Below are 68,155 nucleotides of genomic sequence, written 5' to 3'. Positions count from 1 at the left end.
CCACACGCACCATAGACCTTAAATCCCACGCGGTTTGTCCGGTCAGTGTCGTCAATATGTGCCACTCGGATGACACCTCGAGGCTGACAGCCATCACCGAAGTGAAAAAGATTGCGAGACGCCCAAGCTGATGCCACGGAGGCTTGGGCTTGCTTTAGGAACACCTCAGCAGGAAAACTCGTGAAATATGAAAGCATGGTACCGTCCAGACAGAAATACCGGTGACGCCAACGTCCGAGACGTGTTCCGCGCATCCAAAGCCAGCCGCAGAACTGATCTTCCAATGCCAAGTTGCCAGACTCGAGCGGAGGAAGATCTCGCGACGTCTCGACGTAAGTCATGGTCGCCCAACTGGGTGGCTGCTCTCGAGGGACCTGACATCTCGGGAAGGAATTCTCGAGTTCGCGCTCGACTTCAGCATCCGATGTGAAGGTCGACAGCGAGCGCATAACACGTGTGCACGTCATTCTCTCCAAACCACTTTGTTAGATGCCGCAGTGATCGCGTGCTCCTCGCAGGGCGAATAGAGCAGTTAGTTCCCCACGACGAGAGTTTCAAAAATGAGGTGCTACAGACCCGACTTGAGAAGCAGCATTTAAGCAGCACATGCCCACCTTACGTAGCCCTCAAACAACTGGGCCACGCAGTCTCATCTCGCTAGGAGCCGCTGGAGACGTGTCGCGCTTTTCGACCAAAGCTGGCCTATAAATACTGATCGGGTTGGCGGTTCGTTCCTCGACAGTGGTTCAACGGGCAACTGGCAAAGGTAAATGCGGACGACTGCGATGATGACAACGGGTGGCGTCTGTGGAAGACTGCTTGATCCCAAACTTATGAATCGTCGAATATTTTGCTGTAAAACGAATCAAAAACCTTCCAGAAGTAAGAATGAGATCATGTCCCCAGCACGAGAATCATTATTTATACATGTAAAGCGATGACAATAGCAATTTGAACTCAGTATGAAGCTTCATACCACATCTTCTCAAGATTTCGCTGTCCGCTGTCTTCGTAAGCCACTGATTGACCGCCTGGAAACGCCAACGAGTTATCGAAAAGAACGACACGAATAGCACACAGAACACCCCCAACTTGTTCGGAAACTAAGATGCTCTCAGCGAAATGCTGGTAGAAATGTACACGTCTCCATCCCTAACGGCGTAAGAAATTTAGGAGTCAGACCTGTCTACGACGCATCTGTCGAACGGAGCGGAAATACAGTGACCACGCCATTGAGTTCACGAGACGCGATCTGACGTCGTTGTAATGACAGTTGAAGCGCAGAGAGGATACGTGGCTTGCCATTGATCGAGTGATGGCCCACACCACAGATCAATAGACACCGACGAATACGATGCTCCTGGCAGTACTCGATCGCCTCGCGAGCTACCCACAGAGCCTCCATCACGATCATGCCGTGCAAGTCGATTGGTCGCTGGTGTCTACCGCAAAACAAAACAGAAAACAGAAAACACAGTCCAGATGAAAGCCTGCAGACAGAGGTACGAGCCGTTGGAATAAAAAAAACTTTCGAAAACTCACTTGACATGATCTTCGTGCGCCAGAAAGAAATCATGAGCCCACTGCCGTTGAGCATCGCGGTGTTCGCGACGGGCCTTGCTTAGCCTGAGTTACAAAAGAAAACACAGTCAAGCGAGGCCATAGGCAACGATTGTGCTGCGTCACTCACTCTCGAACACGATCCGCTGCAAGAACGTGCTGTCCACGTCGGAACGATGCCAGGACATCGCAGTAACGATTGCTGAGTTTCTCCTTCGCTGTGTTGACCTTGTGCTTACTGGACACAAGAGTCCAGTCCTCAGAACGTCCGCCTCGGCGAGATTGGCGTTTGCTATTAGCAGCAAGCTCTTCCTCTGCATCAGCTGCAGCAGCCGCCATCTCAACTTCCTCGGTCACAGTTGGCGGAGGTAGATGTTTCTCTACCAGCGGCAAGTTGTAGATCTCCCGCAGTGCTGCCTCCGTGGCATCTGAGCTGCATCCATTGAGGAAAAACGTCTATACACAGAATATCAGTCTAGCACCATTAGTTCCTTCAGAATATAGCAGAGAACTGCAAAGACGGACGCGTACGGTCTGAATGACACTAGCATCAATGCTGGGCAGCAATTTCTTAAGCCGATCCAGCTTAAGTTGCGTCGTGATACCTGACTCTGCGCGGTCATGCGGTGCAGCCTGGTGGTCCCACGCATTGTATACTGGCTTGGTCTTGCCTTTCGCCAAATGTTTACGTGCCGGCAGCATGGGGTATGCTATTGGTGGAGGTGAAGGCTTCGGAGGCGGACGTTGATGTGGTGCCTGTAGCAGTTTCTGCTGCCTACGCTGGTGCCTCTTGAGCTTCTTTTGCTGCGTCTTACTCGGGACACCGAGCTCTGGAAATTGTCCAAGCGAATCCACCTTGGGTCCATTCACATACAGCTCTCTCTGTTGCGCTGCTGCACGTGCGTCTGCGTTTACAACTGTAGCGTAGCTCTGCACATGATTCAGTGCACGTAAGTTATGTAGCGCGTCGGCGGCTTTCTCGACGTCATAATTATGACTATCCAGCACGTCCTCCACCACCTCCGCCTTGTAGTCCGGATACATCTCAAGCAGATACTGTAGTGGATGCATATCTTCCGCTTCACTGCCGTCTTCACTGTCTTCGTCTAGACTGAGCAGCAATTGTTGCACGAAGACGCCATTTGTGGACAATAGGTCATCGCGCTCGCTCTCGGGCAGCTGCTGGAGAGCTGCAACGAAGGAGCTGTCTTCGTCTAGCCCTAGACCGCTGCACAGCTCGCTAAGTTGCAGCTTGGCGTGCTCTTGTTGACGCTGTTGTCGCTCTTGAAGTGTGTGTTGGTCCTGCTGACTGAGCGTCTTAATGGCTACGAGACTCAGTACGTCGTCCACTGCGCGTGACACATCCCCGTCACATGCTTCAAGAACACGCTGTACCTCTTTTCTCGTCACTTTGGACGGTAATTGGAACCCGTCAGTGTCGAAAGTTGCAGTCATTTCGAGAACCAGGTCAATTTGGGCGGTCATTTCAGTGTCTTCAATCGATTCTGCGTCGTACGACGCCAAAGATAGCGATTTTAGCATATCAGCTGTAAGAGGAGACAAAGAAGAAGAAGATGCGGTGTCGGTCGACGTCTCGGACCCCAGCATCGTCAAGTTATCACGCAGAGAAGAGCTACTCAATCGACTGTTTCGACAAACACACGAATGCGGAACTGACATGCAGAGTGAACGTCACTCGAAATACATGTGAGCCACACCAATAACTCTAAATACATGTTTGTCACACCATTTTCCCATACGTCCATAATCCACTTGCCATAGTCAGATTGAGTATGGGGGACCGGAATGAGAACGGTCGGGTTGTCATGATCGTGCGGGCCAATTCTCCGCGCCGCACCGACGGCAGTCCGGGCGGTAGTCCTGGCGACCCGTTGGCGTTGAATCTCGGGGCTATGGAGGCAGACTGGAGACAGCAGCAGTTCCAGCGTCAACGCATGCAGCTCCTCAGCATGGCCATCTTTCTGTGTTTCCTCGTCCTCTTCTTCGACAACCGCGCGGGGGATGCGCGTAATGCTCATCACAGTCGAGGAGCAACCGACGGTGCGGGACACAACCGCTACTCGCTACCTCAGAACGCCTTTAACGATACAGACAGAGTCCAGAAAGTGCATGAGCTGGAAGCGCTGCTACAGACGCAGCCAGACTACAGACATACGGAGCCTCCACTTAACGTGACTGGTATCTACTCTGGCACGTGGGATTCGCTGCTAGCCGAGGAATACGACGCGAATAAACCCGTGTATAAGGACATTATCCCGTACCTAAAGGTAGACCGAGAGATTCAACTACAGCAATACACGCAACCAGTGGAAAAAGGGCACACGTGGCTGTTCCTTAAGATGAAGACACCCGCGTCTAAAGAGCTTATTAAGGAGGTGGCGTACGTCACGGGGCAATTGGTAATTTACGAGGAACAGGCGTCACTAGCAGCCACGATTCTGCCCGTACAGGGCGTTTTCCTTCGGAAATTAGGCAGATTGACGCTGTTTGGCAATAGTCCGGACTCGAGTGTGCAGATTCTGTATCGGAAAGACAAAAGCGGCGAGAATTCGACCGAAGTGGAGGCATTAACAGAAGCTCCGTCGCAGGAGGACGATGAGAAGGCCAATTTGGAGCGATTACCGCGACAACCAAGAGCGGAACTGATGAATCTCGGCGTGTTGGATGGCGTCCCGGCCGTGGACAATAGAGACGAGTACGCAGCTGTCGATATCTCGCCTCCGAGATACTCGTACGTCTCGCGGTTCCGCAGTAGTGACTCGTTCAGTGACCAGTGTGTGAGTATTGTGGAGATGTCGCTGGTTAATGACACGAGTAAGCCTGCAAGAAAAGGAGGAGAAGATGAGGAAGACGACGACGCGGCTACAGTACTGCAGAAGTCGATGCGTCACATGAAGCTGGAAGGCACGCTCGCTAGTGTGAACTGTGGCCTGTATTTGAAGCTGGACACGACGTTCCAGGAGGAGAACTTGAACGTTTTCTTCGCCAAGGCCTCGCGTTATGCCGTCATCATGACGTTCATTGCGATGACGGAGATCTACTTCTTGCTACGACAGCTCCAGATCTCGAGCACACAGGCGACGGCAGCGAAGGTTTCGTTGCTGACTATTGGACAGCAGGCGATTGTGGACTCGTACTTGTGTTTGGGCCACTTGACTGTGGGGATTGTGGCGCAGAATGTGTTCGCTGCGTTTGCATCGGTCGCATTTGTCAAGCTCATTATCTTCTCGGTGTTTGAGATGCGATATCTGCTGATCATCTGGAAGGCACGGAGACCACAAGGGTTCTCAGAAGGATGGCTGACGTTGCGACGTGAACTTACGACGCTGTATTCGCGGTTTTATCTGTCTCTACTGGCTGGACTCTGCATCTTTTACAACTTCTCGGTACGGAATCCTCGCGTTTGTATGGTGGGGTTGGGTTATATACCCCTGACGTCTGTGTTGTTTTATTACAGAACCACTTGCCTGTGTTGGTCTTTATTTGCTACTCGTTCTGGGTCCCGCAGATTGTACACAACGTCCACAGGTATGTTTGTGGCGTGAGAGACTGCGTGATGGGTGGGCTTATTAAACGGGTTTTTGATAGGGAGGTGCGGAACCCATTCGACCTGGGATATCTGTACGGCATCAGTGCGCTGCGCTTGTTCCTGCCTTTGTACTTCTATGGCTGCCCTGATAACTTCCTCACAGCATTCCCGATGGTAAGAAGGCGTCGTGTTGGGAGCGTTTATTATGCCTGGTGACATACGTGGTTTGTATTGCAGTACGAGAGCAAGATTAACCCGCATTTTTGCTACGTGTTGGCGGCGTGGGTGGGACTGCAGGTGGGGTTTCTGGCACTACAGCAGCGATATGGCCCGAGGTTCTTCGTGCCTGCGCGGTTCCTGCCCGTGAAGTATAACTACGAGCGACGCATCAACCTGCAGCAATTGGCACTGCTTAAAGACGGCGACAACTCGATCGACTGTGTGATCTGCATGGTGGAGCTGGAGATCGAAGCGCGCGACTACATGGTCGCCCCGTGCGACCACATTTTCCACCGCGAGTGTCTGCAGGGCTGGATGCAAGTCAAGATGGAGTGTCCAACATGTCGACATGTCCTACCAGAGCCCTAGACAGAGAAGAGTCTTGACGATGTCTGGTTGTCGCACCACTGAAAAGGAGGGCGGAACAAACAGAACGACGAGGGCAAAAGAAACAGGGAGACGAGTGTTTGAACGTCGTCATCTTGGCCGTCCATCACGTCGTCACAATGCACGACCAGCACAAAAGATGGGCTGAAGGCAGCTCTACTCGTTGGCATAAACGTCATGCTGCCCGTGTATCGATGTCATGAAAGGCAACGATACTCTGGTGACTCGTTATCTTCTGGTGAACATATCGGTAGCTTAGGGTGATTCGTCTTTCTACAATACAACAAGATTATCTATAGCAATGGACATGGCCTGCGTCTAGTACGATGCTGGACTTGACATGCATGGCCTTGCGTTGTGATCACCTCAAGAGTGACATGCTCCCCGTTGTGTTTGAGGCTGGCAGGCGATGTATCATGGCTGTCCAACGATTAAGTTCAATGCCTGCTGTCTCACGCCGGTCAGCGCTCGCGCTGTGCCTTACAGTTCAGCTGACTAGGTGTTTGTAAGGAGCTCGGAAAACTAACTCATCATTTCGAAGCGCCTTATGTCGCTTGGTGGTGCCGGAGCGATCCTAGATGCTCCGTCTGCCTCCCGGTCGAGGACTAGTCTGGCTGTGCTCATTGCTCTGACGACGACAGCCCGTCCTTACGTGCAGCCGGAAGACTGTGACGCGTGTCCACATTAGTTTGTGGCCATTTCGCCCATGAACAAAAGTGAATACAACTTGCGCGTTGTTGAGGCGTGTCCACCATGACGGAAGCGAAAGATACTAGTAGTACTAGTCTAGTACCGGGCACCTGGTGCAGACCCCAACATGACCGAAGCCGCGCTAGCACCGACGGTCTCGCTCATGAGTCGAAGAAGAGCGTCGGCATCATCAACACAACAGGCAAAAGCAGCTGCTTCACGTGGCTCGGACGCAGCTTTGTCCGAGACGACACAGCGAAGTAAGAGCAGCGGGGGCACTGCGAACAGCGAGAATGTTAGCGAGAGTGGCAATGCAGCACGCGGTGAGGCAAAAGCAGGAGGTGGCACTCCAGCTATCGACCAAAATCATCCAGATAATTTGTGTCGGTATCCGAACAAGCGCTGCTACGACAAACGCGCGGTGAAGAACAACGGCGAGTTGCACAAATTTTGCGATAAACACCGCGATTGGGCGAATCGATACCAGCGGAAATTGGAGCAGAAGCTGAAGGAAAAGCGGATACAATCACAACTACGAGCGTTTCAGGCCCAGCAAGAACAAGCTCAAGCCCAGGCACAGGTTCAATCTCAGATGACTTCCGTGCAAGGCCTCAGACACAGCCCGATCAACGTTGGTGGTGCTCTCACGAGCAATTCTCTGGTTCGCCCATATCCTGGTCTAGAGGCGTATGGTGCCGCTCTGACTGGCAACACAACCCTTGCACAAGTACAACCAGCAGTAGTAGCTCCCTTGTCGAGTGGAAATGGAAATTTGACACAAGGCGAAGATGAATACGAGCCCTACCAACAGCCAGTTCAGCTGCAGAGTGAAGACCTCGACTGCCTCGATTTACTTTTTGAGCAGTAAGGATTTTTTCAAAGGAGTGTTGCCTGTTATGCGTGGATATCAATCAGACTACTTCGAAGAAGAATTTTAGTTAGTGAATAATGAAAGTGGTCATGTAGTTAATCTAGAAACATGTGGGTAAATTGTTGCTAGCTCGAGCAAACAAATCGAATTGCATTAAAAAGGACCACTTGGTCACGAGTCAAAAAGTAGTACTTTTCAGTCGTCAGGCGCAGAAGGATTTCATCGATGTAGTCCACCGACCTACCGGCCATCGCCAATTTCATAATGGCTTCATGACGCTTATCGAGTTCATCTTTCTTCTGCTTATCGAGCACACCTTTCTTCTGGGTTACGTTCGTAGACGTGTTTTCCAAGAAAACCGTGGCCTCTTGGACAGGAGTGAAACCCGTAAAGCCCAGCTCAGCGCAGAGCGATGATGTGGACTCAACGACGGTGGGTTCTTTCAGCACCCAGAGCATTGACGAAACTTGAGGGTCACCCTTCAGGTGATGCGTACACACAACTATGTCGTCGGAGTGCTCAAGTGCACAGTCTTCCTCTTCAGACATCAGGATAAACGCGCGCTCGTCAGCAAATTCTAGACGAAACTTTTGCGGTTTCTTGATTTCGCACGCGTCAAACCGGCAGCAAAAAGGGTCATCGTTTTCGTCGTCCGATGTCAGGTAGTGCTTGTTGTTCATCGACTTGATGGCCACACTCCCGTCATCACAACGGACAAACTTAGACCCCAGATCTGTGCGATCTCCACCCGGACGCATGCCGCTTCCCCTCTACCGTTCTCCACTAGTACAGCTTCAGTGCCTTCTGAGTTAATCAAAGTTTTGCCGGCGTATGTTTGCAGCATAACCGGCTTGCCAAAAACGATGTCACCTGGACTCATGATGGTGCGTTTGATTCCGAGCTCGAGAGTTGAGAAGTGGGAAAGCTTACTTCCAATAATTCTTTCGGATCTGAAATCATCTGCTTGTTCGGAGACCGTCTTCGGAAATGAAGATGAAAGATAATACTAAGAATAAGGGATGGAGCCCGTGCGTTTGAAGGATAGTGACCTAGAGCATGTCATCTTGGTCAACTAAAGTCCATCCATAAGTCAATACTTATCTCTCTACAAATTCTTAAGTTAGCAATGCCAAAATCCACTCTGTCATTTTGAAATACATTGGGAGCGATGAAGGCTCTATACCTTCCATTAGAGCTGTGCGGTGTCAACGTTAGCAGTGGCATATCGTTTCGTGTGAGGATCGTGAGTGGCAAGATTGGAGAGGGGCTATGGAAGTTGGCTCGCATCAAGCTGGAGCACTTGGAGGGACATGCGGTGAAGGTGTCCGGCATGTACATCACAAAGGACTCGAACGACTCGTGAGTGACACTCTCCAAGCCAGATTTTGGCAGCCTCACGTGTTGCCAAGTGCCTTACAAATAATGAGACGTGTTAGTCGACGAGAACATAACCACACTAAGCGACACTCTTTCGTCTTGTGCCTTTCCAGACCAGAGGAAGACTTAAATGATAAGATGCACTTCTTCGTGCACACACGTCGTTCCTTCGGAGTCAACCCAAAGTGGCTAATGCCGCAGCAGGAGGAGGCGGATCGGAAAAAAATAACTTTTTGGGCAATAATACGTACAATAGTGGAGACAATATTTATTATTGGAGCAAACTGCAAAAATTTATACAAAAATTGGACAATAATACCCAATACAATACCTTAAAATACTAAATAAGAAGAGTTTAGAAAAACAAAGTCAAAGAGCTGGTTTCTACGTGGGCCAACCATTGTGTATTCTCGCTCTTTCCGACTGCGACTTTGTTTTCAAGCCCTTTTCAATCTCACTTCGCTATTTACTAGCATTTCCACAACTCAAGACCAGCAACTTTCCCTTTTGCAGCATCACTATGCCCACAAGCGCTGACATCCGTGCTTTCTTCTTCGAAGCGGGAGCCGACTATCGCTATACGTGCAAGATCTGTACCGGAGCTCGCAAGCAGGCTTCCGCTACCGGCTACTCCAACCTGCTCTCTCACTTGGGCACCAAACACCCCGACTACTTGACTGAGATGGCTACATCTCGCCGTGCGGAGAACGGAACGATGGAGTCCTTTAACTTCGTCTCAGAGGCTGTGGACCATTTGTACAGATGTCTACGCTGGGTTGTGGTGCGTAGCTGGCCTCTCTGTGAGGTGGATGACCCGCTCACGCGTGAGATGTCGCGCCTGCGATCTACAAGTTCGAAGACACTGAAGGTAAAGATGCATCTTGCTGCCGCCAAAGTCGGCTTGATACTCGAGGAGGAGATGGGCGACGTATTTGGCATCATTTTCGACGGGTGGACGCATGGCTCTACGCATTTTGTCGCATTGTTCTGCGTCTACATTCACGGTGGCACATTCCGTCGTCGATTGCTATCGATTTCGCCAGTCGTTGAGGGGTCGCAGACAGCGGACGTACATATTGATCACTTCCAGCGGGTCCTGGACTTCTACAACAAGACACTCGTCATGGTTTTGTTCGTTGTTGGTGACAATTGCTCGACGAATCGCTCGATTGCGATAAAACTGGAGGTACCCTTGGTCGGGTGTGCCAGTTACCGGCTCAACTTGGCTGTCCAACTACTTTTGAGCCGGTACGAGGCGGACCTGGATCAGGTGAGCACGCTCATGGTACAGCTGCGGCACCCAAACAATAGTGCCGAGTTGGCTAAATTTACTGAGCTTCGCCCAGTTAAGAGGAACGCGACGCGCTGGTCGTCAACACGCGAGATGGCCTCCCGCTACATCAAAATCCAGGGCGATATTAGGAAGGTTGAAGCGGTTGAGGAGTTTCTTTCTTCTGCATCCGCCCACCAAAAATCGTGGCACTGAACGAAGATTTGCGCGTGTTCGACAGCGTCTGCAAGAGGTTGCAGGACGATGAGACTACGATGGCCGACACCCGATTGCTGTTTAATTCGCTCCTGGATCGGTACCCAGATTTGGGCTTCCACCTGGATCTGTCTTCAAAAATAGTGCACTGGAACGCTTCCAAAACCTACACAAATGCAATCACAAACACAAAATTAAAAGTGAAATGTGTTGAAATGTATGTCAAATTTGTGTTATGTCTGCTACCATATCAAAATCAACACATTTAGGGTTATGGGTACATGTACGCGGCCGCTGGCTGCTGGCCATTCACCCTTTTGATGACTCGGGACACTTCCCAGCGGCTTGTATTAGCGTGCGATCACCGAAAGGCTCGTTTAAAGAAGCAGGGTTTTCTGCTTCTACGGTTGCGCTGTTTGTATTCTTTTGATCGCAATGCTCTAGCAGTTGAAGCACTCATTGATCCTGCTAAATCTCCCTGGTACACCGTGTATGCTAGTCGAGATACACTGCACTTGCCCTCGATATATCTAAAGGCATGCTTCGCTCGTCGAATCTCTGGGGGACACGATGGATCGCCTATATACGTTTAAGGATGGACGATGGTATTACAGCACACTCACATGTCGGCTTTTTAGCGTTATTCAAAGCGTAGAACTTGCGACACAACGACTCTGAGTCGCGCTGCGGCCACTTAGCAGGAAGGTTCTGATTGTAAGCGTAGTGGACATCATCCCATTGATTGATTCGAGCGGGAGAAACTGCTCAACGAGAGATAAGAGGCCTGCAATATTATTCGTGAGATCCGGTTTGTGATGCACTATGGTACGTACGTTCAACTTGAGACGTAGTGAAGCCCCGTCCTCTTCCAGCATTGCGGCAGCTCATGGCAGGAGTTACTAGAAGTGGGCTTGACTGGACACTGGTAGCTGTACCAGAAATGAGGTACAATGATTTTGCGTCGACACATTTTGTGGAGACGAGAACTACGTCTCAACATTTTACTACCGATTTGTGACAACAAATACGTCAGAGCTATGCCAGACACAAAAATCGAGTTTGTGTAGGTTTTGGTAGGGCTCCACTCACCGACTTTTGAGAATGCGGTAATTAAGGTGGCAGACGGTTCTCTATTAACAACTGCTTAGGCTAAATCCGTCTCGAAATTTGCTTCGGATCGACCGACTGGCGTTGGCGATAAACACAAGAGAGACCGCGCTCCAGACTTCGCTACGACGGTTCTGCTAGAAGGCTTAGCAGCGCGCAGGACGGGCCGCTCATCTGTGGTCTACAACGCTCTACTAACGAAGATTCCACCGACGAGTAATGCGTGCGAGCGTCTGCTCTCGCAGACGAAGCTTATTCTGACTCCGCAGAGAGGGCGGTTGGCAGATGCCAATTTTGAGGTACTAACCTTTCTCCGTGCTTACCTTGATATGTGGAATGCAACACTCTCGTTGACACTACTGCAAGCGACTGAGAGGCGTTAATGAGGACGTATGTTTGACGATGGAGACGAATATGCCCAATATATTCAGTATATTGCAAAGTTATTATTATTGCTTCCTGTCGTATTGCAGTCGCTATTACGCAGATTATCGTTCTTCCGTAAAATAAAACATTTTATTTCCCGATCCCTTCCTCGACATGCCCACCCCGCTCAAGTTTGTGAATCGTGGAAAAACCGTTCGGAATTTCGTGGACATTCATTATTCGCACTATCAGAGACAATACGCTGCCCGAAGAAGCGAGTGGCAGATCCCACTGGCTGACAACATGTTCGGCAAGACAGAATTTGCCCCTTCATTATGTCAACCAGTGCCGGAAGCGCTTGGGAAATCCAGATCCCAGTCTTAATGCCGGGATGAGGACGTTCATGACAGAGCTGTGTGCTAATCAGGCCATCCGGGTCGAAGTTCAAAAAGGCAATTTCGTCGGAAAAGGGCCTCACTTCAGCGTGATGAATGAGCTATTAGCAATGAGAATTATGGCGCAACCTGACCCGACTACGGCTCCTCCGGGTGTGCTGACATCCAGTGTCGACGACACACCGAGGGTACTTTGGAAATGCCTCACACTGTGGGTCCGATATTTGTCATAATCGACGAGGCAGGGCGGAGCAAAAAAACGTCTCTTAGCGTGTTTATCGAGTTTGAAAAACCATTTTTGGCTGCTTGTATGTCAGCTCCCAAAGTCTACGCTGTGGTGGTGGGCTACCAAAGACTTCTACAATCAGTCCAGCAGAATCATCGAGGTAGGAACGTCAAGTTCACTCGCCCCCCCGCTAGATTCACTCTCCCCAACCATATCAAGCAGATTCTGTCCGAAACAAGGAGCAGCAGTACTGGCAACGAAACTTTACAGGAGCGCTAAGAACTGTCGTCTGATGCACAACTAGAGAGAGCAGCTCAGCCACTGCTTACCCAGCCTTTTCGATCTTTGTCAATTACGTCGAGAATGGATACGGTCTCATGTTGCACCAGCATAGGAAGGAATGATAGCAAGAGCTCGCGTGATCGGCCATGAGACAATTTGGAGCATAACCATTGGTGTCCTACGTCCTATACATTATTACGTCGCAGGCCTACAGATTGCTCTACTCTACGTGGCTGCAGATCATCCCGAGATTCTGAACTGGCTGTATTTAAAGCGGATGAAAGAACTGTTTTCTAAGCAAACGTCGCCGACGACATTGCTGCCGACATTTCTCGGGCACTTGAGCTGCTTTGATTCTTTTGAAGGGATTTCGCTAGAAGGGATAAAAGTCGGTGAGCTCTCCCGTATCACGACAAGACATGAGTACGATCCTCAGAAGGAGATCTAGCTGCAATCAAGAGCGACCCGTCCGAATGCGTGGCCAAGACTGAGCCTCATGTTGGATGAATCGGCTGAGACGTCAGCCAGCCAAGGCCTGTGCTTAAAGCCGCTATGCAAGTCATCGTCGCCCGATGGTATCTTTGTGGCACAGCGGAATGGCGCCTTCGTTTCGGAGCCCAAAGCAAAAAGCATTGCGGTGAGTCGACAGTGCAGAAACTGTTCTTAGGATTAGCCGTTAAGAAGTGCAGCAAGACTTCCATTGGGATTCGTGACATCGTACAGGAATGTGAGAAGTTCGAAATCAAACAGTGGAAGACATCATTACGAAATACTGCCCTGAGAGAGAGGCATCTCTATCGTCGAAGTAAGTTGGTCGCGTCAGAACGAGATTAATTGCGAAATCGCCCGAGGGTGTGTGAACAAGTTGCGCTGCTTCCCAAACTAATGTTTTAAAAATTAATCACCTTCTTCGAAGGATTAACTTGTTATTAATTAATGTTTGCTGATTTATTGCTCAAATTGAAAGATACTGCAGTACAGCACTCCGTTTGTGCGGAGGTGGACCATAAAGGCGTTTTAAATAAATCAGATTTTGGTTTACAAACTTTTAAAAACCCTTGGATTCAGGATCGTCACATCCGAAAGTTTACTGGTAAATCAAGTGTATCAATTCGCGCAGCGGAGTGCGCCATTTCTTTAATAATTGTTTTTTTTGAAATGCGATATTGCAAGGATATCCAATATTGCAATACCATACTATACTGAGATTTAAAGTATTTAGCAAAGCTCTGGCATCAACTAATAGGAAATTTGCTGAATTTATTGCCAAATTAGCTAGAGGGTTGGGCTGGTAGGACTTCTGCGCAGCGCTAGTAGCCCTGGAAAGCCAAAGGCTTCGCACCAACTCCCTTACCATCAGCGGGGTCTTTTGTTCTCTTAAATGCACTACTTTTACTGAAAACTTACAAATTCGTAGTCAGTTCCAATCAGCCGGGAGGAATTCGTTGTCCTGAGTGTTTTTCTTCTTCTTGCTGCATTACAATTTGCAGATTTTAACACCTTATTTTTAAAACTAGACTCGATCACTTGTAAATCGGTTGAATTTTACCGTATCTGCTCTAACGAACATATACGGATAAGAAACATTACCACACTAAACTCCAGCACATCCAGAATTCTCTGGATATTCGTATCCAGAGTTTTAGGGGCGATCGAAAACCGTCGACGATCCTCTATAAAATATTAGGGTGCTACATTTGTAATTAGTAAAAGTATAGTGGCTTGCAAGTGATAGGCTCAAAGGACGGAATACCTAATAAGCTACGGTATAGCATAAAAAGCACTGGTGACTGTCGTTCCAAGCCGCCTGGGTCAACATTCACGCTATCTGGTTTTAGGTGGATGTTGCTCCAATATACGATACCACCGATGGTGGGTGGTACAGTACATGAAGGCTACATGATTAAAAGAAGTGAATAGATGAATACTAATAGGATTCCTATCAAGGCCGTCTCGCGTCAAGACAGCAAGGTCGGACGACAACGCACGTTCAACCGCGGCTTCTTCATTTTGGCTAAACGGTATCCTCATACACATCAACCTTACGACGTAACGCGTAAGTAATCCCCCCTCCCTCTCACACACACACACTCACACACACGCATGCACGCCCACACACACAAACACACACATCACACACATCAGAGGAAGAAAACGAATTACCACGTCGGGTATTTCAAAGGGAGGACTGACAGTAGAGAAAATGATTCTTGCTCCGCTTCGTCATCCGACTCGCAGGATTCCTCAGCGGTCATCTTTCTATGTCGCCGTCACCCGAGTGAAAACGTTATCGCAGTTGTATCTCATGGCCTCCCTTACGAAAGCGTTTTTGGAGTATTTTACTCCAAGTCGTGATGCGCTGACAGAAACCCAAAGACTTCATGCAATTGAGGATCGAACAGATTAAGAAACCATAATGCTGTGGAAAAATTGTTACAGGTCTTCTTTAAAATACAGTACTTTCTTAAGTTAGGGTACCAGCTTGTTTTCAAGTTTTCGAAGTTCGGGGATAGCCACTCAAATGAATGACTATCATTCTCGCTCGGTTTGTTGATGTCTTCTTCTAGACTGGAAGGCTTAGTTAAATCGCAATTCTTCTCCTTTTTTCTTTTAAAAAGTCCTTCATTCCGCACTAGTTATTACTTTTTGAAAATACCGTAATATCCAGAGCTTCACCGAGCTTAGCACGGCATTAGTTTGCAAATCTGCTTAAGAAGGTAATACGATTCGAGTGAGGTTATCATTTTCTATCACCGACAAAATTGTTTCTTTCAAAAGCTCACAGCCTCAATTTCTCAGCGAGCTCACCAGCTGCGGCGACCACCGCCCGAGGGCACTATATTTCGTCGCCGCGTTGAGTTGAGTAGCTGCTGCGGTTATCTTTGCTTTCCCTACATGATACTCCACTTTTCTGCTCGTCTACTTATCGTCCACTTATTTACCTATCTCCGCTCTGCTCGGGGAAGTTTTGGGCCGGTCGAGTCCACCACACCTTTGCCCGCCCATAGTTGGGACATTCAACATCCAAAGTCGGCAGCTTTAATTTTGGGTTATTTTTTGCCGGAGCGAGGTACCCGAACTAAGCAGTACCACTATTCTTAGTGCAATCAAAGCTGGCTAATCCATACTCAAAGTCGGCATGCTGTACTCCTCTTCTCCCTACAGATCCACCTACTCGCCTTACACCATGTCCTCGAAGCGAATTGCGGCGTTGACGAACTTCGCAGCATGCAACTCCATCTTCTGCACCATGCGCTGCGTGATCTTCGGCATGTTCACGCTGGCGGCGCGTTCGAGAATGCGCATGCGCGCCTCGGTCTTCGTGATCGGCTTGCCGTCGCTGATTAGCACCTCCCTAGCAAGAGCTAGGTACGGCTTGATGTGTGCCATTAGAGAACTGAAGCAGTTCTCTATCGGGTTACGGTCCCAAGCGTAGCAGGACGAGGTCGTCGTGGGCAGGCACATGCTCCCCCGTGCGTGAGTAAGCTGGCGCGTTGTCGAACACGACAACAATGTTCTTGTTCGTGTACTCGGTGGCGTACACCTCCGACTCCTTCACCACCTTGTACAGATCCCCCACGAAGTCCGCGTTGTCCTGCATTTTGTTGCTGCCCCGCTTGTTGCGGTACGCTACCACGCCGTAAGCTTGTGCGTGGACTGGGAAGGCATCTACGCGATGCTCGGTAGAATTGAGAGTGGAGATTAAGACGCGCCACACACATAAGCACGGGCGGCTTCGAGCGCGCGGGAGTTCCTCGTCGGAATCTCGGCAGTGACGACTTTGAATGTTGATTAGTCGACATTGAATGAGAAAAAAGGGTGATGTTTCTTAAGTTGGACACGTTGCTGACGCCCAAAATTAAAGCTGGGTGTTGATGTGCCATCTATGGGCGGGCAAAGGTGTAGTGACGCCCGCGGCCGCTGGCCCGAAACGGCCTAACGACACATACGAGCGGACTTATCACTTCGCAAAAAAATACCGAGAGCTCCAAAATCACCATGTTCAGGATCCTCAGCGCGATGCTGCGTCAAGTGGCAGCAGCAAGGCATTGAAACCACTGCTTCTTCTACCGAACAAGGGCTAGAGGTGGACGGATAATGCCGCTGTGGGCCTCGACAGCTTTGTTTACAGACCTCTTTTTAGGTATTAAGATCTACAAATACGATAATAATGATATTGTAGCACAACACCTAGCCTTGTAAGTAAAACTGAAAAAGGTAAAAAATTATCTCCAAGTATTTGTAAGGTAAGCAATATTTTCTTCGTACACGAAGGTTCTATAAGTAAATACCCATGCCAAACTTTGAAACCTGTGAAGTTCATACAAATTGGTAGAAAAATAAAACCTCCTCATTTGAAATTTGTATCGAATCGATACCTACTATTGGTGTGGGCACATAATCTCTAATTAATCCCTATTGGGCTGTACGTACTACTACTCGTAGCAAGTGGTAGTTACTACTGTAGTACTTACTCTTAGAGACTTATTATTATTAAGCTCTTCAACGGAAGCTCAACAGAGACTCTTGATTGAGCTTACGCTCGGGGTATTGTCACCAATTTGAGTCTACATCAGCAGCAGATGTAATAGCATGAGTGCGCCAGTTTATCGTGCTCGCATCATTCCCTGCATCAGCAGAAGCCGAAGGTACAGCAGAAATGTTAGCTGGTTCTAGCGCAGAACTAAATCCAGAGTTAGAAGTCGTACCTCCAGCGGCCGTTGTCTCACCACCGCTCCCCCTATACGTGCCAGCCGCGGACACAGAGTTATCATTTGTTATGTCCACACCCACGGAGATCCACGATAGCAGGCCATCCTCAATACTGCCAAGTTTAACGTAGCGAACGAACGGGTCGAAGTCGTTACCCGCGGACTCTAGAGCGATCGAGTCGTCCTCATTCGTAATAACCTGATTCGAGTTGTCTACGTATACTGCAGTGGTTTGCACATCTCTGATCAAAGACTGGTCGAAGAAAAGCTGACCAACGTGTGATATACGTCCACCGGAGTATGTTCCACTGGGCAGTACCGCTCCCCCAGAGTGTGTCATGATGTGAATGTACCTGCATACAGTCCACGAACCTTGGTAGTGAACGAGACGAACCCATCGTAGTCAGTGGGTGATTGTAGGCTGAAGCACAACCTGTATTACATCTTCGAGGCTATCTGGTATTCAGAAGACAACCACAACCATGGTGAGGACTTCAACCTGGCGCCGAGCGCTCAGGGCCAGTCAATACGTACGGCATAGCACTAGAAGACAAGAAGGACAATAGGTCAGTTCGTATAAACTCACAATTGCATTTTCCTCGCAAGCAACAAGCATTCAGCGGAACTTACCACAAAGTTAACTTTAGTCCATTTAGGACCGCGACAAGATGCAAAGCAGTGAAGCTCGATTCGATGCGGACGGAGATGCTGTGATGCAAAACGTTCAGCAACCCGTGTTCGAGTTTGTTCAAGCACCCAGATTGACAGACTGGAGTCAGGACGCAGTTGTCAGCTGGAAGAAGAGGTGGGAACAATACGTGAGTATTGTTCGCCAGCGTTGCACTGAGAGTGGGGAAAGACTGGAAGTTGCTCTGCGTCCGGTCAAGACTTGTGTTGACCCGGAACTGCTCGAAGTACTCTGCCTTTACGAACTCCGGAAGGCTGTCGACGAGGTGACGAGTGAAGAATTGGTCACCCTGATCGACGCTAAACTCGGGTCTGTTAAGAACGCCCAAGTCCCAGACTTAGACGATTTTTTTTCACGACTGTTGAAGATCGACCTCCGAGAGGATGACATTGACGCCCGAGTACTTAAATACTACAAGGACTTCGCTACGCTCTATAAGGAGAATGGTCTTACGAAGATTCTTGGTGTGGGTGATCCTGCCGATGGTGGGTACGTTGACCGAACGAAACTACGGTGCACTGTTCTCATCGATAACTTGGAGCCGAAGATGCTTCGAGACGACGTGCGTCGCCACGTAAAGTACGAATGTCGTGAAGCGAGGCGCAACGACTTCACACTTTTTGGGATTATTAAGGAGAAAGCCCGTGCACAGCATAAGTACCATGTAATGGCACATGATCAGAAGGTCAAGTCGAACTTGTCCAAGAAGGATAATGCGAATGACCGCAACAACAACAAACCTGAAGCCAGATCAGCAAGTATGAAGACAGCAAATACGCAGGGTGCCACTGGCAGTATACGCGGTGGTTCTGGTGGTGCTGGCGGTAGTGTGAAGCAGAATTTTCCCAAGAAAGAAACACTTTCACCGAAGACGGGCTGTTGGCACTGCCAGGGACCTCATTGGTTGAGGGATTGTCCAGCGGCGGGCGAAGACGAGAAAGCTCGAGCCGTGGAGAAGATGAAGGAGGTTCGTCAAGCGACAAATGGACGTGTCAAGAAGATCGGATCGGCACCTGCGCCGGGCGAAACAATGGTTAATAACCTTTTGACGATCCCGTTCCTTGCTGATACAGGGTCGGAGGAGACATACCTACCTCGACAGTACTTAGATGAGTTGATTGGACTTGGAGCAGTTCTGAACGTGATGAAATTACCTCGCACAGAGAAAAAGAGTGCGGCAGGAGGAAATACAGTGGAGTGTCGTGAAGCAGTCACGCTGGATCTACTGTTGCAGACTGTTGCAGGTCCCGTACACTTGTCTGATGTGTACTGCAAAGTGATAAAAGGCCCTGAGTCAGATTTCATCCTTGGAAATGACATGTTGAAAACGCTTGGCATTGACGTCAATGAGCAGCTTTCACAACTAGCATCTGGCGATCCTGTTGCGGACAAAGACCCGTTCGATTTAGGTGTCCCATCCATGATGCCCCCAACTGAGGTACACGTAGCCAGAAGCTCAGCCTTACCGAGCTCGCCCTCGCCGTTATTCTCCAGCACAGAGCGCGTTTCTACGAGAACATGTCCAGATGCTGGAAAAGAACGGATTTATCTATCGAAACATCTTGAGCTTGTGGGCTTGTGCAGCGGTGCCGGTTGCAAAGGTTGGTCGGCCAAACGAATTTCGATTGACGGTCGATTACCGACCGGTGAACGTGGTAACCGTGCCGATTGCTGGCACAGGTGCTGATCTTTCGTCGTCCTCTGGGAACGTTGCAGGGGCTTACGGATTCGCAGGGTTTGACATGCCAAGTGGGTTTTCTCAGCTGCCGCTTGATGTAGACAGTAGGGAGCCTTTGAGTTTCATTACGGACGAAGGAGTATGGACACCATGTCGTGTTCCTCAAGGTGCTATGGATTCTCCTTTGCATTTCCACAATCAGATGAACTTAGCATTTGAGGACATGTTGCGAACGAATCTGTTGATCTGGATTGACGATATTTTGCTGTACGCGCCTTCACCGGTAGTTTTCGTCGCTGTGTTGAGGCTGTTTTTGGCTCGTGCACGCAAGCTTGGATTGAAACTCAGTGTGATGAAACGTTTTCTGTTTCGGAAGGAGGCTAAGTGGTGCGGCCGAGTTCTCAGTGGTGTTGGAGTTTGTCATGACCCAGAACGGCTTAGTGGCCTCCGACAACTCCCTCTGCCCGGTACTGCTGCGGATTTACAACAGTTCCTTTGTGCAACCGGATGGATGCGTGACTCTCTTATAGATTTCAGCCGGGTGATGCAGCCTTTGCATGACAAGTTGGAAGCTGTGTTGAAAGCAGTTGGTCGGACGAAACGACTTGCCGCAGGTGCGGCTCTCCAATGGGATGCTCGTGATACAGCTGCATTTGAAGATGCACGAAACCTACTTGCTACGTCTCAAACACTCCATCACCCGGCCCAGGATGCGGCAATCGTACTCATGTCGGACGCTTCCGACTGAGGCTGGGGACTAGTAGTCACGCAGGTCCATGATTGGGTTGAGGGTGTTCCGGTGGCGGATCAACAGCACGAACTGCTCGTATGCAAGAGCGGGAAGTTTGATGACACGGCGAGGCGCTGGAGTATCATTGAAAAGGAAGCTTTCCCCATCATTTGGGCGTCTCGCAACCTGACCTACCTGTTAGCTCGTGGCAACGGGCTCAGACTCTACTGCGATCACAAGAACCTCGTGTACGTGTTCGCTCCTGATCAAGTGGTGAAGAGCCATGTGCGTGGAAAACTTCAACGCTGGACCTTCTCGTTGACAGGGTTGCAGTATCAGATTGAGCATATCGATGGATCTGCCAATTTAGGGGCCAATTTACTATCGCGGTGGGGGCTTCCTTCAGTGGAGGAGGGAGTGCTAACCAAGTGCAAAGCTATCACCAGAAGCAGGACTCGGGAGACTGCTGTAGCTGACACTCAAATGCAGCGTGTACACCTGCGAGCAAACGGATTTGTGTTTCCTACTCTGGGCGAGATCCAGACAGTGCAGCAAAAGCATGTCAGCAGTGCACCCGTGAACGTAAAGCGTGACGACAATGGATCCCTGGTTGTTAACGATCGACCGTGGATACCTGAAGTTGAAGTGGCACTACTGCAGCGAATTTTGATCGTCGCTCACTGTGGAGCCCAGGGCCACAGAGGATTAGAGCCCATGATCACAACAGTGAAGGAGCTGTTCGAGATCGCGAACCTCACTCAAGTTTGCCGCCGGTTTTTGAGTCGATGTTTGCTTTGCAAGCACGTGAAGGGGGGAAACGTCATCCCTCGCCCGTGGGGACCCACCTACGAGGCTACAGAGCGAAACAAACTACTACACTTCGATTATCTCTTTCTCGGGGACAGCATGGGTGCGTGTAAGTACGTTCTTGTACTGAAGGACAATCTCACCCACTTTTGCGAACTGGTGGCCTGTGATTCACCTACAAGTGTGGTGGCGGCTACAGCTTTAGTCGATTGGTGGAAACGTTTTGGTGCTCCATCGGTGTTGATGTCAGACCAGGGCAGCCACTTCAAGAGCGAGCTGATTGCTATGATTTGCAAGAAATTAGACATTGACCAGAACTTTGTCGTGGCATATGCACCATAGATTAATGGAACGGTTGAATGTCTAAACCGCGACGTACTCCAAATTCTACGCGTGTTATTGATGGAGTTTACTCTAGACACTCATGAGTGGGTCTACATCTTGCCTCTCGTGCAGGGAAATCTCAACCATACTCCTGTGCGGTCGCTCGGCGACAAAGCCCCGAGTGAACTGTTTACGGGACTGCCACGCCCGACTCCATTTGAGCCTATCCTACTGGAACGAGGTCAGCAAGTTGAAGTGTTGGAGACTTCGGCGTTGCCTGCAGAACGCCTTGACCATCTGCGGACCAGTTTGGCCGGTTTGCACAAGGAGGTTGTGGATCGACGTGAGAAGCGTCGCCTTCAGAATATGGCTCAGTCCAAGGGGACTGAGTGCAACTTCAGCGTGGGCGATTTTGTGCTATGGTCACGCATCGACTTAAGGATTGAGGTGGATAAACTGCTAGCACGTTGGGTAGGACCATTTGAAGTCGTGGAGACGGCCCCCCACTCCTTCACGATCCGTCACCTCGTGACGATCAAACGTTACGTCGTGCATGGATCGCGTCTTAAGTTCTACGCTGACTCAAGTTTGGAAGTAAGTGAAGAACTACTAGCTCATGTAGGCAACCAAGGTATGCTACTTGTGGTTGAGAGTTTGAAAGAACGCCGGAAGAACAGAGGCGTATGGCAGCTTCTCGTGTCCTGGGAGGGTCTACAGGACGAAGAAGACTCGTGGGAGTCTCTGGAAGCGCTACAAAAGAACGTTCCGTCACGTGTGGGTGAATATGTTCGTTCCTGTGGTGACAATGTGCTTGTACGTGCCTACGCTACACTCGTGCATGCTGGATCCAACTAAATCGGCTACCTGGTAACGCTACGGACCAACTTCAACGTGTTGAAGTGCAACTTGACTGGTAACGTCGCCTCGTCTCAGAAATGGCCTGTCTCTCCTCGCGTGGTGACAGATTTCTGTCAGGCGGTACTTTCTATTGGATTTTAAACGGTCTTTTATTCGGGTCCAGACTACATGTATACATCTACATACTTCGGAAGTGGTTGTCGTCTTGGGAGGCAGTGTAGGCTGAAGCACAGCCTGTATTACATCTTCGAGGCTATCTGGTATACAGAAGATAACCACAACCATGGTGAGGACTTGAACCTGGCGCCGAGCGCTCAGGGCCAGTCAATACGTACGGCATAGCACTAGAAGACAAGAAAAAACAATAGGTCAGTTCGTATAAACTCACAATTGCATTTACCTCGCAAGCAACAAGCATTCAGCGGAACTTACCACAGTGATAGACCGCGATGGAAAGTAGTGCCAGTGTTCGAAGTATCGTCCGAGCTCCCGTTCGTCCTTGCAACCACTCCAGAGTATACTCCACTGGCATTAGCGTGCCAAAAACCAACGTACAAGCTGCTCACCGGTAAGCAAGTGTTGACGTCGATGAACTGCAGGTCCACGTACAGATCAATGCCTGGTTGATCCTCGCGAATATCTGAACGGATGAGCTCTCCAGCGGACCTTCAGTGACCTCGGGTTCTAGCAGGCAAGCTGCATCATCGGTGAAAAGTTCACTTGAGCTCGTGTTGGATGTAAGCCCCGTGCGGCTCGATTCGTGGTCAGTTGATAGAGCCGTCTCCGCATCAAGGCGACGAGCAGCTTGGATGTCTTTTAATTTGGCTAGACGACGACTTTTTGCCGACTGTTTCAGCCCGTGAGACTTGATGCAACTTGCTAACAAACGTCGACCATTTTCAGCGAACAGTTTGGTGGAGGGCGAGGCACTATTTAAATGTGTTGGGGAGTGACTCGAAGTAAACTTGGGCAGCATGAGAGCTACAACACTTGCCATTATCCACCAGCAAACGAATTGTGTCATGTCAAAGTAGGTTCAATTCGAAGGCCACTTGAACTTGCGAGCACGACTCTAATCGTGGAATGAAAACTTTTGATGAACTCATGACTCATGAGTCATGAGTGCGAATCCGGTCGGTCGTGCCCAATGTAGGCAGTTGAGTTTGAAGGTCAACTGCCGTACCGGATACGGTAGTACCGTCGGGATCATCCGGATAGGTCACGGGCGTTGATCACGAATGGAAAATTAACGCAATCATCTCCACCAGCGTATTACAGACTCCACCCAGAAACTGAAATGCACATTCATCTTATACCCTCGCAGACGCTTTCATACTACTTTCATCTTTTCATCTAGAACTTACGTGGGACTATGGATTTGCAAGAATTTATAGCCTATGCTTACTTTATATCCTTTGGGAACTTTGAAGGTCCACCCTTTTCAGTTTCTGGGCGGAGTCTGTAATAGCCGCCGGGCGGTGGGCACTTTGGACCACCACCAGATTCTTGCATCTTGTGCAACTATAATACAGTCGCGGAGCACCCAGTAAAAGTTTGGCATCCTGCAACATAATGTCTAAATGACTGTCGTCATTGACGCCTCGTGCAACGCCAAACTCTGCAGCTTCACGTTCTCAACTGTTTGCCAACTTGGCAATAAATTCAGCAAATTTTCAATTAGTTAATGCCAGTATGGTATTGCAATATTGCATATCCTTCAATATCGCATTTCGAAAATACAATTTTTAAAGAAAAGGCGCACCCCGCTGCGCGAATTGATACACTTGTACCATTGATAAACATCCGGAAGTGATGATCCTATATCCAAAAGATTTTTATTTTGTAAACTAAAATTTGATTTTTTTGCAACGCCTATATGGTCCACCTCCACAAAAACGTGGTGCAGTACTGTAGTATATTTCACTTTGAGCAATAAACCAGCAAACATTAATAACAAGCTAATCCTTTGAAGAGGGTAATTAATTTTCAAAATATTAGTCTGGGAAGCAGCCGACTACAGTCACACCTCCATAAATGACACCCGATTGGCTCGGGAAAAATGTCTTTTCATTTATAGAAGTCATCACATAGAGAAATGCCTACATGTAGTCATCTTGCTGAAAGTAACTATCGAGTGTCCGCTGTCGCCTACGCTTCACCGCTTGCGCTCGCACTAGCTTTGTCAAAGATTGCAGCATGCTCTGCTGGTCTTTAGTGTCCCCCTCGCACTGAAACAGAAATGTTGAAAGCTCCACGCAATAAGCAAGGGTGTCGATGCAGGTACAAATGGGTCGTTGTAATGGGCCCTCCCAAGCTACATATGTAGGTAGTTTTATAGGTTCTTTGTAGTGGTTCACACCATTACATAAGTAGGTAGATTTGCATTACAAAAGTAGGTGCAGCAGCACACGAAGCGTGTGCTGAACTGCTGTCACCCTATTGGTTGAAATATGGGGATCCAGACCCATAATCAACCAATAAGAAGTTGACGTGTATTTGAGTGGTCAGGGCAAGCCGCTCTGGACCTATATAAAAACAGAGTTGATTTTCCTTCCGACTAAGTACTTGGTTTCAGTATCACTGGACTTGTACGCTTCCTCATCACTACGTGTAAGCAAGTAACGGACACCCCAGGCCCGTTACACCTGTTAGCACTTTGTAGTCCTTCCCATGACCAAGTTCACGATGAGCTAAGGTATGACGTCTGAAACTCCAGGGCCGACCCTGGAACATGCTGCTTTCCCTCATCTCACTCGTGTCGAGTGGGAAGCCCTTCACCGCCTCGCGGCGGTGTCTGGTGAGGCTGTAATCGCGTCGCTGCTGAGCTCAGCGACGTCCGACCAACAACGCCAAGCAGCCCAAGAGTTCATGAAACGCGAGCTAGCCGATGCGAATCGGCGAGCAAGAACTCCCGCGCGTTTCTCGAAAAATGATGTCGTGAAGCTAGCGACGTCTACCTTCTCCGGTGAAGGAGCGAATCGCCTCCCGCTGACCCGGTGGTTTCGCGAGGTCGACATCGCGATTGCTTCGAGAATGATCGAAGTGCAAGGGTCAAAGGTCAATTTCTTACTGTCCCGGTTGTCCGAGAAGGCCAAGGAATGGGCCCTCGGTTAGCTTGTCGTTGATCACGACGCATTCCCCACTCTGGCGTCTCTCCAGAAAGATCTCAGGCTCGCGTTCGAGCCCCCTCAAGACGAGTCCCGCGTGCGTGCCGAGTTCTTCGCCCTTCGTCAAGGTAAAAGACTATGCGCGACTACGTTCAAAAGACTCGCCACCTCGCGTCATGCATCGTGACAAATCCGATTGACACAGCATCGCAGGTCCATGTATTCGTATTCGGCATGCGTGAAGGCAAGACACGGTACTGCCTGACCCGAGCGGAACCTTCCTTTCTCGAGGAAGCATTCGACCTCGCATTACGCGAAGACTACGTTGTGGCGGCGTCTTACGCGCGCGCGATGTCTACGGCAGCTCGTGAGTCAGCCCCCAAGCCCATGGAGATCGACGCGATTGACGCGTCGAATAGTCACCGTCAGTCGACTTCTCGTGGGCACAACGGCCGTCCTAATCGCCCGATCACTTGCTTCCGCTGCCGAAAGATCGGTCATCGCGCGGCGGAATGCCGCGCGCCAGCGCCGGTACTCGCGCACACCGCCGAAGTCTCACCTGCCGTTCAGTCAAAAAACGGTCAGGGCCAGTAGATGCGGGGCCTTCTACTGACTGGAATGGAGGTCCGGGTCCCCCGGTGGCTACCCAACCTTCTAGCCCTCCTGTGCTCCACGCACACTTTAATGCCACCACCACGTCGGGCGACTCGAGGCTGATCATCGTCAGTCTTCATGTCGCCGGCGCCCTGCAACCACTTCGCGCACTCCTGGACTCAGGAGCCTCGAATAACTTCTTTCGTGAATCGTGCTTATCGACGCTTCCAAGAGAGATCGCAGTCCGTAATGGTCGAGGTCAGGTCGTCGTCAAACTTGCTGACGGAAATCCACGCCGCGTTGCGCGACGCGAGATCACGTTGCCGTACACATTCGACGGCTTCCGCAGCAACGACGACTTCCTCGTGATTGAGATGAACTACGCGCTCGACCGCATCTTAAGTATCCCGTGGTTGCCACGATATCAACCAGAGATTGACTGGTTGGCTCGGTCGGTTAAACACCGCTCTGGCTTCGATGTGAGTGAGGTGTTCACTCATTTCCTGGTTGCCCAGAAGGACAGGCCCCATGTCAGGGTCGTGGACCGGTTGTCCACAATGCAGGTTGAGCAGAGAGCGAGCGATGGCCCTCTCTGTATGTCTTGCACAGCGCTGTTGCGCGAAAACCCCTCGCTGCGAAGCGAGGTTGATTACACTTTGGCGGTAGAGCAGGGGCTCCCGCAATCCGAACAGGCGGTCGCGCATGAGTTCCCGTCACGCAACACGACGGTCGAGCATGGGCTCCCGTCACGCAACACGGCGGTCGAGCATGGGTTCCCGCAACACACCAAGGCGGTTGAGCATGGGTTCCCGCAAAACGCTCTAGCGGTTGAGCTGAGGTTCCCGCAACGCGATTCGGCGGTCGAGCAGCTGGAGCTCCCGTCATCCACAGCGGTGGTCGAGCAGCTGACACTCCCACCGGCTACGACGGCGATCGAGCAGGGGCTCTCGCCAGTCGATGGCGCGGTCGAGCATCGAGAGCTCCCGCGCACTACCGACACGGTTGATGGTGCCCCTCCGTGTCTAGAGGGGGGTGATCCCTCGTCCAGCGAAAGCGAGTCTTCTGTCTCGAGCAGCGGTTCGAGACGCCACAAGAAGAAATTTAAGCGACGCCGTCTTAAGCGACGTGGTCAGCCCACCGCCGATATCGCAGTGAATGAGTCCATACACGTCCTGGAACACGTGGAAGGAGGCGCCGTTCGCTCACGCACACTTGACATTGAGAGCCCACCTCGCGAAGCTTCTTCCATCACACGCCTTCCGGGTCTTTCCTGGAAGCATTTTCTGCGCGATCTGAAGTCAGGAGACATCGAGCAGGTCTGCTTGATCACCGAGTCTGCCTAGGCGGAAGAGATCCACACGGTCGCTACCGACAATCTTCCACTTCGTCCAAAGAACGCTGAGCCGAAGTCGGCGCGCGAAGAGCGCTTCGCTGCCCAGTCGTGGGAGTCACTCCGCGACTCGGGCAATCCAGTATACGACACCGTCCACGAGCTCGCGGATGTTTTTCCCGACAAGATTCCAGCTGAGCTCCCTGCTGACAGAGGCATTCGCCATGAGATTGATCTCACGCCGGGTTCCAAGTACTGTGTGACGCGACAGTGGCCCCTCCCACGCGATCAGGTTAAAGCCATTGACGACTTCTTCGAGAGCCGCCGCAAAGCGGGTCACGTGCGCGAGAGTACCTCGCCACACTCGAGTCCGACGTTCTGCGTGAAGAAGGCCACGGGTGGTTGGCGCATTGTTCACGCTTTTAACAAGCTAAACGACGCCACCATTCCTGCACAAACGCCGATCCCTCGGAAGGATATGGTACTTGACACCATGGGCCGCAGTGTTATTTTCAGCCCCATCGACCTGACCGATGGCTTTTATCAAATCTTGATGCGACTCAGCGACGTCCCGCTCACAGCGGTGAGCACTCCCAGCGGGATGCTGTGGGAGTGGCTTGTCATGCCGCAGGGCCTGAAAAACGCACCAGCCACGTTCAATCGCATGGTTTCCCACGTTCTGCACCCACTTCGCGACTTCGCTCCGAGCTACTTCGATGACATCTTCGTTCATAGCCGCGCTGAGGGCGATCTCAGCGCCACAGAAGTTCACTTAAATCACTTACGACAAGTGTTCCAAGTCATGCGCGAAAACAAACTGTACGCGAACTTGAAGAAGTGCATCTTCTGTGCCCCGGAGATTCCGGTGCTTGGCTGTTATGTGAGCAAAAATGGTGTCCGAGCGGATCCTGAGAAGGTCTCGTCCATCTGTGCGTGGCCCACGCCGCAGAATCAGACTGAATTACGTCAGTTGGTTGGCCTCGCAAATTATCTCCACAAGTACACGAAAAATTATGCTGGTCTGAACCAGCCATTGTCTTCATTGCTGAAGAAAGACATCACGTGGTCATGGACTCCCGAACATCAGTCAGCCTTTAATGCAGTGAAGAAAAGCTTGGCGGAGGCCCCAATCCTGGCGCTTCCAGATGACGCAAAGCCATTCCACGTTGTTTGCGACGCGAGCGACTTCGCCATCGGCTGTGCACTGATGCAGTTCGACGACGAAGGTCGCGAACGCGTCGTGAGCTACCAATCCAGACAGATAAAGCCCGCTGAGAAGAATTATCCGGTCCACGATAAGGAACTCCTTGCGATGCGCTACGCACTGATCAAATTCAGAGTGTACTTACTCGGTGAGCAGACATTCGCGATCTACACAGATCACGCGTCGCTGCGAACAGCGACGAAGAGCCCTCATCTCTCTCAGCGCATGGCACGATGGCTGTCATTCTTCTCCGAGTACAACTTCGTCGTTCACTACAAGCCAGGCAAGAATAACATCCTTGCGGATGCCCTATCTCGGCGCCCCGATTACAATCCACGCCGAGATTTGGGTCGTCAGTAACTTGAAGACGCGGACGACGACGAATTGGACTGCGCCACATGTGTGGCTGCAGGTGTGAACCTGATGACGGCGGTATCTCCAATACTTCCCCTGCGGAAAGAGATCTCTGCCGCGTATCGAGATGACTCGATAAATGCCGGTATCCTGGAACACCTTCGCACACCAAGTGATGCCACGCTAAAGACACTGAGCCGCTCCACGCGCGACCAGATTCACAGATAACAACGTGACGGTGATCTACTGATGTACGGTATCGATCGATTCGATGCTCTTCGTGTCGTTGTCCCCAACGACCCCGATCTACGCGCAAGAATTATATACGAATTCCACGACGCTCCAGTGGGTGGCCACTTGGGCCGTGAGAAGACTTTCGCAGCAGTATCCCGCGACTTCTACTGGCCTCACCTATGCAAGTGGGTGCGCAAGTGGGTCCGCTCCTGCGAAACGGGTCAACGCGTTAAGCCGTCACCGTCATCGCAAGCTCCGCTGCTTTCTCTTCCTCTAGCGATAGAGGCGTGGCACTCTGTGTCAATGGACTTCATATTCGAACTCCCACCCGATACTGACGATCGGACTGGTGTTCTGGTCTTCGTGGATCGCTTTAGCAAAATGTGCCATCTCGTTCCGGTTCCGGACTCAATCACCGCGACCGATACCCCAATGCTCTTCGTCGACGCTGTCTTCCGACATCACGGCCTTCCTGAATCAATCATCTCTGACCGCGATCCCCGATTCACATCGGCGTTCTGGACGAAACTCTTCGACCTCCTGGGCACCAAACTCCTCATGTCGACGGCGGCGCACCCGGAGACTGACGGGCAAACGGAACGCGTCAACCGCGTGCTAGAAGATGTTCTGCGAAGTTATGCCCCGTCCTTCGAGAACTGGAGTTCCTTCCTGCCTCTTGCGGAGTTTGCACTCAACAATGCCGAACACGCGTCGACGGGATTGACTCCGTTTTTCGTCAACAACGCGCGTCATCCACGTGTCCCCGCACAGCTTGCTGTAGGCCAACCCACGGCGACTGATGGCTTCACTCTGGAGGGGGAGGAATGTGATAACCCTGCCCTACCGGTTCCGATACTGGTTCAACCACCGGTTTCCGGTGAGACAACGGTTCTGCCGTCTACGAGTTCAGCTACTCCTGCAGTAGACATCAACGCGGTGACGCGTTTACAGTCGAAGAAGATCCTCGCACCCGCGCAATCCACGTCGTCGCCGTTAGCTGACTGGACACACCGAACGCTGATCGCTCCAGCACAGCCACACTCGACTGTGGCTAAATACGCGCCGAAACCTCCAGCGCGACCCGCTGACAAGGCAGCGGTATCCGACTTTGTTTTTCATCGCCAATCGGTTACCCGATTCGTCCGTGACGCGCTACAACTCGCGGCTGACAAGCAGAAGGAAAACGCTGACAAACGTGGCCGCAAGAACACAAGTGCATTCAAGATTGATGAGCGTGTATTACTCTCAACGGATGGAATTCCTACCTCTGCTATTACGAACCTAGGCGCGAGCAGACTCGCGCCGCGCTACATTGGGCCATTCAAAGTACTACGATTTATGGGTGATGCCTACACGCTAGACATTCCCTACGTCGCTACGACTACACCCGACGTACTACGTCGAGCGACTTAAGAAGTATCTTCCCGCGATAATCCCGGAGGCGGGACAGGAGCATGCGTTGAGCGGCCCTCACGACGAGCCTGTCGAGCCAGCGTCCCATCTGTCCCAGTTCCCCGCTCGCGCGGAAAATCTCCACTCCTCGGTCCGCCAAACACCTGCGCCTCCAGACTACGCAGTCGCTGCAAGAGTTCACGATTCGACTGCCGCAGACTACTCGCCGTCGTCTCGGCGTTCCGAGAGCTCTCAGCCGCCCGCTCGGCCTCCTCCTGTGCGTCCCGAGAAGCGTTCAGCGCCTGCTCAACATCGTCCTGATCAACCAGGTCGCGTCGAATTCCACCGCGACGGTTCTCCGCCCATCGTTGACTCGAAGGGAGATACGTGCTGGATCGTGGACCGTATTGTTGATCAGGAAGATCCTTCCCGCACGCGTCACTCGACCAAGTCGTCGGCTCAACACTCGGCTCCCGCCGCGCGGAAGTATAAGGTACGATGGCTCGGGTTTCAACCTGCTGATGATACGTGGGAGCCTCGCGCCAACTTGCTTCGTGACGTTCCTGATGTCGTCCACGACTACGACTCCAGCCTTGAGTCAAACGCGGCCGCGAGCGACCTCGCAGCGATCGAGAACGCGATCGATTACGCGCCCGACGAAACGTCGAATGCGCCGGAGACGGGCTCCGTCGCGAACGCTGTCGGCGCGAGCCGCCGCGAATAGCCGCCTGGGTTAACTCGGAGAGTGAGCGCTTATACTTTTCGATCCAAGCGTGTTCGGTCGGCATGCGCGGATACTCGACAATACGCTGATCCCACTCAGCTTGCGTCGGGCGTCGCCCGATGTCACACGAACTGCAACCTTCGCGTACGTTGACATAGAACAAACGATTTTCGGTCCAAGCGTCGTCGCAGACTTTCAGGCGCAGATAACCGAGTGAATGCTCGGCTTGTAGGGCTTCGCGATCACCGAGCCAGCCGACGACGCTTTCTCCAGCCTCTTGCATCGATTCCACGGCCGGATGAATGCGCACCATGATCTCTGCAAAGCTTCGTACGACGCGCCGTCGAGTGTTTTGTTCCGGAGACGCCTGAAGCGCCGAAAGTGGTCCTGCATGGTGTCCAGCGCGTCCGGGGTCACCGCCCCGGACCAGTCGTACAGCGCCCACGGCTTCATATCCTCGTTCATTACGCCGGGCCGAACCCCAAGTCGACTCACGCTCTCAGGTGCGATATCAGCAGTTCACCCACTGTTCAGCGTCGTCGCCGACGCTGCAGCCGTCCGCGTTGTTCCGCTTCCTGCCTGGTTCGCCGCCCCCGTCTGCTGCGCCATGTTCTTCTCGTCCGCGCAAGTTGTATTGTGCTGCTCCTGGGCTTCGCAGGAGCTCCCGCCCGTCAAGTTCGCAAGCGTTCTCTTCTCCGCCATTTCCCAGTTTTTTTCCGATTGTTCTCCGAAGTGCACTCACATTAGGTGATTGCTGTCGTAAGAGGGGGGTGATGTAATGGGCCCTCCCAAGTTACATATGTAGGTAGTTTTATAGGTTCTTTGTAGTGGTTCACACCATTACATAAGTAGGTAGATTTGCATTACAAAAGTAGGTGCAGCAGCACACGAAGCGTGTGCTGAACTGCCGTCATATTATTGGTTGAAATATGGGGAGCCAGACCCATAATCAATCAATAAGGAATTGACGTGTATTTGAGTGGTCAAGGCAAGCCGCCCTGGACCTAAATAAAAACAGAGTTGATTTTCCTTCAGACTAAGGACTTAGTTTCAGTATCACTGGACTTGTACGCTTCCTCATCACTACGTGTAAGCAAGTAACGGACACCCCAGGCCCGTTACAGATATAATACATGTAAATTCGTACCTTCAGCAAAGTGTGAGGCAAATCGAGGCCCAACATTTCGTAAAATTCCGGGAAGAGAGTCGTTTAAAACATTAGCTGTGCTGGCACGTAAATTGTCCACCTTGCTTACACGATGGTGAGCTTAAATAGCGTTATGGTGGGGTGTGATACCTGGTACCCCTGACGCTGTAATAAACCAGGATTCCCATGGCTCCACTTAATAATACGCGTCCAGCTACTCCGCACAATTGGCACCTCCGTTTTCTCTCATCAACTTAATTATCACCTTCGACAGCGCATAAATTTGGTCACGGGACCGAGATTCGTGTAAGTTTCGTAGTAGCGGCAGCACAGTAGCGTCATATACTTTCGCACTCTGGTCATTGCATACTCGCTCCCGAGCCTTTCTTGCGAGGTGTGGCCAGCAATCGAGGTGTTGCAGACAGTTTTCGTACGCGTTGGTGATATAGCTGGCATGGTCCAGACTACCAAACGCCAGGTTCAGATGCACAAAACAATACTGCTCAGCCAGCCGGACAGCTGTTCGAAGTAGTCGCTCCTACAGTGCGCGCGGAAATGATAGACGAAAACTCGATTTCGAGCCGATTTTTGTCAAATCAAAAGCAATGAATTTGGGCTTTATATCCAATCAGGAGAACACCATTACGGTTCTTTTAAGGTACTGTTCGTTGTAATCCGCAAAGTAACGGCTGAGAAACACTTCAAAATCTGCTGTTGTGTTGGAACCCCCTGCGCGAAAAGTATAGCCTAAGTGCTAAAATCTGCTTGTTGGGAGACAACGGTGCTGTTTACAAGGACCCCCTGGCTTGTAGTGAACAAGTCTAACAGAAGTCGTTATGCATTTGTTGTGTCATAGTGTGCTGTATAGGGATGGGTAGAGCCAATTGGTGCTCTGCCCTCACCAGCATATATACCCATGGTATAAATGTTTTTAAAACGTGTTGTCAGTGAATCGTGAGCCATAACTACCAATGTCTACCAAAGTCCAGCCTCCTACAAATAAATCGAGGTAAATCAAATAAAAAATTAGCTCATTTTATAGTTAATTTCAGATAGTGAAGTTTCAATGATATACCGAAGTGAAGTTTGTATGTGCCGTCAGTGGCCCCAGGGGTTGACTGCCTTGTGCGACTTGGTATTTCAGCACGTTGCGGAACATACAGCGACTGGTGACGATAAGTCCGAACGAAGTCGCCCTTGCTCCGTTGTCGTCCTTAAACAAGTGCTAAAAAATGCCAAGCACCAAAAGTTCGCTCTTCTGCTGTTCGCAATAGGACAGAAACGTATCCCCATCGTTCGTGTCGTCGAATGATGATCCCAAAAAGAAGACATCGCTTGAGTCGCACATTCGTGCACTAAACCAGTCTTTCAGCGCCACTGGGGTCGATATTTCCCATCGTCCTGTAGAACCATTCGAATAATGACATGCTTAAACATTTGTTCACTGTAGCTATTTGCAATATATGCTTGACAAAAATATTATACCTAAATGAAAAATGCTCACCCGCTGTTGACTTTTTCAAGTATGCCTTGCTGTTTTTGAGCTGCCCCTCAGTTGGAAGCTGCCCCATCACATCAGCGTCTTTTTCATGTCTTGCCAGAAGTAGTTGCAAACACTTCTTAGGCCCCGCGCCCCCTAAAAGCATCGTATCGGCCTCACGCTTCAGAAACAATCGGATTCCGTCTACGGCCCGCCCGGTAGAGATTCCTTTGTGCTCCCCAGCTTCTTCCAAGACAAACGACGACTTCAAGTCAATCACTTCTGCTATTCTGACATACTTCTCGCATTTCAGGTGAAGCGTGTTCCTATACCCAGATGTCTGATGTCCTTTAGAGCGCACAAACGCGTACTGGTACATAAAGTGAGAGCCAAATGGCAGTAATGCAATAGCATTCTGTGCGCTGTCGCGTGTTGGATGTGATGAGATGGATTCAAACGTGCGTTCAAATGCTACCATCGAGTCGTCGTCGGTTTCACTACCGCTAGAGCCGCTGCTGGCGCTGTTCATCGTATCTCACGATGAGAATAGTTAAGTGCCGCCACGGCCAACCACTGTTGACTTCCATCCAGATATACATTTGTATACATCTCCATTACCTAGACAGTCTACGTTTGTTTTTTACTTGAAAAAAAACACTAGAGATGATTTCTAAAGAACACTCTAAAATCATCCGTTTTAAGGGAATACACGAGAAAATCATTCGTTTTACACTAGATTATTATTCCTATCCACCAGAGCATAAGTCTAGCCTTAATGCTTAAGCTGACAAGTTGCTGCTCGCGGAGGTTCTTGCTGCGCCTCCGTTTGGCTTCGGACGGGAAACGGTCAAAGAGGCTTGGAAAGCAATAGCAAGTCGCCTGAATGCAAGTATGAGGACAAACGATAGCTTTAAATTGTGCAGGGATCGCACCAGCCTCCTAATTCGTAAGTATTCAGTACGCAAGCGACGCAATGAAGCTGCAAGTCGATTCGGCGACGTGTACACTGACGACGATGGCATTCTTAAACAGATGCAGCATCTTAAAAACGCTGCTGAGACCGAACATCAGATCAAGAATGACAAGGCTGCGTCTAAAATACAAGATTTAAAGGCCGCAGGGAAAAAATCAATGCAGACAGCGGAGAAGCGGTATGTTATGTTAAATTCAATACTATAAAATCGTGGTATATTATCTTTACCATAGCGGATGGCTACAAATGACGCAGAAAGTAATGGGGTAAATAGAAATAAGCCTACGCGGCGCCGTCTTTCGGCTTTGTTGGAAACTAAGCAAGCAGAAGCATTGCAGCGCAGGAAAATAGAGAAGCACAAGATTGGGCTCCGACGAGAAGAGCTTCAGCTTTGGTGCTCCGAGCTGCAACAGCAGAGACTTCTATAGCAGCAGCAGCAGCTTCAACAGCAGCGCCAGCACAATCTTCTGCGCGAGTAAATGCAGCTTCATGCTGCACAAACGGAATATGTTCTAAAACTAATTGCAGCTGCAATTGGAAAGAAAGATAGTTAAGTTATCTCTGCATCACGCTTTTAAAGAGATAAATACTGTTTTAGAGACGGAGGCTCCACTAAAAACAAACTTTGGCCGAGTTCGAGTTGAAACGAAATCTCACTAAAGATAGCTATTTCAACCACTCTGCCTAGTTTTAGTAGCTCAATCGAAATAACTCTTTGTGGAGTACTATCAATTTGGAAACCAGGCAAAAAAGGTGCAACTTCGAAGTATTTGAGGTTTTTCTAAAATCTAGGTATAAAACCTCAAAACCTCAAGAACAACCTAGCTGATATATCAATATGGGAGCGAGTATAAGCTTCTCATATTACTGTACCGTTTGGCTCGTGCGACCGCCAAGATAGCATAACGTCCATGTTTTTTTTAACAAAAGCAAAGGAACATAGAATGCTTTGTCCTGTATAAATATGTGTGTAGTAAGAAATGTTATGAAAAAGCACCGTTTAAGATCGAAGCAACCACTCTTGCTGGATAGCACCCCTGCGAAGCTCTTTTAAGCGGAAGGGTTAGTAGTTGGGACTGCAAATGGTCTAGTACAGTGCAACATTGCGATCATTACATGCGATGGGTTAACTGGTGCGTTTGTTGATGATACGACAGTGGGATGGGCTGACCATATAACACTGCGATGGGTTAATTTCGTGACGATAACGTCAGAAGCACTTCCATGTTTCTTCAGCAAACAGCTACGGTGGGTTATTGGAGGATGGGCTGACTGCAAAAATGTGCAAGTATATGTGCTAGCTGTATCAGATATGATAGGTGTAGAGTTTCAGCCAATCAGAGACAGGCTCAGTTTAACATAGATTTAGTATGTAATACAAAAAGGCAGATGTAGGGCGGCCGTGGAACCTTCTAGAAGGTTCTAGAAGGTTCCATCCGCCTGAACTGCGGGGGCGGCACTTCTCGTTTCGCGCGCCCTCCCCCAAGCTAGCGTTTCCTGAAATACTGGTAGCACTTGTTGGTCCCAGCAACCTGACCAGAAGGAGCCCATGCCAACAATCGCCCAGCTACGCGCCGAGATCGATCGGCTGAACCAAGCGATGGCCGACCGCACGAAAGTGCCGAGCCATCTGCCCAAGTTCACGGGCAAGAGGGGGGAAGACGTCCGCGAATGGCTGTTCCAGATCGAGAACGCCTGCCGCATCAACAACATTCCAATTGAAGACACGAGCGCGCGTCTTCCTGGAATCGCCGGATCGGCAATGGAAAAGCCAGCATCCGGATGGTTTCTGCACTGGTCGTCGACAACTCGAGCGGAGGAGCACACGGAGGGGATTTTCCGTGAGCATGTGCTCCAACACTTCGAAGCGTCGAATTACCAGTCTGTCCTGCGCGAGAAGCTTCAATGCCTCAAGCAGACAGCGGACATCGAGACCTACAATGGCGAGTATTCAGCCTTGATCTTCAGAGTTGAAGGAATGAGCGTGCTTGACCAAGTACTATACTACGCGAACGGTCTCAAGCCGCGCACGCGTTGCTATGTCAAGCTCGAGAACCCAGAGACCCTGAGTGACGCAATGGACCTTGCGGTCAAGTACGAGGTGACACACTTCGTCGACGAGTCGCGCGAACGTCACACTCGCCAAGACAAGCGGAAGCCGTCCATTGAGCACGCGCCGAGTCATGACAAGTCGCTCAAGGGAAAAACGTTTCGTGGTAAAGGGCGTTTCAAGGCGAAGACTAGCTCGAAACGAGCCGAAAGTCGTACCTGTTTCCACTGCAAGAAACCTGACCACATCAAGACCAACTGCTTCCTTTGGAAGAAGGAGCAAGAAATGCAGGGAAACGGGCAGCCACGTCAGTGAATGAGGGTCCTGTCGTGGAAGAGAACGTAGCCGGATCAGTTAAGTTTGAGAATGTCAGCCTTAACGTTCTGAGCGAAAACCCTCTCGTCTACAAGTCGCGTCCACTGTTCTCCGTAGAGGGGGAAATCATCGTTAGTGGCGCGACCATTTCGACCCGAAGGATGCTGTTGGACTGTGGAGCAACCACAATCTACGTGTCCAGACAGTGGGTCGAGAAACATCGACTCAAGGCCACGAAGTTCATTGGTAAGAACATTCGTGTGAAACTTGGAGACAACCAGATTGTCGAGACGGAACTGGAGGTACTTCCCCTCGAAATCCTGGTGTCTGGGTTGGGCGAGGCATACAAGTGTATCGCTGTCGTCTACGCCATACCCGACGAATTCGACTGCATCCTTGGAATCCCATTCTTCGAGGATATGCAGCCGCAGATCGACTGGAGAGGTCGATGTATCGAAGGAACGCAAGTGAAGACTCTGCATTGGAAGCGAACAGGGGAAACCAGTGGACCGATCGAGGAAGGCGGACCGGTGATTGCCTCCGGGCTTCGGAGATCTGTCGAGGCGAAAGGCCTATCGGCGAAAAGACCCGATTCCTGTCGAGGTGCCGCGCTGGAAACGGATGTGAAGTCCGCGGCTGAAACTGTTTGCGACGCAACGCAGAAAGAGAGCCCACGAGTTGTTTGCGAACAACCAGGAGACGCGTCAGCCGGCAAGGGTTCGGCGGTGAAGGACAACTTGGAATTGTCGAAACGCGGCGGTACTGTACGAGAGGCTGGAGATAGCAGCAGTACTGGGGGCAGAGGCACTGTCGTGGAAAATATGTTCACGATGGGTGTCGTTGACTGTTCTAGACGAAAGTTTCATCATTCCCAAGGAAACTACGAAAAGTCCTGAAAATCCAAGACCAAGTCCGATCGAGAAACCTGAACTTTAATGTTTGTTCTGTACGAACGTGAACGATCATTCAAGTTTGCTGCGCTCATTGCAGCTCCTCACGGTCCACACCTGACAACGTCGGAAGTGCGAAAGCACAACGGTATCTGGATACGGACTGGGATAGCTTCAAGGGGAATCCCGCGTACCAGTTACTTATGGAGTACATGGACAATGTGTTCCGTCCTGAGCTCCCAGAAGGTTTACTCGAGAAACGCGAGATTGAGCATAGGATTGACGTGGAGGATCCGAATCTTGCAATGTATCGGCAACAATGGCGTCAATCGCCAGAGCAGCAACGCGAGATTGTGCGTTGGGTGGTAGACATGGTGAAGAAGAAGCTCATCTGTCCAAGCATCAGTCCACATGCTGCTCCAACCTTCTGTGTACGAAAACCAATTGGCTGGAGGATTGTACACGACTACCGGTACTTGAACTCCATCACTGTACGTCAAAGTATCCCAATGACGAGGAAGGAGGACATTCTTGACGCGATGTCCGGAGCGTACTGGTTTTCCACTATGGATTTGATGTCCGCGTACTATCAAGTACGTATGCGTGAAGAGGATATCAAGTTCACAGCATTTCAAGCGCCAAATGGACTCTGGGAGTATCTTGTTCCGCCCATGGGAGTCTGTAATGCGCCAGCGACGATGCATCGTTTAACGTCAAAGCTGTTCCGAGGTTTGGAAAACACCAAATCGTTTTATGATGACATCTACGTTTTCACGAAGTCTCAGAGCATCGACGACCACTTGAAGGCGTTGCGCAAGACATTAAATATCCTGCGTGACAACAAGCTGTACGTCAAGCTTGCCAAGTGTGTCTTCTGTGCCGACGAGATTCCGTGTCTCGGGGACTTCGTAGGACACAACGGTGTACGGATGGATCCGGACAAGGTACAAACCATCAAGGACTGGCCAGTACCACGAGCACAAGAGGAACTTCACAGCTTCCTTGGGTTGACTGGTTACGTCCAACGATTTTGTCCAGACTACGCAGCATTTACTGCAACAATGTTCACTCTCTTGAAGAAGAAGAACAAGAGGTACGCGAAGATCCAATTCAATGATGAGCAGTTGAAGAATTTCAAGGAGCTGAAGAGGCGACTGTGTAATCCTCCAGTGTTGCACCTCCCTAACTTCAGCCAGTCCATGCATCTGCGCACTGATGCACGCAAATTCGCTGTTGGTGGAGTATTATTCCAAGCCGTGGACGGAGTTGAGCGACCCATTGCGTATACCAGTCGAAAGATGAAATCCGCGGAGCTCAACTATCCAACACAGCACGAGAAGCTACTTGCTATCGTACACGCGCTAGCAGCTTTTCGCTACAGCTTGCAGCGGAGCAGCTCGATACGGTTGCAAAGCGTCGCCGAGGCGCTGAGTTTCACGAGCGCCAAGCAGCTATTCTTTTTCGCTGCCGTGAAACACTTGCTCAAACGCAAGAGCGAATGCGTGATGTTTACGACAAGAACCGACAAGAACAAGTCTTTGAGGTTGGCGACCGTGTGTACTTGAGCACCAAACACTTGGACCCCAAGCACACTGGTCTGCCAGCATCCACTAAGCTCGGTCCGAAGTGGATTGGACCTTACTCGGTTGTGCGGAAGATACACAAGCATGCTTACGAACTTAACATTCAAGCTGGCAACAAGCTTCACCCAGTATTCAATACGGGTTCGCTGAAGCCGTACAACGAGTCGACACGCTTTTCGCGACCCAACGAGGTTGTACTGGCTGATGGAAGTATCGGCCAGATCATCAAACGCTTGGTGAAGAAGAGGACACACAAGCGACGGACCCAATTCCTTGTGGAGTGGGTGGGAGAAGAGAAGCAGACCTGGGAACCGGTTGAAAACTTGTCACAAGTCCCAGATCTAATCGTAGAGTTTGAGACTGCAAGGCGCAAGAAACGAAAGAGAAGATGAAGTAAAATCAACTTAAGGGGGGCACAAAGGCCTACATGTATTCTCGTACTACATCCCCTCCAAGTTTAAGCTACTGCTGCATCAAGCGTCTAATTCCGGTTACGCGCCGTCTTCGAAGTGCGTTTGCCGTGACGACACACGTACCCAAGTTGAAGCTGAACACGACTAATCCACTTTACACTCTCAATCCAAAGGTAGTTCGAGAGAGGAGACACTTCCATCGGTGGATCGTGGTCAGCCGAGTACCCATCAAGCTCGACCAGGCGAGCGTTGGGACCAGTCTTCACCACGACGAAACAGTGACCGATGTCATCCTGGCCCGCGCTCACCAAGTACGTACCCGGAACCAAGGCTTCAAAGAAGTGGTTCAGAGTCGCAACACTCCCGATGGATTCATGAAGAATATTGGGAAGCATGATGCCGTAGTCCAGCGGAACACGTTGGCGCTGAAGCGTTTTCCAGAACTCCGTGACGTCTTCGCGAGATACACCAAACGCAATCGCCTCGGGACGAGTTTTTTCATACTCCTCCCACATCTCCATGGTAACCAGATTGGGCTGACCAAGATAGTACAGCGCGCAGCGGAGCGCATCCATGAAACACGTACCAGCTTCGGAAGCACTAGCACGAACGTCGTACCATCCCATGAAGTGTTATTTCAGAACCCGAAGCCTTCCACTCGCATCATGTACCGCGTCGTTTGGGGATGGAGCAACAGGAGCCCGTACAGGCGACGATGGAGCAACAGGAGCCCGTACAGGCGACGAGGGAGCAACAGAAGCCCGTACAGGTGACGGTGGAGTTACAGCACCAGCAGGAACATCGACCATGGCAGCCGGAACAGCAGGGACTGCAGCAGGAGCACGCGGCGTCGGCGAGCGGAGCGGCGGAAGGCGAGCTAGTGGCAGCAGCAGCAGCAGACGCAGGAGGCACAGCCATCCCCCAGGACGGACCTATCCAAGCCCCAAGTAAATAGGCCCGCATAAGGCAAGCGTGGGTAAACACGGGGTCGGACTAATCCGTCAGGGAACGGCACCTCTGGCCTTCAGCGCAATTTCGGGAATGACAAGACTGAGGGGACGCGCACGCCAGAGGGAGGGTGAGTGTATCAGATATGATAGGTGTAGAGTTTCAGCCAATCAGAGACAGGCTCAGTTTAACATAGATTCAGTATGTAATACAAAAAGGCAGATGTAGGGCGGCCGTGGAACCTTCTAGAAGGTTCTAGAAGGTTCTATCCGCCTGAACTGCGGGGGCGGCACTTCTCGTTTTGCGCGCCCTCCCCCAAGCTAGCGTTTCCTGAAATACTAGCATGTAGACAGCACTGGGTAACCTATTGTGGTGCGTTCGGTACGAAATTAAAAGCTGAACTGACTGCAAAAAGGTCTGGTAGTGAAAGCAGCGCTCCAATTCTACCTAAGAAGCTGTCCTCACTTTCCTTTCTTCTCTCAAGATGGCATCGTATTCTCCTCCGACCTCGCACTCGAATCAGCCGCAGTCCGATACCGAGAACTGGTTATTCCTAGGGAATCCAGGCACGGGCAAATCCACGCTCATTAACTGTCTGATCGGCGAAGCGAAGTTTGAGGCCGGTTTGAGTTTTGGCGCCGGCAAGACAAGCTTCTTTCAGCGCTTCGAGCATGGCAACATCGTGTACATCGATACGCAGGATTGGCCGACACGGAGTTGCGCGAGACGGCTGCAAAGTCAATCAAGGAGGCACTTCAAGAAGATGGCATCTACAAAATCTTCTTCGTGGTCACTTTGCAGCAGGGTCGCGGCAAACCCGATGACATTGCGACCATCACGGAGGTCCTGGACTCAGTTCACGCGCCCAATATCGAGTTTTCCATCATCGTTAACCAATCCGGAAAAAGAGTGCACGAGCTCATGATGAAGATGGGCGACGAGTACAAGGGTGTAGTGCGGTCCCTTTACTCGGGTAAATACAGCACGGGGTCTATCCTCTTTTTACCCATGCTAGGCACGTTAAACGAAGTCGACAACGCCTTAATAAACGTGCCGGACGAGTTGGAGGTGTTCCTCCGTACTAAAGGCAGGGCCGCCGAAAAATAAATGGCACTTACAGTAATGGTCATAAATATTATCACATTATTTATGAGTCGTGAAAAGTAGTAGATCATAATTTATGCCACCAAGGTACTATTTTCATGCATAATTTATGAGAAGGTACACTTCTTACTTAGGTTAGTATGCGGAAAAGCTTACCTTCGGTTGGCCTCTCCGAACCAATCATATATTCAAACATCTATCCGACACACTGCCTCCTCACTTTCCAATTTTCTACTTCTCCTACAAGCTCTACACCTCATGCTAGCTACGCGTCGTCCCCGGTCAACTTTCTCCAACGCCCAGATTGTGGCGTACTTCTACTCACCGTGCCGTGACCAGTACGATGTGCTTGTGCCGGAGTACTTTCGCTGCCGCTGCGGTAAGGTACGCAAGCAGACGAGCCGAAATGGCTACACCAATCTCATGCAGCATGTGCGCAGCGAGCATCCAGCCTTCCAAGAAGAGATGCTAGCAGCCACAACCGCTCAAACCGGTTCGGTGGTGCACTATGCTCGCCGCACGGCCGTGAACCGGTTCGGCTGGCTTGAGTGGGTTGTAAAGGCAAATCTGCCTCTCATGTTCTGTGAGAACCCTCTCGCTCGCCGGTATGAATTACTATTACTACTCTATAATAATGGTTATACTAATATGAATATGCTTGATTAGGTACACTTCTTTGGAGCCTATCTCAGTGGAAACATTGCGTGCGCTGCTCGAAGGCGTCACTCGCTCCGTTGAAGCAGCTATTGCGGCAGAGCTACCGGATGCTTTTGGCATCATGTTCGATGGGTGGACCCACTCATCCGAGCATTACGTCGCAGTGTTTGCGTTCTATGAGCTCGATGGCGTTGCTAAGACGGCGCTTCTGAGCATGGCCCCGGTGATTAACGAGCCCGACGAGGACTTGTCGGCCCGTACCCACCGCGAGTTTTTGGTGGGAATGTTCGAGCGAGATTATGGTAAGGATGTAAAATGCTGCAAGTACCTGGTTGGAGACAACTGTTCTGTGAACAGGCGGTTGGCAACCATCATGCAAGTGCCTTTGGTTGGATGCTCTAGTCACCGACTAAATCGAGCCGTTCGTCAGCACATGGCCCAACACGACGACGATTTGGCTGCAGTGCAAGCCCTGATGACCAAGCTGAGAACGATTAAGCAGTCGGCGAAACTTCGGTAAGTAATTTTTACTTTACTATTGATATTAATACTAATACCTTGTTGTGTTACTATTATGCCACTAATATGATATTTTTAATTGGTGTTTTTATTACTAGATTTAAGACTCCACTTCGCCCAGTCATTCGACAGGACACTCGCTGGGGGTCCACCTTCGCGATGGTACATCGCTATTTCGCTTTACTGGAGTTCCTAGACCAAGACGACGAAGAACTTCAGGACCTGCTTCCGTCTGCGGCATGCAACCGTCGTCTTAAGACGCTCTACGCAGATCTCAAGGACTTCGAGTCGGTTTCCAAGGCCTTACAAGCGGAGAGTGTGAGCCTACTGGACGTGCGAGTCTGGTTCGACGGGCTTATCGAAGCCCATCCCGCGTTCGCTGCTTTTATCGGTACGCTATCCAATGTTACTATTGTTTTTTAATATTCACTAACTAATTATGCTACACGCAGGACCTCGAGCAAATATCGTTCATAGCCCAGACTTTGAGTCGGGCTGTGTCCGTGTACTAAAAAAAAATAGAGCCCGCCTCACCGCGTCGGAGAAGCGGGCTCTTCGTCCATTTCTCGAAGTAGCCACGGACCCGACAAACCATAGCGAAGAAGCCGAACCGGAGTCACTTGTGCAGCGGCTGGAGAAACGTCACCGTCTTGAAGCAAGAGAAGCTCGGTACTGCCTCGTTGGCAGCATCCCCGCCACCTCGAACAAGGTGGAGCGATTCTTCAGTATTGCTCGCACAACTCTTGGGCACGAGCGTAATGGCCTACAGCCTATTACGCTTGAAATGATCCTATTTCTACGAGAAAACTCGCGCTTTTGGGATGTTTCTACTGTAGATCAACTCCTGTAGCCCATAACGCGCTAATCAATACAAGTACGAGTCGATCACCATATTTGATTTATCACTAGCAGATATGACATTATTTATGAAGTCGATTGCTAGACAACGTCACATTATTTATGATCACACTGAGCCTTCCATTCATATAAATATCATAATCGGCGGCCCTGACTAAAGCGCCCAAAATTGTGATCCCCAAAAGCAATGTACACGACATCAACCTTGACAGCGGTCAGTTCAAGGCCGAGGTCAAGCGGCTCGAGCAGCTGGTCCGCCAGCTGACGGAGGACAAGGAAATTCGTGACCTTAAGTGGAAGGAGGTTGAGGCGCAAAACCAGCGCCAGCTCGTGGAATCGCAACGGCTGCAAGCGGAAATGATGTCGAGGATGTTCGAGCAGCAAAAGGCCCAGCAAGATCAGGCGCAGCAAATGCAGATGCGCTTCATGAAGGAGATGGCTGAAGACCGTCGCCAAGAGCGCGAGGAACAGGCACGTCGCCGCGCAAATGAATTTCGCCGCGACCCTTGCTGCCTTCAGTAGACCAACGATCAATGAGAAGACTGAATGGAGTTTGTAGGTCAACAATTCCACTGCGCGCTACTTGCATACAAAGCTGAAAACTAAAGTCTTGAAATAAAACTTAATTTTTTTATAGGAATGTGGAAACTTATCTAAGTCAGATGTTCAGCTCAGACTTCGGTCTTCTTCCTAACGTTAAACTTACAATAGAAATTACCGCTGGTAGCTTAAAACATTTGGCCCTAGTATACGCACTCCGAAGGCGAAAAAGTGATGAGCTAGTATACGAGGATGACGTGAACGAGCGCTCACTGTGTCGACTCTAGAGACTGTTGAGAGGAACCAAGTATTTAGAAGCAGTCTTCATTCTTCTTTTTCGGCACGGTAGTTGTGAAACATAATTTAAGATAGAAAAGAATTGCCAAAAAATACTTTTTACTTTTTAAAAATTTTGGGTCCGTGAATTTGAGCACACCAGACTGGTCCTATTAATACGATACGCGGGGCTTCCTAACGCACACCTAATGGAGGCTCTCTGCGTTCCATCCGGTACGGAGCTACCGCTCTTTGGGGTTGTAGATCTCCAGCCCCACTAATCCATGTTCCTCAATGCGTACTACCCCTCCAGACTCGAGCAACTCAGCGTCATCAATGAGCGACGCGTCCGTTCTAGCGCCGTTGCCTTTCGTGCTCAGCTACTGCTCGCTGTCGGAGCTGCAGCGCCTATCCCAGATATCTCACGACGTGTCCAGCATCTGCGAGCTAGAGTGGCGTCTGCGCACCATCAAACGCTTCGGAGAGTTGCGCTTCGCCACTTGCCAATGGCGGCGCTGCTTCTTACTGCGCTCACAGTTCCGTCGCAAGGCGGTGGATGAGGTCACAGCCCGCATTTACCTTATGAATAATCGGGGGGAAACACGTTTCTTTCCTATTGAGAGAGGCACACCGCTCATGTGCTCCAAGGAGAGAGCGGTGGTATACAACCGCTGTAAGCGAATGTTCGACCTCTCATTAAGAATAAACCGCTCGATCCAGGAGATCTCGACTTTAATCGGCATGGTGTCTGTAGACGAAGCCAGAGGCCTCTTAAGTGAACACATCAGTCTCATGACGTCCGTTGCAGCCCTGCGAGGCTCGCTTAACTTCGAGAGCGAGTTGTTCCAGATCTTCCCAGCCCCAGTATTACTCGATACAAACTCGTTATTAAGAGTAACCCACAAATTTCACGACGAAGAAGACGCCGACTTTCTACAGTCATCTCTGATGATGATGCAAGTCTGGGCTTCAATTGACGGAGTTATCTACCGTCCACTAGCGCCTCCAGCTACAATCCAAGAGACCCCAGATCGAGTCCAACTAGCTGGAGAAAGTATAGAGGAGATGGCTACATATTCATCTTTAAAACTCCACGAGCTGTCCGGGATGACAATAAGTATTGACGACAATACGCTGAGATACAGACTGCAACGAGACGAACTGTGCGTCAACGCGTTAGTCAGCAACACGTACTTGTTGTATCTATTCAACCCGCTGCAATATCGACCATTGGATTGGACTTTTGACGCCATGGTACAAGTTGGTGATGCGAGATATGTACTACCAGTCCAGAGAGAAGGGGTGTTCCTGAATACCTCGTCGTACGCGTTACGAGTGTTTCTTTCCTATGGTAAACTTCCAGAGATCCCTCATATGACGCAAGAAGAGGAACATGTAGTGGCAGACTCAGCTACGTCCACTGGAGCTCGTGGGGCTGAAGAAAGTGATCCGTTAGAGATCCCGTATGACGGACAACGTGAAGTCTTTGGGTTCCACTTGACAGCGACCAACCGGATCTCGAAGAAAACGTACGTCATTGCGTCTAAAGCGACGTGTTTGTCGCTATCACCATCGACAAACACGTCGGTGGAGCGACGGCTAAGACAAATGAGCATCGAGTCGACGTCGACTTTGTCGGATGAAGAAGCAGATGGAAGTGAAGCCAACTCGACGTCATTGGAACGACATGTGCATCTCCCGTTCGATGCTATGATCTGCTATTGCTTCGCTCCTACTTGTCGTCTGCAATATGTAGAATTCGCTATTGGATTCGAACCGTTGATGCATCTTCTTGGCGTCACGGATTTCCTCCCTGATACTGTCGCTGCCTACTAGCCACAACATGTTTTTTTTCCTTAATTGGTATTTAAAAATAAAAAAAGTTGTAAAACAAACATTTTTTTAACTATGTTTCTTCGTGTGAACAGCATGACGTTTGTTTCTGTAGACAAGAAGAGCAACGACAGAGATCAGTACAAAGACTGCAGTACCAGTATATCTCTTGGCTTTCTTGAATACACGCTTCATAATGCGTATAGGGATGGGCGGCGGATAATACGGAGTCACTGGAGGAGTACGTTCCGGATAACATGTGTCGAATTCTACCAGTTTCCCTTTGTAGATATTCATGCCTCGGTAATAAAGACACACGCGACCATCTTCGCCTCCTTCGTCCGTAACATCCATAACAGCATATTGTCCCGAGCCCGGGAAGGCACCGTGACTGTATGGTCCTCCCTTGATCGAGCCGGGACGTCCCAATGCAGCAGAGTGAAGTACCGTAAGATTTCCAGGACTGTGACTTCCGTCGTCTACTGCCAACATATGTGCGTCGCCACTCACGATCACAATGGGTACCCATTTGTTAAGTCCGTGTGCTTTGATAAAATTCACAAGTTCTTGCTGTTCGTGTACGAAATGTCCCCATTTGCGCTCATCATCCAGCCACGGCATGGTATTGACCCAAATTATGAGTCGGATATTTGGGTCACTTGTGGCACGGACAAGTTCACTCTTAAACCACGCTTTCTGTTTCTTACCAAGCACAGTCTTAGTAGGTGCTGCGCGGGCGGTATTTGGCGTTCTTGCAGAGCGTAGATCAGTTAGGAGATACCGAACTCGACCGATAGTAAAGGCTTGGTGCACGGTACTGGAGCGTGAGCGTCCTCCGATTAGAGGATAATGAGGTACGAATTCGTGATACGCTTGGACCGATGCGTTGCGTCCAGGAGCAGTCGAGTCGCTATTATCCGGACCAAAGTCATGGTCATCCCACATGTAGACGAATGGAACGTCCATCGCCAGCATCGCTTGACCCGCTGGAGATGCAAATATCGAGTTGTATCCATCTCGAAATGCTGCTACATTGTTCACGACTAAATTGTGGTAATGCAGATCTCCCGTATGCATGAAGAAGAGCGCGTTTTCTTTTCTGATTTCTTCAAAAACCTACAATAATGAATACCTTTTAGTAAAAATTATTACTTAATGGAATTGTAGCGTACCTCAGGATCGGACATTTCATCGGCGCAGGAGGCGAAAGCGACGCGATAATTGAACGGTTCCCCTTCCTCTCGGGGTGTCGTGAAGGTTCCAGACCGCACGGTTTCTCCAGTTCTGAGTAAAGTCAATTCGTAGCGATATTTCCTATCACTATGTGGGAGGTCTGAGAGGGTACATTCTTTGACGTTGGGGGTATCGTACGACGCGGCACTGCGCACCTCCCCCTCTCCAGCCTCTCCACTATCCACATCTGAGCATGTTGCAATGGACGAATGGGGTTTCTCGCCCTCCAGCAGCTCTGGGAACGCGTACAGCACGAAGTCGGAATCGACACAGGTGTAACCCTCGCGTAACCCAACCTTGAACGTGATGGAGCGAGACGTCAACGCGCCGCTCCACAACCACAACACATCGGAAAGTTGGCAAGGATCTTCTGCAGCTTGTGCAGGTAGTGAGGGGAGCGTCAGAGCGGTTGTACACAGCAAGAAGAGCGAAGCGAAGTACCGCATTAACCCCGCCATCTTTGATCCGAGTATCTCTGGAAGTGAATATGTAACCAGTGTACGCTTGGATAATGTTGCTGCACTGTTGCAAATTTTGTAGCCATTTTCAAAAATGTATCTATCTCAAGTTGGTATTTTATCTTCAGCTTTACAATACTCGTCCAGGAACGTAAAATGTGACGCTACTTCAACCACCGATAGACGCAATTGTTTGGCCAGCGCCTCGACCTTGTTGTGGGTGGACATATCTTGTGACGAAAGCCCTCGTACACCATCTGCGTGGTCCCGACACCAGATCTGAGCCTTGTCAGCAATATTCCGCAGTTCTTGACGACTACGTTCAAGTGCCTTTGCTGTCGGTGGCTGCTGATCGCGACTCAATCGGACATTTTCTTGCTCCCTCAGCGAGTAATTATTCTTAATAAAAGGATGTTCGAGAAGACGAGCTGCCGGAGGACGATACATCGGGTTTTTCTGAAGACACTGGTCCAGGAAATCGCACAGTTCCGGCGAGAAATGGTCACCGTAGTCCTGAAGTCGTGGAGATGGCTGCTCTTGTACTGCATGCACGACACCCCAGTAGCCATCTTTCGTTGGAACTGGCAGCTTTCCGATGGCACAAGCCATCACTGCCAGTCCGAAGGACCAAAGATCTGACGGGTAGGAGTACATACCTCCACTTATCCGCTCAGGCGCCATGTATCTGACAATTAAGAAACATGTACCCATGTTAGTATCAAAATAGAAACCGTGTAGCCATCTACTCAAGTACTTACAATAAGGTGCCTGTGAATGTTGTTGCCTTGGCTAGAGTGCTCTCGAGGTCCCGGGAGATGCCGAAATCCGATATCTACAAGCAACACAAGTCTGTTATAATTGTATCTTCGACCGCCAGTAGGATATCGAACTTACCTTGACTTGGCCTTGAGAGTTAATGAGCATGTTACTGAGCTTAATGTCGCGATGAAGTTGGTGATGTTCGTGTAGAAACACCAGTCCTTTCAAGCCACAAGCTGCTACATTTGCGATCTCTTTCTCGGTCAAACATCCGCCTTCTTCGCAGGCAGACTGCACGTAGTCTTCCAGCGATCCGCCGTCCATATACTCGAGCACAATGGACACGGAGCCGAGCTCGGGGTTTGTGTATGCGTCGTAGAACACCACAAGCTCCTCGCACGCTGCTTGTGTGGCTGACGATGTAGCCGATGGAAATGTGGCAGTAGCAAGCGGGACGAAATTCACATACAGAGACTTGAGCTCACGCACCATTTGGTGACGTTTCTTCTGGTCGTATACTCGAATAACTTTCACAGCCACCAGTCGGAATGTTGGCATGTACAATGCCTTGTATACTTTCCCACCAGCGCCATGACCCAACTCTTCGAGTATAAGCAGGTAATCCTTTGTGCTGATGGCTTCAATAGCTGACGCTGGTTTCGATCCGTTGTTTGAATGTTGTTTGGAGTTCGAGAATGGCGCGTTAGCGATTCCTCGTGTCTGCAATACAATATTCAGTTAGCTCAGCGTCGTTATATAACCCCCTCCTGGTATAAATCGCTTACGTCGATCTCGAAGCCTTGCGTCTGCAGTCTCCCTGTGGCTGAGAAGTCAAACGATGCAGCGACTGTCTTCTCCTCCTTCCGGACCTGTGCGATATCCAGACCCAACGAGCCAGCGTTCTGTCGGCCACCTGCAATTCGCTTCGGAGCTGAGATAGCTGCGTGATTGTCCTCGTTCACTTCAATCTTCAACTGCCCCAGTCCTCGTCGGGAAGGAGGCTTTGATGCCGCTGGTTCGACATCAACACGCAAGTTTAATCCAATACGACGTACAGAGGTATTGGGGCGTTGAATGGGCGGCGAAGGGGTCGGTAGTAGCGTCATTTTTGCAATTGAAGCCGGGCTTTTCACCGAACTTTGGAGCTTTTGCACCTCCCTCTGAAGTTTCTTCTTGTGGCCACGACTGACCCCTGTTGCAGCATCCAGAAACCTTTCCAGGCCTTTTGGAGACAGTAACGTCGCTCCAGTGATCTGTTGTTCTTGTGCCTCGTCTACAAAGAGCTTCAGGTCGTGAGCTTTCAGCCACTCGCACACGTCGTCATTTTTCCAGTTTGCAGTGGAGTTTTCGGCTTGCTCCTGAATTTCTTCAAGTTCTGGCGCGTCGACTCGTTTCCTTGTGATCTGCACGCGCTGGTGTAGTTGTAGTTTGCCTTTACGGTGTCTGTGGACGTCGCACTGCGAGCAATACACCAGTCCGCACTCGTCGCAGTTCACTTGCGCCGTCCTTTGCTCGCATTCATCGCACTCCGAGGGCGGAGAAGTTGCCTTCGGGTCCATGGATTGGTTGTCGTGCAAATCTAGTGCCAAGATCTTCTCCATTCCCACCACAGAGCCGTACAAACAAGTGTCTGAAGCGGACACAGGCGTCTTCATACGTCTGGTATCTTTCGAAGTGGCCTTTCATGGAAACAGTTTTTTTGGAAAAGAAAACAAAATTCCGAAAACAAAATTCCGAAACAAAAATTCAAAACAGTTCAAATTATCAGAAGGCATATTCTCAACAAGAGGTCCCGTATGTAATATTTTTCGCGTATTCAATTAATTTACAATCCGTTCGCCACAAGAATCTACGATGCCCTCACGGATCGAAGAATGCACGCAGTCTGGAAGACAATCGTGATTATTACGAGCAGATTTGTCTACACCACGGATATCACGAAGATAAGGTCGCCATCCAGTCTGTCTACAACAAGCGTTTTCTTACGGTTTTCTCGACTGGTGCGTGTAATTTCTAAGCGACACAATTCGGTCCTAGCGAATATTTCGAAATAAGGCCAGATTCTTTCTTTTTTGTGTCGTGTCAAACGGGAAATGTGCTACATGTACAATGTGGGGTCGACGGCGTCGTCAAGTGCACCAACAAGAATTATCAACGCAACGAGTCGAGGTGGATCCTGGAGCCTCGTGTGGGTTTAGTAGATCACTCGGATCGCCCAAAACCTCGTATATGTTGAATACGACTACGATCAGACGTGCGGGTTTCAATAAGTAAAACTGCGGATCACAATTTTTTTCTTCCGTTTGTCGGGTCAGTTCACGTAACAGCGAGGGGAATGTAAGTTTCATTCTGAAGGCCAGGCTGCTTTCTTCTATAGATTTCCATCTGTCCTAGCCAGTCATTTTATGTAGAAGGCTACCTTTGGCACTCTCCTTCTTCATCGCACTTTCCATTTTGAGCTCATCCAATCAGTACACCCAAAGCTTCGCCATGGATCTAACCGAGATTTCGTTCGACGTCCCAGTGATCCTTCAGTCAATCCGCAAAGGAAAAAGCTTGCAGAACCCGCTTGGCTCCAAGAAGGCTCGCTGTTTAACCGACAACCGCGATCGCTACGAGCAAGTGTTCTTACATCGTGTCCGTGACGACAAGATCGCCATCCAGTCAGCTCACAATGGACGCTTCCTCCAAGTTCGTGCAAATGGAGAGTGCGTCTTTGACCCTAAAGAGCCTGGCGAGTGGGAGCTCTTCACCATGGAGACGGACTCGAGCTGTGCGCTGTACTTTGTGTCGTGCCACACGGGGAATGTCCTTCATTGCAACGACAGCAATGAAGCCAGGTGTGCAAACCAGAACCGTCAAGACTGGGAGGCGTGGAGGATCGTGGAGCCCCGTATAAATTCAATTGCCACCCACCCGCAGCGAGCTGTGGATCACCGCTACGTCCTTGCGGGCAAAGACCGTCAGCACTTGGTTCTGGAGCTCGCGAGATGCGGGAAGACACCGACCGAGATCGAGCAAATTGTGACGAGCCTGTTTGATGCTCCACTTGCCATAGCTTCAGGCTCGGCTCTTGCTGTTCAAGTCGACAAGGAGTAGGCAAGGCAGATGCTGGATTTCTTCCATACATCTTGCATTCATTTACTGTTTATGGATGGCACCACGTTTAACAGCAAAAAATCTCGCTGTGCTCAAGGCGGCCTTATACGGAGAAGCTAGGAGAATCGTCATGACTTTTAACCTTATCTTGATCATCTTTTCAGTTTCACCAACATTTTGTTTTGTGGTATTTAACAATTATTACTAGGCGGGGCACGATGATACCATACATACAAGTCAGCACTTGGAAACCAAGTGGGTCGGCGAATTTCTCTGTCGTGAACTTAAAAAAAAAAACGAGTTTATTTAAACTTAGCATTATTTGTAGAGGCAATAATTAGAATACATGTAGTCCGAAGAATAGATTTAGGAGCATGCTATTTGGGTGCCAACCGTAGCTTGCCAGATCCAAACGCATTCTCATTGGATTGGGCACGTGTCGTCAGCGTTTGACGAAAATAGTTTGACGGAATGCTTATATCGTAGAAGTACATGTTCTACGTAGTGCTTATTATAAGTACTAACATTATAATACATAGCGCCAGACTACATGTAGTAGAGTCAATATAAATTAGAACGACACGCAGTGTCAATATAATTTCTGACTTGTGAATTCTTCTGAACGGGGTTCAGTTATTCACTGACAGTGAGCAGATATGAGAAACTCTAATGGTGACTTGAAGTATTTTATCAAAAGTGAATTCGGCTATGAGCGGCGGCAACGAAGTGCCAAGCCCACTTCATCCTATCAAATGCTACAAGTTAGTTGCGTCGAGACTTCTGATGATGACGACGTATCAGAAGTTCCGTGCGCGGTGACGAATTCACCCATTAGCTACTCGCAGAAAGGTTCGGGCAACTTTACTCAAGTTAACCCATTCAATGCGAATCATGACTCATTTTCCATCCCGCCATTCGAGCTTTTCCCTTCCCCATGGATCTTACCGACATCCCGTTCAACGTGCCTGTGATCCTCTGGTCGTTCTTTCGCCAAAAGACCCTGCAGAGCCCTTTCGGCACCAAGAAAGCGCACTGCCTGACCGACAACCGCGACTTCTACGAGCAAATGATCTTACGTCGTGTCCGTGACGATAAGGTCGCCATCCAGTCCGTTCACAATGGGCGCTACCTTCAAGTTCGCTCAAGCGGGGAATGCGTCTTCGACTCGAAAGAGCCTGGAGAGCGTGAGTTCTTCACGATGGAGACGCACTCGAACTACTTCTGCTGTGCTCTGTACTTCGTGTCGTGCAACACGGGACTCGTCCTTCAATGCGATGAGAACGATGTCGTCAAGTGTGCGAACCAATTGCGCGAAGTTTGCGAGGCCTGGAGGATCGTGGAGCCCCGTACAAGCACTGCCCCAACTACCACCGCACTGCAGCGAGTTGGCAGCCAACGCTACGTTCTGGCCGAAGAAGATCGCCAGCGTGTAGTCGAGGAGCTCGCTGGACGCGGAAAGACTCCAGAGGAGATCGAGCAAATCGTCATGATAGTCGTTGATGCTCCTGTGGCTACCGCTTCGACCTCACCTCTCGTCGTACCAGTCTACAAGGCGTAGACTCAGTTCACAGCAGCCCTGGGTATCTACATGTTAATAACAGCGTATTAATCTCAGCGTACCGGAACTTGCTGGCTCGTACTGGAGAGTGTACCATCAGTAGACGAGAGGAGAGCGATTCGATTAGCCTCATAGTCTTCTACTAACTCATCCATCTTCACTTGAACATCATCTGAATAATCTCGCCATTGTTGCAATGCATCTTGCAGCACTGGATGTTCCATACTCAACGTCTCCACTAGCAGCGGCAGGTACGGATTCTGACGACTAGTGTTCTCATCGTACACTTGCTGGAAAGATGTAAACACCTCTGACAAATTCGCCATAGGAGCCAACAAATAACGTCGACACCACTCCACTTTCTTCTGGCCAAGATTGTGTACACGTTTGGCCAACCTACGCAGAATCTCATCCTGTGTACACCATGCGGTTCGCCAGTACTCAGCCTCTCTCCGAGCAGCCATCATGTCGTTCTCAACAGCAGTATATCGAGCATGCAGCTGCTTCAGCATCGTCTTCGCTTGTCTCTCGCGTTCTTTCCCACCCCCAAGACCTTTTGCACTGGACGATAACGTCGTCATAATATCTCCAGCTGTTACACCGTCGTCATTTGCTGCATTTCGAGTTGACGTTGGCACCACAACACCAAAAGCTGCAACTTCGAGAAGCAAATCCCGTATACTTCGTCCCAGTTCATACGCACTCGAGCGTAGAGGGTCAATAGTTGAGACTTTCGGGGGACAATGCTGCAGCACTTGAGCGCTCAGAGCATCCAGTTGTGTCGATACAGCAGCCAGCGTACTCTCTAGTTGCTTCACTCTATCAACTCGCAGATGCGCGATACTTAACGGCGCTCCAGTGTAGAGCTCACTCATCTTCATCGACGTGTCCTGGCTACGTAAAAATGAGGTTGACACGTCACTGACACGGAGCTTTGACTCATAGCAGACGTTCATAGCGGTCGCTGTGCCTCGGATTTGCGCCTCTACACGCGTCAGTTCGTTCATGAGCTTATCAGGTACAGCCAACATCCACTTGATCGGCTGTCGAGCTCCAGTTTCTTCTGGTTCAGTCGTATTCTGTTCGGCGCCAGCAGCTCTAGCTTCTTCCTTCCCAGCTTCAATTACAGAGCGCCAATTGTTCAGCGCACACATCAAATTCGTTTCAGCATTGTCATGAGCCTGCATCGCCTCTTGTAGTAGCCTCACTTGTCGCTGAAGCTGCATGTTCTGTGCTTGCAATAGTCTCATGCGCTTCTGTGCGAACTCTACGGAGTCCAGATGAGCATCCAGCATTCCGTTGTTGGAGTTATCGGACTGGAGCACGGCGTTTAGAGCCTCTAGTTGCTTGATTTCTTCCCGCAGTTTAACGTTCTCGCTCGTTAACGCGGCGTTTTCTTCCTGTAAAATCTGCATCGAGTTCTTCTTAAACTTCGATGCAAAGTACGATGGCTTGCTTGGAAGTGTCCGCTCGATTGAAATACCCGCTCCAGTCTGGTGACGACTTGTTCGCACTTCAAGCTCGTCTTGTTCGAAAGGTGAATCGATCGTCGTGTCAAAGTTCCAATCTAACGCTGTGTTATTGTTGCTCAAAGAAGACTGGGAGGTGATGCTGTCTTTCTTACGAGTAGCTGAGAGACAGTGAAGTCGATTTGAAGTCGGTTTTAATGGAGGAAACCTCGTGCGACGTGTAACTTCGTCGTCTTCGGCTGTGTCGTCTTGGATGTCGCCACGATCGTCTTGTGCATCGTCGTCCCTTTCACATCTTGTGCTCTGACGCGATGCAGCATAACGCGCGGCAAGTAGTGAAGAGCTATTGGTACTGACCCCACTTGCCCCACTCCGTCGCGACGATTTGATCCGCGTGAGCAGCAGTCGAAATGCTTGAGCACAGCATTCTTTATCAAACACAAGCTTCTGCCAGGTAATTAGCGCTGGTGCTCCCAGTCTCTGCAAGGAATATGGTCTTTAGTATGCACTGTCATTATTGAAGAGGTTAAGGCCAACGTACCGCCAGTTCCGCAGCTGTTACTTGCATAAAGTCCGCTCGATAGTTTTCCTCCTTTTTCCGCACCACGACTCGATCTCTAAGTAGTAATATGTCAACAAGTAGCTCTCAATAGCTGCATCGATGTTTACTACATGTAGAAGCAGAATTGCAGCTCACACACACGTCGTTGAGCAATTTGTCAGCCTTGCGCTCAAGTTTGCGGTCTCTGCTCTTGATCTGCAGCTCATCCGCCACTACACCCGAAGAGACTTGCTGCAGTACGTATACGAAGTCGATTTGACACTGAATGTGAGCTCTAACAGTCTAGAAACAATAATAATGGACTGATCCGCACCTCTCGGAAGAGAACTATAAATACCGTCTCCTTGACTCTCCACGGCATATCGCGCAGCTGTGACGCCGACTGCAGCAAGAAGAACCCACTAAAACGCGTGTTGACGGACAGAGAAAACTATGGTAAGCCTTACCAGCGGCGCTAGTCCAGGTAGCGTCGCCAGGTCGTGATGCAGGCGGTCCATTGCGCACTAAGTGCAAAGTGATGGTCATTTTATGTGGAGTACACGAAAGAAGATGCTGACTTGTGTGCCGCACACAAAACGATCTTGAAGTGGTGTCTACTTTTATTGAGAGCTGCCATGAAGGTCGGCTATGTGTATGACGAGCGCTACTTGTGGCATCGACCGTGGAGCCAGCAGTACTCTGCATTTGTTGAGCCGTTCCGTCACTGGGAGTCACCGGAGACTAAGCGTCGCTTCCACTCGCTGTTAGCGGTGTCAGGGCTTCTGGATCAACTTGTAACTATCAGGCCCCAGATCGCAACGATGATCCAGTTGGAACGTGTACATACCCGTCGATATTTGGAAGAGCTGGAGCAACTATCAGCTCGGGAGGAAGGTGGCAATGCCGGAGAGGAAGCTCCATTTTCTCAGTTAGCCTTTGACATTGCGCGGCTATCGGCTGGAGGAGTCCTCGCTGCTGTCGATGCAGTGATGGAGGGTCGGGTGGATACTGCTTACGCCCTCACGCGTCCACCGGGACACCATGCAGTCGCAGATAGAGGCATGGGCTTCTGTCTCCTAAACAATGTAGCCATTACAGCTAAACATTTGCTGGAAACATACTCGTCTCAGATCAAGAAGATCGCCATTGTGGACTATGATGTCCATCACGGTAATGGGACCCAAGAAGCTTTTTACGACGATGATCGCGTGTTGTTTGTGTCACTTCATCAAGCAAACAATTATCCAGCAGATACGGGGAAAATCACGGAGAGAGGAGAAGACAAAGGACTCGGATTTACCGTCAACGTGCCATTGCCGCCAGGATCCGGGTCGGGGGCGTACGAATACGCTTTTAGAAACGTCGTGATACCATCGCTGGAAAGCTTCAAACCAGATTTTGTGCTGGTGTCGTCGGGCTTCGACGCATCTTACGCCGATCCATTGGCAGCGATGATTCTGAGTAGTAGCGTGTTCCGATTCATGGCACATGAAGTCGTTGATGTAGCCAAGCGAATCTGCGCAGGGCGGATTGTGTTCGCACATGAAGGAGGATATTCAGAGACGTATGTCCCGTTCTGCGGCGCCGCAGTGATTGAGGAATTGCTGGGGATTCAAGACGTTGACAAGCAGATAAAGGATCCATTTCTAAGCGAAGTGGAGCGGTGGGAGTACCAAGAGCTGCAAGAACACCAGAAGAAAGTGGTGGACGCTGTTCTTGAGTTACACGCCACACCCAAACAGACGTAGAAGATTCTAGGCAGGAGAAAAGAGTCCATGACATTCAGCAGCTAGAGCGTAAACAGCGTCTTACTGGACGAAAGACTTGGCGAGTGCCACCGCCTCGTCGACCTTGTCCACCGATTTGGCCTGACCCGTGGCGTTGAGAGCGTCCTTGCCGCCGCCCTTGCCCTTCATCACCACCATGGCGTGGTTCACCCACTTGCGAGCATCCAGCTGCTTCGAGTCAATGTGGTGCTGGCTCACCTGCGTGAAGGCCGCCGTCTTGTTCGCGTCCGAGTCGGTACTGAAGATCATGAAGCTGCCCGTGGGGATGATGGTGCTCATGGCCTCCAGCATCTCACGCCCAAGCTTCGAGTCTGTACCCACGTCCAACTTGACCACCACAATCTCCTGTCCAGCCTCCTTGGCCTTCGTGGCTTCCGCAGTCGCGTCACGCACACCGTTGGCAGCGCGAGCAGCAGCCGCCTCCTTCTTGATCTTCTTGACACGGTTCACCAGACTGTCCACCTGCTTGCGGAGCTTGTCCTTCAGTGGCAGAGAGATCAGCGCCTGGTCCAGCACAGGCTTGAACGCCGACACGCTCTCGACGAACTCGTTGCCGTCCAGCTTGTCAATAGCATCGAGCTCGACCTGCAGCTTCGCACCACGTTCTTCAGCCTCCACAGCCAGGTCGCACGTGTACGCAGAGACACGACGGATGCCCTTGGCAATGGCGCCTTCCTCATACAGCACAAACCTCTTGGCCTCCTTAGTGTTCTTCAAGTGCGTGCCACCGCAAAACTCTACCGAGAAGTTGCTCCACTTGCTCTTCTCCGGGTCCTCGAGCATGGGGGCGATAGGCTGGCCGATAGACACGACGCGAACGAAGTCCGGGTACGTCTCACCGAACACAGCACGCAGACCCTGGATGCGCTTGGCCTCCGCCTGCGCCGAGTTCTGCGTGTACACCTCCAGCTGCTGCTTGATAAGATCGTCACAGATAGCTTCAACCTCCGCGAGCTGGGCGGGCTTCAGCGCCTTGTTGTTCGTAAAGTCGAAGCGCAGACGCGACTCGTCCACCAGGGATCCACGCTGGTCCACGACCGTACCCAGCACTTTACGCAGAGCGAAGTTCAGAGCGTGCGTCATGGTGTGGTTGGGAGCGATCTTGGCACGACGAGCGTAGTCCACCTCGCACGCCACGGAGTCGCCCACCTTGATCGAGCCCGTAGCAATAGAACCCATGTGCATCACGTAACCAGCGTACGACTCGACCGAGTCCACGTCCAGCTTCAAGTTGGACGCAGTCAGCACACCTGTGTCGTAGATCTGGCCACCAGCCTGCGAGTAGAACGACGTCTTGTCCAGAATGACACCCACACGCTCAAAGTCTCCGGCCTTCACCTCGTCCACAAAGTCCGAGCTCGATTCCGTCGTAGTGAAGATAGCAACCACCTTGGCAGAAGTCTTGACGTTCCACTCGTACTTGGCCATATCGTCCGTGGCGCTAATGTGCTTGCCAGCCAACGTACTGGTCTCACGAGCCTCCAGCACCAGCGGCCGAGCACCATTACTGCCGCCCTTCTTGCGGTCCATCTTGGAGCGCTCACTCTGCAGACGCATGCACTCCTCGTAGCCCTTGATATCCACCGTCATACCTTCTTCTTCAGCCATAATCTCCGTCAAGTCAATTGGGAAACCCATCGAGTCGTACAAAAAGAAGGCGTCCTCGCCAGGCACCACCAGCTTGTTGGCTTCACGAATGCCCTGCGCGATCTTCTTGAATCGCTCAATACCCTTGTTCAGAGTGCGCCCGAAGGACTTTTCTTCATCCAGAATGATCTCCTCCACCTCCTTCTGCTTCTGAACCAGCTCAGGGAAGGCCTCGCCCAGCATGTTCACCACAACAGGCACCAGCTCCGTGAGGAAGCCGCTCGGCGCATTGAGGAATTGCTGGCCGTAGCGCACAGCACGACGCAGAATACGACGCAGCACGTAGCCACGGCCGTCGTTACTGGGCACCGCACCGTCCGTGATAGCGAACGTCAGCGTACGCACGTGGTCCGCTACCACACGGTACGCCATGTCCTTCTTGTCAGGGTCCTCCTCTCCCAGCTTACCCGTGTACGGAGCCGCCTTGGTGGACTTCTGGATAGCAGCGAACAGCGGAGTGAACACATCTGTGTCGTAGTTCGAGTCCTTGCCCTGCAGGATCGACGCCAGACGCTCGAAACCCATACCGGTATCCACGTGCTTGTGCGGTAGTGGCACGAGTTTACCGTCCTGCTCGCGGTTGAACTGGATGAACACATTGTTCCAGATCTCGATAACATCTGGCCGGTCAGCGTTCACGAGCTCGGAAGCGTCACGGTTACCGATACGGTCGTAGTGGATCTCGGTACAAGGGCCACACGGACCCACGTCTCCCATCTCCCAGAAGTTGTCCTTGCAACCGAACGGAAGCACACGCTCAGTAGGCAAGTAGTTGAGCCAGATCTCACGGGTTTCTTCGTCTGAAGGCAGACCCTGCTTCTCATCCCCACCGAAGTACGTGGCATACAGACGATCCTTGTCGATACCAAAGACCTCAGTGAGCAGTGTGAAGCTCAAGTGCACAGCCTCCTTCTTAAAGTAGTTGCCAAAACTCCAGTTGCCCAGCATCTCAAAGAACGTGTGGTGGTACACGTCCTTTCCTACATCGTCCAGATCGTTGTGCTTACCGCCAGCGCGGATGCACTTCTGCGAGTTACAGGCGCGCACAAGCTTGGCCATAGGGTGCGAAGGGTCCACTTGGCCCAGGAAGATGGGCTTGTACTGGTTCATACCGGCATTGATGAACAGCAAGGTCGGGTCGTCCAGGGGCACCACGGGGCAAGACTTGTAGAAAGTATGCGGGAGCTCCTTCTGGTTCTGGAAATACTCGAAGAACGTCTTGCGGATGCGTGCAGCGGGCCAGCTCTCCACCGAGAAGGGAGAAAGAGCAGCCACCTGGCCCTCTAGCGACGTCACCTTGGTCTCTAGTCCGCTCATGGCTTGATTCTCGCCGTCTAATGCGGAAAGTGATGCCTGTCCAGCGATCTAAAGGGGAGGACAGTGTTGCGATTGGACAAAATGGGAAAATGATTATCAAACTTTGTGATTGGATGAAACACGTATTGAAAATGCTGAGTGATGTACGCTACACGAAAAGACCTTCACTACGCACGAACCACACCATGCTAACACAAATTTGTGCCACCAGCACAATTTGAGTGGCAAGGATGCTGTCCGTACGATTGCTGGTGTCGCGCTGCTCTCGCGGCGTGTTGGCTTCTTCGCAGCACCTGCACGCTCGTCAACATGTAGCTGCGTTGTCTGCGCACCCACTGACTTTTATTGCGTCGTCAAATTCTCCCTCCAATCGCCGCAATTGCTCATCATCGGACCAGTCGAAGTCTGCTGACGCTATACACGCCGCCATCGCCGCCGAGACGCCCAAACTTACAGTCGAACAGATCATAAACCATGTATCTATTATGGAGCAGTGGACTTGCAGTGGATGTGGTATTGAACTGCAATATAAGGAGCCCAAACAGGTCGGGTACTTCCCCAAGCAGCTGCTGAACAATGTTCACGACCTAAAGGAGCTCAAGCGACTGCGCTGCGAGCGCTGCTTCCAGATGACACAATACGGTAAGATCTCAGACACTAAGATGCCGTACCAGGAGTACGAGCGGCGTGTCATGGAGCTGCGCAGTAAGGACATGCTTATGATCCAGCTGGTGGACATCCTCGACATCTCCGGCAGTCTGTTGCCCAAGGCGCGTCATATCTTCGGCAAGAAGCCGGTCATGCTTGTGGTTAACAAAGGAGACCTGGTGCCTACCAAGTCGGGTATTCGGAGACTTATGCGGCGTATTAAGCAAGAGGCAAAGTAAGAACTGAGAGTTCGAGTGCGGTAAAGGTGTATGACTGACGGTTTTGTGTGCTGTAGGGAAGCGGGGGTTGACAATTTGATCTCAATCTACTTGATCAGTGCCATGAAGCGCATTGGCATGAAGGAAATCGTCGAAGATGTAGCCAAGTACCGTCAAAACCGCGATATTTGCGTTGTGGGCGCTGCTAACGTGGGCAAGTCGACGTTCCTCAACTCGTTCCTGTCGCACTTAGTAGACCGTAAATGGCAGCACAATCATCGCAAGTACATGAAGATGTCGGAGGTGCAATTGTCCGAGCTGGAAGACGACGAGACGGCGACGATGCTGAACATCGACGACGAACTGTTGGCTGAGGCCAAGGCAGAGCAGGACAAAGAAGCAACAACGGAAGGTGAACAGACCATTAAGACTCCACACGGAGAGTTGTATGTCGCTCTAGGTGAAGACCCGGAAATGATCGAGACGAGTTCTGACGAAGACCGAGAGATGACCACGTCGCCACTGCCCGGTACGACCCTGGCCGTCCAGTATCTGCCTGTTATGGTACGTAACGAGGTCTTCAACATCCTCGACACTCCTGGTTTGATCACCGATTCCAAGAGACAGAAGCTTGTGGAAGTACTCGCTCTGGACGGTGCTGCCAAGCTCAAGAACGTCTTCCCCAGCAAGCAGCTTCCGGTACGTCATCGATGAAGCCAACGATTACGTTACCAAATTTAACTGCTATGTTGTGTTATCAGGTTACAACTTACCGCGTTCGTCCCGGTCGAAGTTTATTCCTCGGAGCTCTCGCACGCTTCGACTACGAGACTCTGGGGAAGGACAACGACAAGAATTTCTTGCTCTTATCATGGTACGGCGTGCTACCTGGACACCTAACGAACACTGAACGTAAGTCTTGCTTCGAATTTGTTATCGCTCCTTGCAATATGTGCGTTGCGTCTTTTTTAACATTTTCTTATTGCGTAGGTGCCGAAGACACCTTTGTGAAACATGCCGGTGGTATCCTCTCACCACCTCGTGGACTGGATGCCATGAGCTTTACGGGTCCGCCTACGCTTTCGCAGAATGTGTACTTGAAGGACTACATCCTCGATAGTGCACTGACGAAGTCCAAGCACAAGAAACCCAAGAGAACGACTGTAGTGGAGTTAGAGGTGCCAGGCTTCGGGTGGCTCTCCGTCACAGCCGTTGACCTGGACGGCACGGCATCGTCGCAGAAGACGCTGAACCAGGGTAAGATTTCCGTCCACACGTGCCGTGGACTTTCCGTCGTGCCGCGTGCGCCGCTCTTCCCGTACGAACTGTCGGACTCGAAGAGTTCGACTTGGAAGCGCTAACGTTAGAAACGAGTTCAGACTGACATGATATTAGAAACAGCTCGAGTTGGTATCAACAGTTGCTTTCTTCGTCACCGACTGCATTTTTAGGGGTTTGTAACACCATTACAGTCTTTCCAAGATAGAGCTGAAGATGCACTTTGAATGCCTTTACCCTTTGGCACTGCAGTTGACGCCATTGCCTTGAGGTAAAGTACAAGCACAATCCAACTCGCCAGCTAGAACACGCCACGTCACTCTTCACCGGAACTCAATCGTCTTGATCATGGGTGGATGGAGTTTACCGACGCCAAGTCTCCCGACGCCGAGCTTACCAACAGGCTTGCCAGCGTCTTTGGCTCGATTCACACGCCGCGTCAGCAAGACTGCCAGCAACAGTTCGAGCTCATCGTCACCACAGAAGACATCGAGCTTTAAACTCTACGCCAACATGGTTAGTCAGCCCAGTCGTGCAGGTAAGAATTTCGCTTTAACTTAAGAGATGGAAACTTCTAAAGCTCTAATTTTGCTCAAATGTAGCTGCATGGGCTCTAAAGGTCAAAGGAGCAGACTACGAGTTTGTGGACGTCGAGTTCGGCGGAGAACTTATCAAGTCAGACGAGTTTAAGACGTGGAACCCCAATGCGCTCGTCCCCGTGCTTCGCGACGGCGAGTTCTCTCTCTTCGAAGGGTACGCACGCTTCGAACCGGTATCGGAGACTGTAACTAACATTAACCCCCTTCGTTAGCAACGCCATTCTGGCTTATTCTGCTGTGAAACTCGGCTGGAAGGACTTGTACCCGACCGACATACAGACGCGCGCCAAGGTGGACGAGTTCTTGAACTGGCATCACACCAACACGCGGTTGTTCACCGTGCAGATTCTTCGTCCAGCTGCAGCTAAGGCGTCAGGCAAGGCGTCACCTTCCGACTTTACGTTTTTGGAGAACGTAGCTGCTCTTATTGAAAAGGAGATGACGCTTCTCGAGACGTTCCTGGACAAGGACTACGTCGCGCATACTGGTGCGCCAACCATCGCTGACTACGCCGCGTACTGCGAGATCGATCAGCTGGAGATGATGGGATACAACTTTGAGAAGTACCCAAAGGTGACGGCTTGGATCGCACGGATGAAGGTTCGTTCTCATTGTTTAGAGACTCGGCAACTACCAGCGCTCACTCACACGACATTAACGTTTCTGACAGCAAATTCCCCATCATGACGAAGTGCGCGAAGACCTCGATAAGTTCTTGACCAAGCTCGGTCTGCGGGCAGAGGCCAAGACGAACAAACCGTAAGCCACACGCGCTTCAGGATAGAATGTAGTGGCCGTAAGCGTGGTAATAGATGAACACCAGGTGTCTTGCATATGATTTCAACAATTCAAAGTCCAGCTTGTCCTAAACTCCTTCGGCGAAATTTTCAATTTGCCTCTGAAGTATCGGTAAACTTAGAGGCCTTTTGTCACTATTTTATTACTTCTTGAAGTGTTTTAATACTGTACAGGTGCAAGTGAGGCACACAAGTTGTGACAAGAGCTTTTAGCACCCCTAGATGCATCATCAGCACATTCGGCACCTGCCCGCCGATCTGTGCAGCTAGAGAAGGACGAAGAACATCTCACCAGACACGTACCTTGCCAGCTCTGTGTCATTATTCAATCCGCCCTTTAGGAATCAAGCAGCGTCCTCTATTCGACCACAATGTCTCTCAAGCTCTACGCCAACCTCATCAGCCAGCCTTCCCGCTCTGTGGCTTGGGTACTCAAGGTCAAGGGTGTCGACCATGAACTCGTGCCAGTGCTGCCGGGCAGTGACTTTTTCAAGTCGGACGAGTTCAAGGCACTCAACCCCAACCGACTCGTGCCTGCCATCAAGGACGACGACTTCGTGTTGACCGAGGGCATGGCCATCTTGCAGTACCTGGGCGACAGATACGACTGGACAGGTCCCAAGGATCTGTACCCCAAGGACCTTAAGATCCGTGCGAAGGTCAACGAGTTCTTGCACTGGCACCACACCAACACTCGTCTCTTTACGTTGAACATCGTTCGACCGGAGATTGCTAAGAAACTCAACGCTGACTCGCCTAAGGACCAGGCGGCACTGGAGGGTAAAGATGCACTCATTGAGAAGGAATTCACTCTGCTTGAAACCTTCTTGGTCAACGATTTCATCGCAAACGCCGACTTCCCCACGATCGCTGATTACACAGCTTACTGTGAGATCGACCAGCTTGAACTCATGGGCTACGACTTCTCCAAGTACCCCAAGGTCTGTGCCTGGATCGCTCGCATGAAGACCCAGCCGTTTAACGACGAGATCCACGAACCTCTTAAGGGATTTTTGAAGAGCTTCGGCCTCCTCGCCTAAGCAACAGCGATAGAGATCGCTTGTCAGTATCCTTAAGCATTAATATGCTCCAAATTGCGGTGTTCTTAAAAGCAACTTGTCTTAATCCGGGTGTCAGCAACACTGCTACACTTTTACATGCACAGCGTCACAAACAAGTCTCTTATAATTCTCTTTTCAAGCTGCAGGCCTGGCAGCAGTGTTAGCTCAATTGACTGATAAATTCACTTGCTGGAGGTAGAAATCGCTTTCACATTGTCTTCAAGTTGTGTGAGCCATTGTCTTCATTGCGAGGACCATCTCCAAATCTTAGAGCTCACCGCTTCTTCTTTGACTCGCTATCAGCGTTGATGCCCACAAGGCAGCTCTGAAAACCGCGCTCTAGTTCATTACGGTCGAATCCCTGACCGATGAGCACTAGTCGCGAGACTCGCTGCTCTCCGGATTCCCAGGGTAATCCAGGAGCGATTGTGTACGTGTCCAAGCACGCCTTGCACGATACATCTGCGGTCTTCAGCATCTCCAGCCACCGACAGCACACCTTTCACACGTAGCACATCTGCCCCCCTTCACATATCGCGTGACCACTTCAGAAAGCCACTCGCCAAACGCAGCGACGTCCACGTCACGTTCGACTTCGAAGTGCATCGTGCTAATGTCTCCCGTATGCTGTCCTCGAGCCTTCACACTTCGCTTTCTTCCGTTAGCGGCATCACTTTGCGTGTTGAACCGCACTGCGTCGAACGTCTTGACATTCAAGATCTTGCCCAAGTCGATGTCAGCCTTCACGCAGCTACACACCGTGGCCTCTTCGTTGATCCCAGTTAGCGCCCTCTCCAATCTGTTACACTCGTCCTTGGTAGCCACATCCACCTTGTTCATCACGATAATGTCTGCATACAGGGCCTGTCGTTGTAGCTCGATAGGAAAGTCAAAACTTTCTTGCTCTTGCTTCCAGTATCTCTGCGTCGCTTTGGCATCCACCATGGTGACAATGGCGTCGAGTCTAAATCTCGACGCTCTGAGTCTCAAGAACGTCTCAATGATAGGCCCTGGATCTGCTAGACCTGTGGTCTCCACTACAAGGTAGTCGAAGCTTTGCTCCTGCACTAATTGCAAAAGATAGTCCAGAATACGTTCGAGCTCGTCTCCACCCTTCCCTTTGCCACCTCGAGCTGTACAGCACATGCAGCCGTTCTGCAGCACATAAATCCCATCCTTTTCCTTGCCTCCAGCCTCGAGCAGTGTATGATCGATACTGATGGCACCTATTTCGTTCTCCAACACCATAATCTTGTAAGGTAGTTCGTTCTCGGTCAATAAGATACGGTTGAGCAGCGTGGTCTTCCCGGCCCCTAAAAAGCCCGTTAAAATGGTGACAGGAACGGGTGGAGCACCCGCTTCCTTGGACTTAGCTGCTAACTCCTCTGTTTTACGCTGGATGCGGCTCTCGCGACGTACTTGCATGCACCAGGCTACGACGTTTGCCAGTAGGAAAGAAAACGCCAATAGAACCAGAATGACGACACCAAGCAGTGCCCAAAACCCACGAGGAGACAGGGAAGACAAAGAGGTAGCAGGTGTGAGGTATATTTCATCTTCGTAGCCGCCAGGATGGCCGCTTGATGCTGCTGTGGCGAGCTGCATTACCCGTAAATCCTGTTTGCTGTGCTGTCACAATGATTGGCAAAGTTAAAAAATCCATACATTATTAAAAATGATACTGCTTTTACGAAAACAGTTATTGTGATTTGCAGAAGAAATGTACTTCCTCTCGTTGGTAATAATTGCAACAGTCTCCTAGTCAAGAACGTGGTTTTTCCTACAGACTCGCTTTAGAAGCGCTGATTGGCGGAATCGTCGCGGTGTGATCTCCTCTTTCCAGCGCTGGTTTGCGCGCGAAAAACGCTGCTCAGACGCCAGAGTTATCGACGGAAATGTACCGCAGCAGCTTGCCATTACACATTTTCAGCATCTTTAACACCAGACACTCCCCATTTCCAAGCCGCATGACCAACGCAGCCGACTCAGCTGGGGCCACTTCGAGGCCAAACCTAACGAACCGAGAACGCCAGGATGTCGTCCTCTTCATTCTCATGCACAGCGTGCGGGGGTGAACCTGACTGGGGTTGCTTGACCCGTGCATCTGACCATTTTGGCGTCGACAAGAGCACAATCAGCCGTGTTTGGTCCGCTCCGCACTGCTGGAGCAGATAGCCGACGTCCATTTCAGACGCTGCATGACCCAAGACAGTTTAGCAAAAGAGGTGGGTGTGTCTCGTTCGGTCATTCGCGACGCGCTAAAGGAAGGTAAGCTGCTGCGGCACTTAACACCTTGCGTCCGGACGGTACTTGCCCAGAACGCGTAAGCGCATGTCGTAAGATACGGTATATCAATGTTACTACGTATTTGTATGGGTGCACTTTTTGACGTGAGGTTAGGTGCATTAATTTTCAACAGGTTTTTCTTTCAATGTCGTAACTCTGACGGGATTCAGCGACAGTATTGCCTGCTCAATGTCGTAACTGACTGCAAGTGCAGTCAACAGATGGCTAAATTGCTTCACAGGCAGTCCACTTAAATCAAGAAACGCAAGGACGAAGGTACGATGGTTCAAGTAGCTGTGTATTTGAAACAAATCACTAATCAACTGACACGCAACCAAGCTCACTCGTCATCACTACCATTCTCGTTGTCACCACCGTTGCCGTCGTCGCTGCCAGCATCGTGCCCAAGTCGAAGTTCCCGTCGCGTCTTCTTTCTTTGGCCAGCTTTCTGGCCGGGCCGACGGAGCACAATGCGCTTCCCTAAGTTTGGTGGGATAGCTTGCCCGGCGTCGAAGTCATCATGCCAGATATCATAGCATGTCTTCGCAACGCCCTTGTATTC

General features: G+C 50.6%; 18 protein-coding genes across 18 annotated transcripts in view; 11 read left to right on the top strand and 7 right to left on the bottom strand.

Moving 5' to 3' along the window:
- PITG_12982 (uncharacterized protein) overlaps positions 1–698 on the bottom strand; it is a gene marked incomplete at both ends in the record, with an annotated part of 1,242 nt that extends 544 nt beyond the window's left edge. Inside the window, one exon of the mRNA XM_002900479.1 lies at positions 1–698. This exon is cut by the window's left edge and continues 544 nt beyond it. Coding sequence (XP_002900525.1) covers positions 1–467 — 467 coding nt within the window.
- Positions 699–831: 133 nt separating this feature from the next.
- PITG_12981 (uncharacterized protein) lies at positions 832–3,045 on the bottom strand (the record flags this gene model as incomplete). Its single annotated transcript, XM_002900478.1, has 4 exons — positions 832–853; positions 1,543–1,626; positions 1,691–2,016; positions 2,092–3,045. The coding sequence occupies 4 exons, from the start codon at positions 3,043–3,045 to the stop codon at positions 832–834; spliced, it is 1,386 nt and encodes a 461-aa protein (XP_002900524.1).
- Positions 3,046–3,353: 308 nt separating this feature from the next.
- On the top strand, positions 3,354–5,698 carry PITG_12980 (uncharacterized protein; the record flags this gene model as incomplete). The annotated part of the gene is made up of 5 exons (XM_002900477.1): positions 3,354–4,139; positions 4,185–4,967; positions 5,039–5,109; positions 5,170–5,284; positions 5,348–5,698. 5 exons carry the CDS (start codon positions 3,354–3,356, stop codon positions 5,696–5,698), a joined length of 2,106 nt encoding a protein of 701 aa, XP_002900523.1.
- Positions 5,699–6,533: 835 nt separating this feature from the next.
- Positions 6,534–7,274, top strand: PITG_12979 (uncharacterized protein; the record flags this gene model as incomplete). Its single annotated transcript, XM_002900476.1, has 2 exons — positions 6,534–7,041; positions 7,195–7,274. 2 exons carry the CDS (start codon positions 6,534–6,536, stop codon positions 7,272–7,274), a joined length of 588 nt encoding a protein of 195 aa, XP_002900522.1.
- A 10,622-nt stretch (positions 7,275–17,896) lies between these two features.
- Positions 17,897–18,494, top strand: PITG_12977 (uncharacterized protein; the record flags this gene model as incomplete). Its single annotated transcript, XM_002900475.1, has 3 exons — positions 17,897–18,199; positions 18,284–18,405; positions 18,458–18,494. 3 exons carry the CDS (start codon positions 17,897–17,899, stop codon positions 18,492–18,494), a joined length of 462 nt encoding a protein of 153 aa, XP_002900521.1.
- A 4,143-nt stretch (positions 18,495–22,637) lies between these two features.
- On the bottom strand, positions 22,638–23,523 carry PITG_12974 (uncharacterized protein; the record flags this gene model as incomplete). Its single annotated transcript, XM_002900474.1, has 3 exons — positions 22,638–22,657; positions 22,923–23,160; positions 23,497–23,523. The coding sequence occupies 3 exons, from the start codon at positions 23,521–23,523 to the stop codon at positions 22,638–22,640; spliced, it is 285 nt and encodes a 94-aa protein (XP_002900520.1).
- Positions 23,524–32,235: 8,712 nt separating this feature from the next.
- On the bottom strand, positions 32,236–34,408 carry PITG_12973 (uncharacterized protein; the record flags this gene model as incomplete). Its single annotated transcript, XM_002900473.1, has 4 exons — positions 32,236–32,256; positions 32,665–32,918; positions 33,369–33,392; positions 33,904–34,408. The coding sequence occupies 4 exons, from the start codon at positions 34,406–34,408 to the stop codon at positions 32,236–32,238; spliced, it is 804 nt and encodes a 267-aa protein (XP_002900519.1).
- Positions 34,409–41,535: 7,127 nt separating this feature from the next.
- On the top strand, positions 41,536–42,158 carry PITG_12971 (uncharacterized protein; the record flags this gene model as incomplete). Its single annotated transcript, XM_002900472.1, has 2 exons — positions 41,536–41,674; positions 41,713–42,158. The coding sequence occupies 2 exons, from the start codon at positions 41,536–41,538 to the stop codon at positions 42,156–42,158; spliced, it is 585 nt and encodes a 194-aa protein (XP_002900518.1).
- A 3,183-nt stretch (positions 42,159–45,341) lies between these two features.
- Positions 45,342–46,841, top strand: PITG_12969 (uncharacterized protein; the record flags this gene model as incomplete). Its single annotated transcript, XM_002900471.1, has 3 exons — positions 45,342–46,356; positions 46,447–46,588; positions 46,664–46,841. 3 exons carry the CDS (start codon positions 45,342–45,344, stop codon positions 46,839–46,841), a joined length of 1,335 nt encoding a protein of 444 aa, XP_002900517.1.
- A 66-nt stretch (positions 46,842–46,907) lies between these two features.
- On the bottom strand, positions 46,908–50,943 carry PITG_22989 (mitogen-activated protein kinase kinase, putative; the record flags this gene model as incomplete). The annotated part of the gene is made up of 6 exons (XM_002900470.1): positions 46,908–47,954; positions 48,011–48,447; positions 48,664–49,214; positions 49,288–49,361; positions 49,424–50,008; positions 50,074–50,943. 6 exons carry the CDS (start codon positions 50,941–50,943, stop codon positions 46,908–46,910), a joined length of 3,564 nt encoding a protein of 1,187 aa, XP_002900516.1.
- Positions 50,944–51,746: 803 nt separating this feature from the next.
- On the top strand, positions 51,747–52,698 carry PITG_12965 (uncharacterized protein; the record flags this gene model as incomplete). Its single annotated transcript, XM_002900469.1, has 1 exon — positions 51,747–52,698. One exon carries the CDS (start codon positions 51,779–51,781, stop codon positions 52,385–52,387), a length of 609 nt encoding a protein of 202 aa, XP_002900515.1.
- A 623-nt stretch (positions 52,699–53,321) lies between these two features.
- PITG_12964 (uncharacterized protein) lies at positions 53,322–53,945 on the top strand (the record flags this gene model as incomplete). Its single annotated transcript, XM_002900468.1, has 1 exon — positions 53,322–53,945. One exon carries the CDS (start codon positions 53,322–53,324, stop codon positions 53,943–53,945), a length of 624 nt encoding a protein of 207 aa, XP_002900514.1.
- Positions 53,946–53,998: 53 nt separating this feature from the next.
- PITG_12963 (uncharacterized protein) lies at positions 53,999–56,473 on the bottom strand (the record flags this gene model as incomplete). The annotated part of the gene is made up of 5 exons (XM_002900467.1): positions 53,999–55,894; positions 55,956–56,031; positions 56,116–56,207; positions 56,290–56,358; positions 56,423–56,473. The coding sequence occupies 5 exons, from the start codon at positions 56,471–56,473 to the stop codon at positions 53,999–54,001; spliced, it is 2,184 nt and encodes a 727-aa protein (XP_002900513.1).
- Positions 56,474–56,590: 117 nt separating this feature from the next.
- Positions 56,591–57,703, top strand: PITG_12962 (histone deacetylase, putative; the record flags this gene model as incomplete). The annotated part of the gene is made up of 1 exon (XM_002900466.1): positions 56,591–57,703. The coding sequence occupies one exon, from the start codon at positions 56,591–56,593 to the stop codon at positions 57,701–57,703; it is 1,113 nt and encodes a 370-aa protein (XP_002900512.1).
- PITG_12961 (alanyl-tRNA synthetase, mitochondrial precursor) lies at positions 57,636–60,726 on the bottom strand (the record flags this gene model as incomplete). The annotated part of the gene is made up of 1 exon (XM_002900465.1): positions 57,636–60,726. One exon carries the CDS (start codon positions 60,704–60,706, stop codon positions 57,764–57,766), a length of 2,943 nt encoding a protein of 980 aa, XP_002900511.1.
- A 465-nt stretch (positions 60,727–61,191) lies between these two features.
- PITG_12960 (uncharacterized protein) lies at positions 61,192–62,933 on the top strand (the record flags this gene model as incomplete). The annotated part of the gene is made up of 4 exons (XM_002900464.1): positions 61,192–61,589; positions 61,650–62,271; positions 62,334–62,484; positions 62,563–62,933. The coding sequence occupies 4 exons, from the start codon at positions 61,192–61,194 to the stop codon at positions 62,931–62,933; spliced, it is 1,542 nt and encodes a 513-aa protein (XP_002900510.1).
- Positions 62,934–63,151: 218 nt separating this feature from the next.
- PITG_12959 (uncharacterized protein) lies at positions 63,152–64,212 on the top strand (the record flags this gene model as incomplete). Its single annotated transcript, XM_002900463.1, has 4 exons — positions 63,152–63,388; positions 63,453–63,603; positions 63,662–64,049; positions 64,120–64,212. 4 exons carry the CDS (start codon positions 63,199–63,201, stop codon positions 64,210–64,212), a joined length of 822 nt encoding a protein of 273 aa, XP_002900509.1.
- Positions 64,213–64,581: 369 nt separating this feature from the next.
- On the top strand, positions 64,582–65,439 carry PITG_12958 (uncharacterized protein; the record flags this gene model as incomplete). Its single annotated transcript, XM_002900462.1, has 1 exon — positions 64,582–65,439. One exon carries the CDS (start codon positions 64,618–64,620, stop codon positions 65,284–65,286), a length of 669 nt encoding a protein of 222 aa, XP_002900508.1.
- Between the last annotated feature and the right edge of the window lie 2,716 nt (positions 65,440–68,155).

Source organism: Phytophthora infestans, genomic scaffold (assembly GCF_000142945.1).
Source record: "Phytophthora infestans T30-4 supercont1.25 genomic scaffold, whole genome shotgun sequence".
NCBI lineage: Eukaryota > Oomycota > Peronosporomycetes > Peronosporales > Peronosporaceae > Phytophthora > Phytophthora infestans.
This window is presented reverse-complemented; position numbering and strand designations above follow the sequence as displayed.